Consider the following 71,193-nt stretch of genomic DNA (forward strand, 5'->3'; position numbering starts at 1 on the left):
TAAGGGAAGGGAGGCCTCTCAAGGGCTGGCATCACCATGGCCTGCTCTTATTATTATTATTATTTTTTAAATAAGAATGTGAATAACATTTTCATCTTCATTACCAAACTTTTCCTTCCAGAAGTAGCACCGTGGGGCTGGGTCCTTCGGGTACGCCCTTCCCTATCCTGGCTCCTGTACTTTTTCCCGTGTCTGGCACCTCAGGCGATAACAGGTGTGTCATTCCACAGCCCAGGCATCTTTTTACTGGTTTAACTGGGCCACGCGGGGTGGTGGGGGTGGGGGTAAGTTAAATGGCTGCTGCAAAGGAGTCTTCAGGCCCAGCTCAGGGACAAAGGGTCTTCAGGACAGCCTGCAGAGGGGTTGCAGGTCCTGGCTTGAGGTCCCAGCACCCCAATGTTTGCTCACAGCTGTCTGTGACTGCAGTCTGGGGATCTGCTGCTGCTGCCCTCTACTGGCCCCCAGGGGCACTGCTGACCTCCAGGGGCACCAGGCACTTAATTCATTGCAGGCATATGCATACAGGTAAAACACTCGTACACATAAAATAAAAGTAAGCAAATCTTAGATTTTTCCTTATGACCTAGCCATTTCATTCCTGGACATTTTACATAGCTACTAACGTACCACAGTTCATCACAGCAGCACTTGCCACAATTACCTAAGTTGTGGGGCCAACCTAGGTGTCCAGCAACAGGCAGGGGAATGGATTAAGACAATGTACCTCTCCAGGTGGATCCTTGTGAGTTCGAGGCCAGCCTGGTCTACAATGCAAGTCCAGGACAGCCAAGGCTACACAGAGAAACCCTGTCTTGAAAAACCAAAAAAAAAAAAAAAAAAAAAAAAAAAAAAAAGGAAAATATACCTCATATACAATGTGGAATTTTTCCCCCAGCCACAAATAAGCGATTAAATTGCATTTCTTTGGAGGGAAAAAAAAAATGGATACTACTGAGAAAATCATATTAACCAAATTAAGCCAGGCTCAGAAAGATAAATGTCATTTATCTTCTGTCACTTTTGGTTCCTAGCTTTTACACAGACACATGAAAGCATTTACGAATATAACACAAAGGAACAGAAGGGAGACCGAAGAGGGCAACAGAGGCCTAACAGTCGCAGTGGGTCACAAGGCCACATGGCCACAAGGCATTCAAACATGTACTAGCTTGGATGTGTCGTTCTGTGTAGCTCAATTCTGTGTACAGTGAACATACACAGTGAAAATGAACAAAGCTAAACACTGCAGGGGGTGTGGCCTCCTGGCTAGAGGAGTCACTTAGCACGCACAAAGCTCTGCATTTCATCTCCAGCACTGTGTTAGCAAGAAGCATGGTTGCTCACATCATAATGCTAGCACTCAGGGGAGTAGATGCAGGAGGAGGGTCAGAAGTTCAAGGCCAGCCAGGGACACGTGAGACCCTGCCTCAAACCAGACCAGCCAAGAAGCAAGCAAACAAAACCCCAAAGGAGGGCTTTGCCTGGCGGCGGTGGTGGGGCACACCTTTAATCCTAGCAGAGGTGGTTCTCTGTGAGTCCCGGGCTAGCCTGGTCTACAGAGCCAGTACCAGAAGAGCAAGGGCTACACAAAGAGAAGCAGTGTCTCAGGAAAAAACAAACAAAAAAATAAAAACAAAAAACACCCCAAAAACAAAAGAAAAGGAGAAGGTTGAGAAGATTTTTTAAAAATTAATTTAATTTAATTTTATTTATTTATTTTTTTAAGGTAAGGTGTCTTTACCTAGTTGTTGGCTGACCTGGAACTTGCTGTATGCATCAAGCTGGCTTCAGATTCACTTGCCTCTGCCTCTGCAGTGCTGGCTGAGGATTTTAAAATGCATTGGATAGGGCTGGAAAGGTGGCTCAGTGGTTAAGAGCATTGACTGCTCTTCCAAAGGACCTGGGTTCAATTCCCAGCACCCATATGGCAGCTCACAACTGTGTGTAACTCTAAGATCTGACACTCTCACACAAGCACGCATGCAGGCACAACACCAATGCATAGAAAGTAAAAATAAATAGTTTAAAAAAAATAATAAAATGCATCGGATGAACTGGGTGTGGTGATACATCCCTGGGTGGAGACAGTGGGATCAGAAATTCGGTGGGATCAGAAATTCGAGGTTATTCTCCGCTGAACACTGAGTTCAAGGCCAGCCTGGGATACATGAGACTGTCTCAAACCAACCAAAGGAATAAAACAAAACAAAGAAACCAACCCCCCCCCCCAAATGGGGAGGGGGCAGGGCTAGGCTGGGAAGGGGAGAGGCACCTTTATAGAGAGTGCAGTAGAAAGGTGATGATTCTTGGGATCAGATCCCTCAGGAGAGGAGATATGAGGACTCCGTTTCTATAATTAGGACACAGCATGTGGTTTGACTTAAAGCCCTGTTCCAAGTGTTTGCTGACCAGTGGGCGGTGCTTCGGGGAAGTCTATACCAGGTGGAGCTCGGCGGCGAAAACATAGGCTAGCTTGGCTAGGTGGGGGTTTTTTGAAGATCGCGTACCGGTCCCTTGGCTCTGTTTTCTCGGCCCTCCTTTCCTCGTCACGACGGACTGAACTCTTGCGCCAAAATACGTGTGACCGAGATCCAAAAATACACCGAGGGGTAAGAAGGGCTGCTGTAAGACAGACAGAATCAGAATTCTCCCTCCAAGGAAGGAGGACGCGAGCCTAGAGCGCAAGGCGTCCTCCACAGGTGCTCCCAGCATGGCAGGCCTGAGCCTGGGGAAGGCTCGGACTCCTGTCTGCAGCACCACTGTGTCTCAAGACGGACATCTTGCCGGGCTCTCCAGTTAGCACCCACTCTGCACAAATGAACACAGGCGGGGGGGGGGGGGGGGGGGGGAGGCGGGAACCAACCCCTGGGATGCTGAGTCAGGTCTGGGAAGTCCAGGAAGGAGGAGACCTCCTCCCCCAAAGAGGCCCCGCCGGAGTGGAGTGGAGGACAAGTGTAGCAGGGCCGGCAAGGTCGTGAGCACCCCACAGTGGGACACGGGGTCCACACGGATCTGCTTCCCTTGGCCAGTTCCTAACTGTAGCCCACACCTCACTTTCTCTGTTTCCTTCAGGGCCCTTGGACATTCCAAACCTAATTGGGCATGCTCCCCCCCCCCCCCCCGCCACTTTCCAACGCACCCCCCTACCCCCACCCCACCCCCACCCCCCGCCACAACCCTGCCAGGCATCCAAAGACAGTGTGGCTGGGAGCGTGGTATTAAGCTGTATTATTTGTTCATAAATTCCACTTTCAGGGATCTAACCAAACAAGGGATTTGTAACAGTTTCTAACAGGGCAAGCCGACTACATTTCCCATGACAATCAGCTTGTTTACAACCCCAAGGTACACTTGAACTGCTGTTGACACGCTCATTTGCATGCCAATACCCAGAATGCTTTTCTAGTCCTACTGGCGCTAGGATTCTGCCAGTGAGCTAAAAGGTTTATTTACACGTACAATGCTGACAGCTTCATTCTCTGAAGTATCTTTCTTAGCTCCCAAATGCCTTGAGTCGATGAAAGAGTTTCAAACTGCTGTTTAAGTTAGCACCCTTCTTTCCGGGCTAGAGTTTAGATAAATTATGAATGGCCAAATTAACATTTCAATTAACAGACACTTGATGGAGGGAGGGGGCCCCTCTGTTATTTAGCACATGTCATATTAAGCATGATGCACTGGGCCAGGGTTATGAGGAGAAACCATGCTGCCACAGATGCCTCAGCGAGTGCATGCGGGTCGTTGGCTGTTGGTCACCAGAGCAGCTCGAACTGTACAATGCCATCTTAACTAGAAATCTCTCACACTGCCATATGGCATGATACGGATATGTTGTTGTTGTTGTTGTTGTTATTGTTGTTGTTGTTTTGAGGCAGGGCTTTTCTGTGTAGCCTTGGCTGTCCTGGACTCACTCTGTAAACCAGGCTGGCCTCGAACTCACAGAGATCCGCCTGCCTCTACCTCCCCAGTGCTGGGATTACAGGCTGTGTGCCACCACCGCCCAGCCAGGATGATATTAATATTAAGGGACATTGGCTGTGGCTCGGTGGTAGAGCACTTGTTTAGCACACACAAGACCTTGAGTTTGATCCCTGGCCTTGCAAAGATACAGGCCCTGGACAAAATGGCACAGGAGGCAACAACACATTTGCCCATTTTAAGAGTATAATAGTAACAAGATGTGAACAGAGAGCCAGGCTGGTGGCTCACACTGAATCTCAGCACTGAGGCAGAGGAAGGAGTTCGAGGCCAGTGTTATCTTCAAAGTGAGTCCAGGATAGCCAAGGACACACAGAGAAACCCTGTCATGAAAAAGCAAAGGGAAACAAAACAAAACAAAGAAAAAGGGTTATGTGTGATCTCTGTGTTCAGCACAACTTTAAAAAAAAATGGTTTTCTGTTTATTATATTCTTAAATTTTTTATTTTCTTTTGCTTTGAGACAGGTTCTCAGTGTGTAGCCCAGGCTGGTCTTGGAACCCACAGTCCTTTTGCTGGGGTTGCGTGCACGCCCCGTCAGGCCTAGCAAGTGTTTGACTTACTGATTAAGTTTGTGTTTGAATTTTTGAGAGTAGATCTTACTATGTAGCCCAGGCTAGCCTCAAACTCTTGATTCTCTTCTGGCCTAGCTACCCAAGTTCTGGAAATACAGGTGACCACCATCATTGTCCTAATATTATTTTATTAAAATCCTGGGTAGCTGAAGGGAAGGGCATAAGAGCAGGGCCTCCTGAGCCTATGGGATTGGCTGGGCGGCCAGACTGGGACTCACAGAGGTAGTCTTCACTTTCATTTTTAATTAAAAAACAAAAACAAAAACAAAAACAAAAACCTCGGGGGCTGGAGAGATGGCTCAGAGGTTAAGAGCACTGGCTGCTCTTCCAGAGGTCCGGAGTTCAATTCCCAGCAACCACATGGTGGCTCACGGCCCTCTACACTCTGTAATTCTCCCTTCTGGCATGTATATAGATAGAACGAATGCTCATATACATAAAATAAATAAAATCTAAAAAAAAAAAGAAAAGAAAAGAAAAGAAAAACTAAAAAAAAAAAAACCTCATACTGCCAGAAATGGGGAGCAGGTCCGTGTACACAATGCCCCGTTGGGCACACTCGAGCCCTCAAAGCAGCATTTGAAGACGTCTGAGAGCATGGACCTGGAGAGATGCTGAGAGCTCCTTGGCCTCTGTGTCTCCTCCCTTCGTCTGTGCATCCTGCTTTTCAGAGTTGTAAGAAGAATTAAGACCTGGGGTTATAGGATGCTGTCAAGATGGTCCAGCCGTCAAGAGGGCTGGCTGCTCTTCCCGAGGACCCATGTTCAGCTCCCAGCACTCCCGTGGCAGCTCACAGCCACCTCTAACTCCATTGCCAGATTTCTGGTGCCATTTTCAGTCTTCTGCAGGCACCGAAGGATGCACATGCTGCACAGATGTACACACAGGAAAAACACCCATGCGCATAAAGTAATAATAAGCTTTATAAAGACATGAATCTGGACCATACCCAGGAAGCTACCAAAGCCCCTCAAATGTTTTCGTCTCAGGGACTCTGAAAGATGCTGAGGGCTCTTGCCCCTCTCACCACTGATGTTTACATTTGCCTTAGGAGTAGAAGACACCTCTGATGGCAGCTCTGGGGAGTCAGACACAGGCCGGTAAAGAGTTTGAGGTTAACCTGAACTACGTAGCAAAACCCCATAAAAACAAATAGAACCCCCCACAACAGTTAAAAGTATTTATTATTTAGTTTCTTGTTATTATTGTGCAGAGGGACATATGTCTCATGCTGAACGCGTGGAAGTCAGAGGCCAACTGAGTGAATCCGTGTACGACATGGATGGCCACGCAAAAGGGCACAGCCTGGGCACAGTGATATATATGGCTTCTTGGTATAAATGTGAAGGAAGCCAATCACTGCTGCCTCCAGCAAGCAGGGTGTGCCAAGCAGGGGCCAGTCCTGATCTAGCTTATGGCTTATGGCCTTTGGATGATGACCTCTGAGTTGCCACCTTTGCCAGGATGCCTCTAAGAGCCCTGGCAGAGACACCTATGTGTCTCGACTTACCCAGTCATCGGGACACAACTTGGTTCCAGGAGGAAAGCAGCATTTCCTACAGCCTAGGCACCAGCCATGCAGGTTAGAGATGACTGAGGATGATGCGAGTTAGTGTATCACTCCCAGGTCTTGGTCAAAGCCCATGGAAGCCAATTCTGGCTAGTTAAGTAGTGAAGGAGCTGAAATCGTCTGGTAGTCTATGAAAAAGCTGAAGAAACATGTCTCAGAAACCGGGCAGAAGGAGAGTGAGGTCTAGGCAAGGTCTTTGCTGTGGGCATCCAGCTAGAGGCCATGTCTGAGGTGTCCATCTGGTCATTCGCCGTCACGTGGAGGCTCCACAGGATACGTGAGTCAACTCCAAGTCCTCCTCTTTCACTGCAGGCTGCTGGGGCAGAGGTGCAGACAGTTGGCCCCAGGTTCTGGTCCCAGACCTAGGGCATCAGGTGAGGTGGGCAACTAATATCCAGCCTCTCTCTGATTTGGCAGTGGGATGCTGGCCCGTGTATACAGGGTATCCACAGTGAGGGTGTCCCACAGTGAGGGTGTCCCACAGTGAGGGTGTCCCACAGTGAGGGTGTCCACAGTGAGGGTGTCCCGCAATGAGGGTGTCTACAGTGAAAGTGTCCCACAGTGAGGGTGTCCCACAGTGAGGGTGTCCACAGTGAAGGTGTCCACAGTGAGGGTGTCCACAGTGAGGGTGTCCACAGTGAGGGTGTCCACAGTGAGGGTGTCCCACAGTGAGGATGTCTACAGTGAAAGTGTCCCACAGTGAGGGTGTCCACAGTGAGGGTGTCCACAGTGAGGGTGTCCACAGTGAAGGTGTCCATAGTGAGGGTGTCCAAGGTGAGGGTGTCCACAGTGAGGGTGTCCCACAGTTCCCACAGTAAGGGTGTCCACAGTGAGGGTGTCCACAGTGAGGGTGTCCCACACCGAGGGTGTCCACAGTGAGGGTGTCCACAGTTCCCACAGTGAGGGTGTTCCACAGTGAGGGTGTCCACAGTGAGGGTGTCCCGCAATGAGGGTGTCTACAGTGAAAGTGTCCCACAGTGAGGGTGTCCCACAGTGAGGGTGTCCACAGTGAAGGTGTCCACAGTGAGGGTGTCCACAGTGAGGGTGCCCACAGTGAGGGTGTCCACAGTGAGGGTGTCCCACAGTGAGGATGTCTACAGTGAAAGTGTCCCACAGTGAGGGTGTCCACAGTGAGGGTGTCCACAGTGAGGGTGTCCATAGTGAAGGTGTCCATAGTGAAGGTGTCCACAGTGAAGGTGTCCATAGTGAGGGTGTCCAAGGTGAGGGTGTCCACAGTGAGGGTGTCCCACAGTTCCCACAGTAAGGGTGTCCACAGTGAGGGTGTCCACAGTGAGGGTGTCCCACACCGAGGGTGTCCACAGTGAGGGTGTCCACAGTTCCCACAGTGAGGGTGTTCCACAGTGAGGGTGTCCACAGTGAGGGTGTCCCACAGTGAGGGTGTCCCACAGTGAGGGTGTCCCACAGTGAGGGTGTCCACAGTGAGGGTGTCCACAGTGAAGGTGTCCCACAGTGAGGGTGTCCCACAGTGAGGGTGTCCCACAGTGAGGGTGTCCCACAGTGAGGGTGTCCACAGTGAGGGTGTCCACAGTGAGGGTGTCCCACAGTGAGGGTGTCCACAGTGAGGGTGTCCACAGTGAAGGTGTCCCACAGTGAGGGTGTCCCACAGTGAGGGTGTCCCACAGTGAGGGTGTCCACAGTGAGGGTGTCCCACAGTGAGGGTGTCCACAGTGAGGGTGTTCCACAGTTCCCACAGTGAGGGTGTCCCACAGTGAGGGTATCCACAGTGAGGGTGTCCCACAGTGAGGGTGTCCACAGTGAGGGTGTCCACAGTGAGGGTGTCCTGCAGTGAGGGTGTCCCACAGTTAGGGTGTCCCACAGTGAGGGTGTCCCACAGTGAGGATGTCCACAGTGAGGGTGTCCACAGTGAGGGTGTCCACAGTGAAGGTGTCCACAGTGAGGGTGTCCCACAGTTCCCACAGTGAGGGTGTCCCACAGTGAGGGTGTCCACAGTGAGGGTGTCCCACAGTGAGAGTGTCCCACAGTAAGGGTATCCACAGTGAGGGTGTCCCACAGTGAGGGTGTCCACAGTGAGGATGTCCACAGTGAGGGTGTCCACAGTGAGGGTATCCACAGTGAGGGTGTCCCACAGTGAGGGTGTCCCACAGTGAGGGTGTCCACAGTGAGGGTATCCACAGTGAGGGTGTCCACAGTGAGGGTGTCCCGCAGTGAGAGTGTCCACAGTGAGGGTGTCCACAGTGAGGGTGTCCACAGTGAGGGTGTCCCGCAGTGAGGGTGTCCCGCAGTGAGGGTGTCCACAGTGAGGGTATCCACAGTGAGGTTGTCCCGCAGTGAGGGTGTCCCGCAGTGAGGGTGTCCACAGTGAGGGTGTCCACAGTGAGGGTGTCCCGCAGTGAGGGTGTCCACAGTGAGGGTGTCCACAGTGAGGTTGTCCACAGTGAGGGTGTCCCGCAGTGAGAGTGTCCACAGTGAGGGTGTCCACAGTGAGGGTGTCCCACAGTGAGGATGTCCACAGTGAGGGTGTCCCGCAGTGAGGGTGTCTCACGGTGAGGGTGTCCCACGGTGAGGATGTCCACAGTGAGAGTGTCCACAGTGAGGGTGTCCACAGTGAGGGTGTCCCGCAGTGAGGGTGTCCCACGGTGAGGGTGTCCACAGTGACGGTGTCCCACAGTGAGGGTGTCCACAGTGAGGGTGTCCCACAGTGAGGGTGTCCACAGTGAGGGTGTCCACAGTGAGGGTGTTCCACAGTGAGGGTGTCCACAGTGAGGGTGTCCCACAGTGAGGGTGTCCCACAGTGAGGGTGTCCACAGTGAGGGTGTCCCACAGTGAGGGTGTCCACAGTGAGGGTGTCCACAGTGAGGGTGTCCCACAGTGAGGGTGTCCCACAGTGAGGGTGTCCACAGTGAGGGTGTCCCACAGTGAGGGTGTCCCACAGTGAGGGTATCCACAGTGAGGGTGTCCCACAGTGAGGGTGTCCACAGTGAGGGTGTCCCACAGTGAGGGTGTCCACAGGGTGTCCCACAAGACCCAAGTACATGCTCGTTTCCAGAATACATTTTTGTGTTATTTTGTTTTTGTTTTTTCAAGACAAGGTTTCTCTTTGTAGCCTTGATTGTCCTGGACTCGCTTTGTAGACCAGGCTGGCCTTGAACTCACAGTGATCTGCCTGCCTCTGCCTCCTGAGTGCTGGGATTAAAGGTGAGTGCCACCACTGCCTGGCTATTATTTTGGTTTTTTGAGATAGGGTTTCTCTGTGTAACCCTGGCTGTCTTGAGTTATAAACCAGGCTGAGCTCCTGAGTGCTGAGATTAAAGGTGTGGATACCACCTCTCATCAAGATTTTAATTTGCATTTGACAGAAGACAATCTGCTTGTGAGGGGTGAAGGAAAATGGATGCTGCGCAGAAGAGGAAGGACGAAACTAATGTTGTCACACAGCCTAACTTCCCAGAGAATGTGTGAGGCTCACCCAGGGCCTCTGTAACAAAGGACCACAGGACCAGGCAGCTTAAACAAGGGACATTTAATGTCCCACAGCTCTTGGGGTTGGAATCCAAGGTCAGGGAGGAGACCATGTGGTGTGGGTTCCTTCTAAAGCACTCTCTTTGGTTTGCAGGTGTCAGCTTCTCCGTCTGGTTTTGATTTTCACCGAGGTAGGGTTTTACTATATAGCTCAGGCTTCCCCGAAACCCTGAACCTCTAAGCCTCCTGTCTTCCCGGTGATGGGATAGCCCAGCTCTCCTTGTGTCTTTTTCTGAGTGTGTCTGTGCCCTCATCTTGTCTTCTTCTAAGGGTTCCTGGTGTTCTGGATGTGAGCACGCCTTACCCTCTGACGTCCTTAAAGACCCCATCTCTACTGTGGGTACACTGTGCAGCGTTTAGAGGCTATGCCTGGAATACAGTAAAGGTAGGAGTGGGTGTTCCATTCAATATACAAGAAACTGTTCTAAAAAGTCACATCATGGGGGGGGGCAGGCAAAGGAAATAGCTAGATGCTTCCCCCAGTACCTCTCTATGAACAGGGAGCCAACCCAGATAACCACTGGACTGACCGACCCATCGGCCTCAGTGGACAGCCAAGCCCAACACAACCAGCAGAAGAAACTTCTCCCTAAGGGTCCTGTAAACTCAGGCCCAGTCTGACCATGAGGCAGAGCAGCCAGGACTCCCAAAGGCCGTATTTTCCTTTCCTACTGTAGCTTGAGTGCATGCCAAACACACACACACACACACACACACACACACACACACACACACACACACACGTGAAGACAACACCAGCTGGACTCAATACTCTGTGAATTTAGGACATGAAGTTGAGAGGGTGTTGTAGGACATTTAATCACAACGTGAACCCTGAGATTGTACTGGAAAAATCTGTTTCTAGTTGTGGAGTGGCTCAGCCCTAGCACACACCTTTGATCTAAGAGCCTTCTGTAAACAGGATTAAATAAAGCCAATCATAGGTCAAGAGGCAGAGCAAGCAACCAGTGAACACCAGGAAAAAAAAAACCGTGGAGGACGGCTAGAAAGAAACACAGGAAGTGGAAAGGAGCGACATTCGGTTTGAAGGGTTTTTAAGACTGTAGGGAAAAGGAGAAGGGACTTTTTCCTGCAGGGAAAAAAAAGTTGAGTAGAAAGGTCATCTGGGTGCTTTCTCTGCCTCTCTGAGCTAGCAGAATACACAAAAATGTATTCTGGAAACAAGCATGTACTTGGGTCTTATGGGACACCCTCACTGTGGACACCCTCACTGTGGGACACCCTCACTGTGGGACACCCTCACTGTGGGACACCCTCACTGTGGGACACCCTCACTGTGGGACACCCTCACTGTGAACACCCTCACTGTGGGACTCTCTCACTGTGGACACCCTCACTGTGGGACACCCTCACTGTGGGACACCCTCACTGTGAACACCCTCACTGTGGGACTCTCTCACTGTGGGACACCCTCACTGTGGGACACCCTCACTGTGAACACCCTCACTGTGGGACTCTCTCACTGTGGACACCCTCACTGTGGGACACCCTCACTGTGGGACACCCGGCATCTGAGTCCTTATTGGTAAAATCAAATGACTGGGAATCTTTTTAAGGAAAATACAGTAAGGGGGGAGGCACCGAGAAGAGATGGAGGCAAATGCGGGTTGATAGGATCTAAATGAATTATATACATGCATGAAATTTTCAAAGAAGGAATAAAAACAAAAGCTAGATGCTTCCCAGTTTGGGCATGTCGGCAGAGAATGCCCAGTCACCAACAGAAGCCTGGAAAACTGCTCTCAGACAGAAAGTTCCCAGCCTTGTCCTTCCCTGATGTTTCAAAAGGAACAGAGGAGTGTCAGGTATGGAGCCACGCTGGGTGACAAGATGATCACTAAGTAAAGTGCTTTTTATTGTTGTTGTTGTTGTTATTATTATTATTATTATTATTATTATTATTATTATTATTAGTAGTAGTAGTAGTAGTAGTAGTAGTAGTAGTAGTAGTAGTAGTAGTTTTTCAAGACAGGGTCTCTCTTTGTAGCCTTGGCTGTCCTGGACTTGCTTTGTAGACCAGGCTGGCCTCGAACTCACATCCATCCACCTGCCTCTGCCTCCCCAGTGCTGAGATTAAAGGTGTGCACCATGACCGCCTGGCCACACCTCAGTTAAACAAACAAACAAACAAACAAACAAACAAACAAAACAACCACCACCACCACCACCACCCCGCTGAGATTCCCCTGTGAGATAGCATAGACATTCTCGCATTATTTCCTTCCTTCCGGAAGCCCACTCATCTACAAGCCCCAAGCCATATACATAGGACAGTCTGGGAAGGCTCTGCACGCTTCTGAGCCAGCAAACTGTAGAGGTCCCCAACTTTGAGCCCTGAGCAGCTCCGGGCAAGAAGAGAGGCAGGCCTTTGTTGTGCTGCGCTCCTGCCATTTCTCTCCCCTTTCTCCTCACACACCACACCACACCACACCACACCACACCACACCACACCACACCACACCACAGCCCAAGGCCAGCACCTCATGCGCCTGAGACTGGGAACTGAGAGAGCACAAGAGAGCTCAGAACTGCTGTGCAACTCCAGCCATTTTGGACTTCAGCGGGGACAATTCAGGGTTTGAGCCTGAAGCAATTCTACCCCTGGGAGACTCTTGGCAACAATCCTTAACTGTCACAAGTGAGGTGGATAGAGACAGACAGACAGACAGACAGACAGACAGACAGACAGACCAAACTATTGGCAGTTAAGGGTGGAGACCAAGGGTGAAGAGGGCATCCTGAACAGGGCAGGCCCGTAGAGAATCACTTGAACTAAGACGTCAGAAGGCGAGGTGGAGGAGCTGGTCCGCCTGAAGCCAGGAGGAGGATGCCGGTTTGAAGTGCTCCTCAGCTTCACAGCAGAGGGGCACAGCCCCTTTTCCCTGGTCACTGCCTGCTTGCACCTCCCCAGCGCTGTGACCACAGGCAAGCATTGTCACCACACCCAGCTCAGATGCTCACATCCTTCTTGCTCTTCATTGAGGTCCAAGCTGTGTGTGGCTGGCCACTTCAGCACTCCCTAAAAACTCCGCAGTCACTACACTCCGGCCACAGACGGTGACACTATTGGCAGCAACAACAATGTCAATTAATTCTCATCGAAATTTGGTGGGCATTGTGCTTAGCGTTCTAGGTGAACTCTATCTTTCAGTAGTTATTCAATGTTAGTTATTTCAATAGCTCGTTAGCACGGAAACCAAGCAGAGTCACCCAGTTTGAGTCAACGGTGGAATTAGTTTGCAAAGCCAAGACTGTGGATTTCTAGCCCTCCAAACTCCTAGCCAGTAAACTCTACTGGGAAAAGGGCTTTGTCGCCAAAATAAACTTGGCAATCGATCCCTGTGTGGATTCCCCAACTCAACAGGAAATTTCACGCTGATAATTCAGTTTGAGCGCAGTTTTTCAATTTGCCTTACAAACTCCAAATTCCAGCTCAAACTCCGGGTTTTAAAGGCTGGGTTATATCTCTCCCAGATGGAGTTTTAAACCCCAAACCATACTTGGAGGACCAGCTTTAGACCCGACTTCAGCCTTGAGGTTAAGTCCTCACAAAACCCAGGCTATTTGTGCGTGCAAGCTGCAGGTTGTACGGACGAGGGCCTGTATAAGTGGGCATCCTGTAGCAGCTCTCAGTCACAGTGCGGTCTGGGTGGCAGGCTGTCACGCCCAGCAGCTCGCCACTGCAGCCGCCTCGGCACTTTGCTGCAACAGCGCTTCAACACGGTCTGGGGGAGCTGGCAGGAGTAGGGAGGGCTGCACATTTTTGTCCCCCACAGTGCTCTGGGGCTGCCCACCAGAAAGCCAAAAGCCTAGTGTTCTGGGCCCCAAGACTGGTAGGAAATTAAGGCCAGGGAAAGAGATTCCCCAGAGGAAAAACTTGGCTCCTGAGAGAACTGAACCAAATCATCACCAGTTCTGCAGGCCGCTGATAAGGCAACGAACAAGGCTCAGGGATGATGCCAGGTGGAGGTGAACCGTGGGGCGAGGAGGAAGAAAATTAAGTCTCTTCACTTCTCTCTTAGCCTTGCCTCCCACCCCAGTTTGGCAACCAGGCGGGTTTAAAGCAAGATTTCTTGCGGAGGGCCTCCCACGGAGCCTGGTGGGTTTTGCACTGAAGCCACACGTGAAGACCTGGTTTTAAGCAAGCCCTTCGAATCCACTGCAGATCTCTGCACACTCGGGCCACTGCTGCAGACTGCCCCTGGATCCTGGCCAAGGACAAACCTGTGGATTTCATGATGCTGAAGGACTCACTAACACTCTCGACAAATCCTAGGAGGTCATGTCAGCCGGGAAGGCACTACCAGTCACTTGCTATTCCATCGACCGAATGCCGATAAAAGATAAAAGAAGATAGAAGCCTTGGCTGTCTTTAGTTTGGCACTGTGCCCCGTCCAGGGAGGACTGAGAACTAGCCTGAGTGAGACTGAAGTTTTGATCAAGGGGAATGGGGAGAGGTGTGTGTGTGTGTGTGTGTGTGTGTGTGTGTCGTGGGCGTCCCCCCTGGCTTGCTCTCCTGCACACAAAAAGGAGAATATCAAAAGCGCCTACCCCAAGGGGCCCATGCTGTTTGGGAGAGAGAGACCCTGCATTGAGCCTGTTGAGCAATCCCAGCTACAGGTCTTTTCCCCCTGAGAGTTTTTTTGCCTAGATACAGCGTTCGTTCGTTCGTTCGGGGGTTCCTCTGGGTTTGTTAGCGAAAGGCTTCTGAAACGAAAAGAAGCGTTTCTGGGGTATCCATTAAGAAATCGGAAGACAGGGAGCCCCTGGACCTCACTGCTTACCCATTTTTAAATCCTCGAACTGTGGGAAATACCTGTCTGTGAGCTCACTGTCTTGGCCAAACTTCACGCACCTCATCTCACACAGATGCATGAAAAGCCCACACAGACCCCCCAATGAAGGTAGAGAGCGCAGTCCAAGGCACAGCGACTGTGGGGTTTCTAAGGTCCCGGAACCGCAGGAGCTGGCTCCCTACAGCGCCAGCGGCTTCGGATTGTCGGAATTCTCACCTGGAGTAGTGCGCAACACGCAATACGGGGTGGGGTGGGTGGGATGGAGGAACTTTTGCCTTTTTAAAAGAAGGCTAGAGCAACGCAAAGCCTATGGGGGGGGGGTATCTGGTTTCTGCTCTTTTCTGGAGACCCGAGGTAGCAGCATGCGGGGCCTCACGCAGGAACACAGAGCAAGACACGGAGCTGGAGCAGAACCCTGGAGCTCCAAGAAACCTGTGGGTATGGGGAGAAGAGAGAGGGCTAGCTCTAAGGCGAGAAGCTGCGCTTGGACCTCTGCAATGCCGCAGCACAGAGTACAAGCACAGAGTACAAGCACAGAGTGCCTGCCTAGCCTACAGCCTAAGCCTGGGAACCCGGAGGCAGGGGGATTTCTAAGAAAAAAAAAGTTTATTTAAAATTTTGTACATAAATAAATAAATAAATATCTTCTGGCATTACAGAGACCGTACAATTACAGTCAGTCCCCAGAGGGGTCCACTGGAGGATGGGGGAGAGGTCGCTTACGGCCGCTTCACTTGAGGGAACATAGCGCACGTCGGAAGCAAACTGAGTCATTTTCCCCCAATACAATACCATTTGAGACACTTCTCTGTTAGGGGGATTTCAAACAGCAAGACCCGTCCCTGGCAAAAGGACACACGGACTGAAGGAAGAGGCTTCCTGAGGAGGGGAGGGGAGGGGAAAGGAAAAGGGAAAAGTTAAGTTCATAAACGTGTTGCATAAACAACCACTGTGGGGAAAGAGATGAGGACAAGAGAAAGAGAAGTTGATAAAAAAAAAAAAAAAAGCAAACAGCCACGGGGGTGGGGGTGGGGAGTGGTGGTTTGAAAGGCCCAGGTTGACCGTGAAGGAGAAGGTAGTGGGAACCAGGAAGCTTGAACTAGCTAGAGCGGGCAGACAAGGAGGTGCCGGTGGCCAGCAAGGCGCTGAGCCTGCGCTTGCGTGCCTCTGGGGAAGAAGCTGTGTCCTGGGAAGGGGACCCAGAGTGCTTGTGTCCGTCTCTCGAAGTCCTCCTAGACACCCTGGAGCCTAAGGGACAGGAGCACTGTCTTCAAACCTCATGCTAAGGGCTCAGCTCTGCCTAGAGCCGAGTGCCACCGCAAAGCCCTACCAAGTCCATGGATTGGCAGCAGGTGCCTGGCAACCAGTCTTCGAGGTGCGGGAAGGGCTCGCGGGAGGTGGGAGTGAGGGTGTGTGGAGCAGGGAAGCGGTCCTCCAAAAGGCGCACCTACGGAGTGACGGTGAGATCTCTGTCCTCCTTCCCGGAGGTGGATGGAGACATGGGCAACTCGTCGTCATCCTCTGAGCACTTGGCAGAAGAGAGTGAAGAGCACTTGCAGCCTTGCGGTGCGCCCCCGCCGGCACCCGGCCCAGCTCCGCCGCCTCGGGGGCTGCTACCTTTGCCTTCTTTCTTGTGCTTCACTCGGCGGTTCTGAAACCAGATCTTCACCTGCTTCTCGGACAGATTCAGATAGGTCGCGATCTCGATGCGCCGGAGGCGGGACAGGTACATGTTGGAGGCGAACTCGCGTTCCAGCTCTAGGAGCTGCGTGCTGGTGAATGCCGTCCTCATCCTCTTGCTGCTGGGCAGCTGGTTCGAGCCGCTGTCTGGAGGACATCGCGGGGGCACAGAGATAGAGATAGAGATAGAGACAGACAGAGAAAGAGACAGAGAGAGAGAGAGAGAGAGAGAGAGAGAGAGAGAGAGAGAGAGAGAGAGAGAGACAGACAGACAGACAGAGAGAGAGAGATTACCAAATCTCCAAGCATAGGGCCTGACTTCCCGCTGAGTTGAAGCTAGCTTAAACCATGGACTTTCACACACACACACACACACACACACACACACACACACACACACACACACACACACACACACACACACACACCCCTTCCACTCACCATGGTCCACAGGCAGGCACCTCTTTGCCAAGCTTCTGAGTCTCTAATCCTCCCGGAATCGGTAGTCCCTAACATCCCTTTAAGGAATTCTCTGAAGCTGACCTCCCCCCGCCCCGCCCCCAACGCCCCAGACCTTCAATCCATACCCGGGTTTCTGTATCCACTACTCTGAGCGCCCCTCTAAGGATCCTAACCGCCCTTATAATTCGCCCTTTCCCCATCCCTAGCTTGCCCTCTGCGACCACCGGTTTCCCCACGCCAGCTCGCGCGGGAAGCCCGCTTACCCACGGAGATGCAGTGAAACTGCCTGGGATCCGGTAGCGGATAGGAGGTCTGGTAGAGCGCGGCTGCTGCTGCGGCCGCGGCCGGGCCGTGGGCGACTCCTGGAGACACGGAGTGCTGGCGGCCCAGGGGTGCGTGGCAATACTGCGATCCGAAGGGAGGGAAGGATGCCTTGAGTAGCGGCAGCGCCGGCGGCCCGGGCGGTCCATGCAGCTGCGAAGCGGTGACGCAAAGGGGACACACGCACAGCAAGCCGGCCTTGCGCGCGTGGCAGGCGCCCGGCGAGAGGCCGTGCAGCGCGTGCGGCGGGGGGACCGCGTAGGGGAAGAGAGGTGGCGGGCTGCCCTCTGGAGCTTTCTTGTCGCCGGCTTCCCGGAGCACAAGGGAGTCCACCAGGAAGGAGCGCGGCATGGCGCCGGCGCGCGGTCCACCCGCCGCCAGCCCGCCCCTGGCGCCCGAGGGAACTGCGGATCCTGGGCTGGCTTCCTCCGGCTGCGGTCGCCCGCAGCTGCCCGGGACCGGGAGGCTCCACGCGCGGCCTAAGCCGGGGCTGAAGTCACCTCGGCTGCTGCTGCGAGAGCCGCCCGGAGCGCGCGAGGTGCTGGCCAGCGCTAGTGGTGCTGAAAGACGTCGGCGCCGCCGCTTAAATAGGACTATTGCCATGTGATGGGCTACGCCAGGAGCGGCCGGGGCCTCTCAATAGGGTTTTTGTGCCCTTTCTCTTGGCATTCACTCTGCACGCTTCCTCATTATTTCACTTGTTAACTAAATGAACTGCATAATGTACTCCATTCTTGTCAACCCCACCCACGCCGTAACAGGCGCACTCGCCCCCCCTCCTCTCCCCCTTTCGGGTTTATTTTCTCATTCTCCCGCGATTTAATATTCTTTTCTTTCTCTTTATTTCTTACTCGCCTTTGGCTTCGCGCTGGCGATAGGCCCGTTTATCTTATTGATTTCGCACCCGGGCTGCCTCGCTTCCACGGATCCCCGTGGGCGCTCACCCATCGCCTGTGCTCATTTGCTCTTGGTCCCTTCTTTCTGTTACCTCTTCCTTGACCGTCCGTCCCACCCCCGCCTCTTATTCCCACCCAGTACACTGCTTTCGCTTAGTTCTCCCAGCTCAGCTCTGCATCCCGCGAGCGTCCTAGCAGACCGCCACCATTCCCACCTGTGGAGTCCCTTCTCTTCCCAGTATTGGAGACAGAAAACCAGGGTTCCTGAGGATGGGAGAAGGGCTCCCTATCCCTCATTTAAGACTAACCTCATCCCGGTCCTTTTGTTTTCTCGGAATTTTTCAAATGGTCTCAACTTTGGTGTTGCCTAGGAGCCCCAGTGTTTGTTCGGTGGACCCTTGCCAGCCAACCTCTTCCTTCAACGGGGCCGTGTATGTAAAGAAACAACAACAACAACAACAACAACAACAACAACAACGTTGATAGATACAGAGCGCGGGGAGTGAAAGCCGCGTTCGTGCATAGAGGAAGCTCTCCCACCCTACCAAACGTGGCGAGCGTGGATGGTCTGGGCTCGCACAGACGTTGCGCGCGCACTGTCCACTCGCACACGCTCCACTATACTCGCGGGTGCACTCCAAACCGTTGCCTTCACACCGCTGAAGAGAAAGGAACGGCAGTCTTCTGTCTTTCTCAGTTTCGCTTGCCCTTTGCTTCTTTCTCCCCGTTGCGTCACTTTGTTTTCCTGGCCACACAATAGTTAAACAACTTCAAATGCCCCTCTCTGTGTTCGCAGTATCAGTTAAAAAAAAAATCATCCCGGGATTCAGAGCTGTTTCTGTCCCTGTGCGTTTTCCATACAATGGGAAATTAGCATAAACATTTCGAATTTACTACTTTTCGATTTTACAAATCGCTACAGTCACCTGTTCGCAGCCGGGAACAGAATCCTGAGACCAGGATGTCGGAGCTTTGCGGGGGGGGGGGGGAGGAAGTCAGTGCAAGGCTGCCCAAACCCGAGTCGTTTGCATGGGCTTGTACTGTTCATGATATCCCCGTGGTAGGAGCAGCCACAAACAACTGGTTAAAAAAAAAAAATCAAGGATGATTTGTTATGGGAGAGAGAGAGTGTGTGTGGGAGCAACTGCTTCTACAATGGGAGAGTCGCAGTCCGGGAAACTAACCTGCGTGGAGGGCGTGCCATCTCTCCACGTAGCAGGAGTGAGGGCTCACTGGTCCCCTGGTGCTTGGCATGGGTGCCCCCAAGCCATGGTCTTGGCCCCAAAGCTCCCGCAAACCAGCCGGGTACGCATCAATGCAGCCTAATTTCCGTTCTAATTGCTCTCTGGGAAATTTGGGCTGGGCTGGGTAGAGGAAAGCTGCGACTGGCGAGGGACTCCCCGCTGGGCTGAGGCGGGCTAGGGAGGAGAGGGTATGGACGCGGCCCGAGGGTAGAAGGGGAGGCCCGCTGCGCCCCAGAGTTGGCAAGCCAACCGAGGTGCCAATGCAGGGGCCCTCCTGGGAGCCGCCCAGCGCCCCAGGCGAGGAAAGGGTTAAAAGCCCTTGAATACAAGCAAGGCCAAAGCTACTGGGAAAGAGTGTGGAGGGGTGGGGTGGGGGAATAACCAGTTTCCCCGTCTCCCTCCAGGCCCTGGACCGTATTGAATGTCATTGAAGAAAGTTTTGAATGCCAGATAAAGAGAGGCGAATTATGTGTGTGACAGCGGAGGATAAGCAAACACAAAGAGAACTCTGTCACACTTTGGGACAAAATCCGTGGGCTTTTTACCAAGTCTCTTCGCTATGATTGAATTAAGTAATAGGAAAACATTTTCTTTCAGTTTAGAACCATTAGACAAAACCTTCAAAGCGAATAACACTTTTTAATGTGCGGCCCCACAGTGGATTGGGGTTTGTGCCGAAACGTTGAAACGCTTGGTTGTGTGTGCAACTGGGAGCCCCAGCGCAGGGACTGTCCTGTCCCGGGGGTGTTTTCACCCGGCCGGGGAGAGAAGGCGCTCGCGACCCGCTATCTCCAAACTCCGTGGTGGGCTCCCTGCTCCATGTTCCCAGGTCACCGCTGTGGCCCGGCGATCACCAGGTAGAAAGTTCTGTGCTGCTGAGCAGCAGGGGCTGCTAGGCCCGTGCCCGGAGCGCACGGTGGCCCCGTCGCCCTTGCCCTCTGCCTCTGGAGTAGCCTGCGTTTCCCAGTCTCTCTCGACTTCTCTCCCGCGGCAGGGAAAGGCTTTTCTGCTCAAATCTGCAGGCAGAACTCTCTTCAGCTGAACTGTTCTCCGCTGAACAAACGCCCCCTAGGGAGGGGCAGGGTGGGAGCAGACAGCCGGATTAGCCTGACAGCCCGCGACAGGGCCCCCCGAGAGCCCCTCGGCCCCAGCGCCCGCTTCCCCGCCCCCAAGCTGGTTTTCAAGTGTCCATGAAGTGTAGCTCAAACTGGAGACGTTTCTGCCATCCAGGCTTTTTCTCCCCCGGTGCACACCGCGGCCTCCCTTGCGAGCTATTTGCAGGGGGAGCGGGAAAATTGCACAAATGTGGACTTTTTCTATCTCCACACCTCCCTCCCCCCAAAGGTCACTTGCCTCCTTAGAGACGCCCCGCTGCCTTATTTAAAACGCCATCCTTCTCCCTGTCCTCCCGGGCTGCCGAGCTCCTGGCCTTTGGAAGCCTTAGTTCGTTGAGCCGTTTGCTCATTCGCTTTTCTGTCTCCCTCGCCATCTTGAAATGCGTACTCTGAGGGGATTGAGGGTTTGCTCAATCTATTACAAAAAATGTTTCTAGCTCATGGTAGGTCTTAATGTACATTTGTTGGATGAATAGCTCGACGAGAAAGAGCTCACTCTGGAAGCAGGGCTCCTCAGGATTTTCTGGTGTGCTCGCCTAGTTCCACCTGGACCCTGAGGAGCCTGTGGTAGACACGGTGAGACCCTGGAGGTCAAGGGTCTCCGGATCTCCCGGTCCGCCCTCATCCTCAGGACCTGGATCTTCATAAGAGCTCAAAGTGTCTGTTCGCTGAATATCAGACCAATACACCAAACAGTGGCCCACCCACCCAGCCCCAGCTGCGGAGGCAGGCTCTCATGGAGATAAAATGGCTTCCATTCAAGACTGTTCCTCACGTGGAAAGACCTCAGGTCTCCGATCTTTCCTGTTTATAGAAGAGAAGAGGCTGAGCTGGACAGGGAGGAGACACATACAGTGCACACCTAGGAAATACCTGTACAGTTCTGCCTTTTCTGTTTGAGGTGTGGGAGAATTCCTGCTGTAAAGAAAGAATTTGCAGCTGGGTGTGGTGGCACAAGTCTTTAATCCCAACACTCGGGAGGCAGAGGGAGGCAGAGGTAGGTGGATCGCTGTGAGTTCGAGGCCATCCTTATCTACAAAGCTAGTCCAGGACAGCCAAGGCTACACAGAGAGACCTTGTCTCGAAAAAACAAAGAAAGAAAGAAAGAAAGAAAGAAAGAAAGAAAGAAAGAAAGAAAGAAAGACAAAAAACACACACACAAAAGAAAGAAAGAAAGAAAGAAAGAAAGAAAGAAAGAAAGAAATTGCTTTCTGAGCAGGGGTCTAGCCAACTGGCCCAGGGGCCTGTAAGTTGGTCCATTGAGCAAAAGCAGAGAAAGCCTGGGGTGCCAGTGAATGCTGCCTGGAACCAGGGGCGGAAGATGCCTCAGGAGGGTGTGAACTGTGATGACCACACATGGGTGTGTACAGGAAGTGGAGGCCAATTTGTAGAGAGCCATACCAACACTCTTGGTTTTCGGCACACGGTCCAAGATTTATTTGCTCAAACTCTTAAAAAGATCCACCTGCTTCTGACTCCTGAGTGTTGGGATTAAAGGCATGCACCACCATGCCTGACTCCCAGGATATTTTTTCCTCCCCCCTCCTCCCTCCTTTCTTCTTGGTTTTTGGAGACAGGGTTTTTCTGTGTAGCCCTGGTTGACCTGGAACTAGTTCTGTAGACCAGGCTGGCCTTGAAATTTCAGAGACCCTCCTGCCTCTGCCTTGGGTTTAAAGGCATGCGCCACCACTCCTGGCTAAGTTTTTGTTTCAGATGTATGTTTTGCCTACATGTATGTCTGTGTACCACATGCATGATGGTGCTCTCAGGGGTCAAAAGAGGGAGGCTCAGAACTGGGGTTACAGGTGGTTGTGAGCCACCATGTGGGTGCTGCGAATAGAACTGGGGTCCTCTGGAAGAGCAACCCTGTTCTTAAGCACCGAGCCCTGCCCTCACTGCAAGGCCACAGTCCCGAGGTTTTTTTTTTCTTTATTAATTTATTCTTGTTACATCTCAATGGTTATCCCATCCCTTGTATCCTCCCATTCTTCCCTCCCTCCCATTTCCCCCTTATTCCCCTCCCCTATGACTGTTCCTGAGGGGGATTACCTCCCCCTGTATATGTTCATAGGGTATCAAGTCTCTTCTTGGTAACCTGCTGTCCTTCCTCTGAGTGCCACCAGGTCTCCCCCTCCAGGGGACATGGTCAAAGTTGAGGCACCAGAGTATGTGAGAAAGTCATATCCCAGTCCCGAGGTTTTTAAGTCAGGGGACTAACCAAGTCAGATGTGAGTCTGAGAAATGTAATCAGATGGAGATAGAAAGAGACCAACAATTTAGTTTGCAAATTAATGAGTGGACAGGGAGACAAAGGAAGGAGAAGGCTGAGCCAGTGGGTGAGGAGAGCAGGGCAAGAAAGAGAAACTACTCAGAGAGACTAAAGAGGAATTAAAGGCCAGGGCCAATTAAGGGCTTCAAAAAGGGTTTCAAAAGCCCATGCCACCATTCCCAGTTAGCATTCTATCTCTCTGTCTCTGTCTCTGTCTCTTTCTGTCTCTCTGTCTCTGTCTCTCTGTGTGTCTCTGTCTCTCTCTATTTCTCTCTCTCTCTCTCTCTCTCTCTCTCTCTCTCTCTCTCTCTCTCTCTCTCTCTCTGGATGTGAACTCTTAGCTACCATTTTTCTGCTTCTGTGATTTCTTCCATGATCTGGGCTTGGAGGGAGACCTGTCTGTGACCACAGAGTCTGTGGGTAGCTGTCTGGGTTTTCTGAATGAAAAGTGAGGAGCTGTCTCCTCTAGTGGGGTGCTGACCCCCGATGTTTGTCTCACAGCTCCAGGCGATGGAGACATTTGGCTGGAGTGGAGACCTCCAGCCCGGAGAACTTTTACTCACAGACTGCTGGGAGGACTTGGAACTCCCCTGGCAGCAGCTTCAGTTTGGGGTAGGGGGGGTGTTGTTAATAGCAGTGCCAGTTTTTGCTGATCCAGGTCCTCCCCAGTACTGCATAGACACTCTATTACTAAGCCACACCCCAGCTACTGAGAGAATTATTATAGGCCTGCTTCTAAGGGGTCCCCTGTCAGGATTGACTCAAGGAAGGTGAGGAGAATTTGCCTTAAGGTCACATCTTGTGGTGGTGGTGTTATTTTTGTTTGGTTTTTGGTTTTTTGAGACAGGGTTTCTCTGTGCAGCCTTGGCTGTCCTGGACTCATTTTGTAGACCAGGCTGGCCTCGAACTCACCGAGATCCGCCTGCCTCTGCCCCTCAAGTGCTGGGATTAAAGGTGTGTGCCACCACTGCCAGCTAGGGTCATAATCTTTTATTTGCTCTTTTATTGCTCTGGAATTCTAAATAATTGGAAGAAATAGGAGAGTGGTGCACAAGAAAATAAGAGCCATTAAAAAAAAAAAGAACAGTTCTGTCTAGTTTTTTTTTTAACATGTTAAGAAAAGGCTAGGCTTAGTGGCACACACCTTTAATCCCAGCACTCAGGAGGCAGAGGCAGGTGGATTTCTGTGAGCTCGAGGCCAGCCTGGTCTACCTATCAGGCTCCTAGACAGCTGGGGCTACACAGCGAAACCCTGTCTCAAAACAAAAGAACTGTGGTGAGAAACACACAGAACCCAATTCTTTTTTATTTTTTATTTTTTATTAATTTATTCTTGTTACATCTCAATGGTTATCCCATTCCTTGTATCCTCCCATTCTTAGTATCCAATTCTTTAACCACGTCAGTGGTGTTAAGTGTTACAGGGATCCACGTTGCTGGGTAATGGGTCTCCAGTGTGGGTAGACTTGCAACCTTCAGTCTGTTGCGTTAAGCAACCTCCACTTCTCCCCATCTGGACTCTTGATAATGTAATTACCGTCGGGCTTTACACTTTATTCTCCCACCCTGTGCCTCTAGACTGAACCCACATGTCCACATGTGATGCAAACAGGGTCTCTCTGAGCCAGCCCTACCATTGTGCCTTATGTCTATGAGTGTCTTAACTCTAGACACCTCAAGCCAGAGGCAATTTTCTCTCTGTCTCTCTGTCTCTCTGTCTCTCTGTCTCTCTGTCAGTCTGTCTGTCTGTCTGTCTGTCTGTCTGTCTGTCTCTCTCTCTCTCTCTCTCTCTCTCTCTCTCTCGTGGTGAGGTGTTTCAAGACAGGGTTTCTCTGTGTAGCCTTAGCTGTCCTAGAGCTCTCTCTCTGTAGACCAGGCTGGCCTCCCCCCCCCCCACGTGAGAAAACAGCACTTGGTCCCAGTATAAAAGTGGCCCTCGTGGCAGAGAGCCTGCCAGTCGAGCCTCAGGCTCTGGGGCTGAGTGTCAGAGCCAACTCGCCCTCCACATCCTCTAGCTGGGTATGAGAATGCGAGTGTGTGCTCTGCGAAGGCGGAGGTTGGAGGAGGACTCCTGCAATTCACAGGGCAGCCTGGACAGCACCGTAAGATTCAGGAAGGGCACTAGAGAGGCAATGCAGCCCTTAGGAGCGTGCACTGTCCCTGTAGAGAGCGCAAGTTCAGTTCCTAACACCCACACTGGATGACCCACAACCACCTGTAGTTTCAGCTCTGGGTGGAATCTGATGTCTGTGCGCATCTACATTCATGTGCGTGCATGCACATACACACACGTGCATGTACACACACGTACACGTTATTTTTCAGGAAAGTAGTTAATTTAAGAAAAAGAAAGAAGACAGGTAGTGTTGGCACATGTCTTTAATCCCAGCCCTCGGAGGCAGAGGCAGGCAGATCGCTGTGAGTTCTAGGCCGTGAGTTCAAGGCCAGCCTGGTCTACAAAGTGAGTCCAGGACAGCCAAGGCTAACACAGAGAAACCCTGTATTGAAAAACCAAAAAGAAAGAAGAAAAGAAAGAAAGAAAGAAAGAAAGAAAGAAAGAAAACACTCCCCTTTCTCTTCCCTTATTTCGAGTTTTTACCCATTACTTTGGTTTCTATGTGTCCCCAGATTCCGTGTGTTAGAAGCATTCCACAGTGCCCTAGAGCTGAGACCTTGAAGAGGTGACTAGGTCATGAGGGGTCTGCTTTCATGAATGGACAATGTCATAATTGCAAGAGTATAATTGTTAGAGAGGTGACTTCCGGCACTGGCGAGACGACTCAGTGGTTAAGGGTTCTCACTGCTCTTCCAGAGGGCCCAAGTCCAGTTCTCAGCACGCACAGCAGGTGGCTCACAATCCCTGCAACTCCAGCCCCAGGTGTTTGTATCCCCTGCCTGGCCTCTGAGGGCCTGTGTGCACACGTGGCACAGACACGCACAGAAACCCAAGGCCGACTGGTCTGGTGTGAGCAGGGCGAACGAGAGTCACGGCCTCAAACAAGCTTGGGAAATGAGGGCCGACACTGAGGTTGCCCTCTGACCTCCATATAGAGGCCAGGAACCATGTGCACAATCACTTACACACGTGAGCGTGCACGCGCATGTGCACGTGAAGTCTCTCTTACACTCTCCCCTTGCACAGAGTTCATGGCTTTGCCCTGGGATAGGTCTGCAGCCTCTTCGGCCTTGTTTAAGGAACCACTATTTATGCATTTGTGAAAGCCAGAGCTCACCAGTCAGGGCAGAATGGGCTCTTAAGCCCACGGAGCTGTGTCTGATTTTGTTCCTTGTGTGGAGGGATGTCAGGCCATTGGTGAAGTTCTTCTGCGTGTGTGTGACACCTCCATCTGAGGAACTGGCCTCAGCCGTCCCTTTCACATCAGCACTACCTGAAGCAAAGGTTGTTTCTGTTACGAGGTTGTTCGTCAACAGAATAGACCATCCTAGTAAGGGAGAAAGGGAGATACGCTTGTAGATTTAAAAAGGAGTGAGGCGGGTCTGGAACAGACAGGAACAATCCCACTTGAGGTGGTTTGTAATGAAAGATGGCCGCCTTACCATAGGTAGCTCTTGCCTTTAGAACAACCAGTTTGCCCCTTCAAGGTGGACGTGATCTGAGTCACCAGTCAGGTTTGTTTGTGGCCCACCAGGGAATTCCCACCAGCAAGCTGGAGGTGGCCCGGCTTCTCCCCTTCCTCGTCTGCAGCAGAAGCCAGCAGCTCCAGGATCGGCCAGGTGGGAGCATTCGAGAGAGCAAGATAGCCCAACAGCTGCCCTCTGGAAACGCTCCGGTAGGATCTTCTCTCTCAGCTTCCTGCTCTCTGAAAGCCTGGAGCTCAAAGCCACAGAGGGCAGGAGGTTGGGAAAGAGAGAGAAGCCGGAGAGACAGAGTGACAAGGGGCGTGTAAGTCTGCGTGGGAATGTGATGAAATTTGGGGAGCAGAAGGCTTAGTTGGAACACTTCCTGTAGTGCCTAGCACAGGGAATGTCGAGTTTCAGCCTGAGACTTGACCCCAAAGATGTGGCCAGAACACCAAGCTGCCACTGCTGCGTATTCCCGGTCCCCTCTTTTTTACTAATCAACTTGTTTTTCAACCTAGGTTCTTCCTGGGATAAACAAAACCCTTCATTTCTCCAGCCCAGGAATTCTAGGAAGAGAGGAATGGTTGGCTGTTCAGTAACTGGCAGCTCATCTCTGAGGACCAGGGAGAGAGCATCTTCCCAAATTCTCCGGCACAGGACCAGCAGAAGAAAGGCGTTAGCATCCGATGGAGAGAGAGCATCGAATGTACCTCGCATTAGCAGACAATATTGCCTTGATTGCAGACAACACACATGAATTGAACTGATAAAGGAATCTTACCATCAAAGCCAGAAATGAGCGGAAATTAACTTTAACAAAGTAAGTAACTGCGTGGAGGGACAAATCGAAGGGGCCCCCACCACATCCTCTGTGCATCGCAGACACAGAGGAGTAAAGTGTCCGGGCCCATCAGTAAGCAGGAGGATGATTAATAAACACTTATGGGGACATTCATCCGACAGGCGACTGACAATGATGAGGAGAAGGGGCATTCCTCTTGATAGACGTATCTGAAATGCTCATTTAGTCCTTTTTGATGGATTTAAACGTCCAGGTAGTCTTTCTCCATAGAGATTGATTTGGAAATGGCGCTGGGTTAAAAAGAAGGGATAGGGACTTAACTACCTTGGCGTGGAAGGAAAATGTATTCACCCTCGTCATCAGTGCCCAGACGGAGATGTGCAGAGCCTGGGAGAGCACACGCATTCCCTCTCGGGTGTAAAGCAGGCTGGACCGGCCGGCAAGAAGCCATCCTGTAAATGGCGTTAGTGACTAAACACTGCTCAAGTCTTCTTCTTCCAAGTTCAAAACAGGTGTTGCAGGCAAAGACTCATATGTAAAAATGGAATAAATAAATCTAAAAAGAAACAGAGTTAGGCAGAAATGGCAATAAATAGAAGGAAAACTCTCTACCCACCACTCACAGGTAGCTGCCTGCACTTTGACTTATATTATTCTAGGTTTTTGTTGTTGCTGTTCCTTCCGGTTCTGGATGCTGAGAATAGACCACTGGGTCGTCATGTGCAACTGTTAAGTTGTTAAAATTTACTATTATTATTATTATTATTATTATTATTATTATTATTATTATATTTTCATTTTTTCAAGACAGGGTTTCTCTGTGTAGCCCTGGCTGTCCTAGACTCACTTTGTAGACCAGGCTGGCCTCAAACTCACAGCTATCCACCTGCCTCTGCCCCCCAAGTGCTGCATGTGCCACTGCACCTGGCCTGTTAAGTTTCTTTATGCAAATATCATGAAGAAACTGATTGTTCCCTGGGTATGGAAGGTAAGTGCTCTGCCACTGAGCTAAGTCTTCAGCAAGACTCCCCATTCCCCCATATTTTTCCATGTTATTTTTTTCATTTAATAGAATACTCTTACTCATTAATATAGCTTACTTATTACTTACTTATAGGCAGGCTCTCACTGTGGAGTTTAGGCTGTCCTGGAACTCACTCTGTAAACCTTACTTGGCTGAAACTCGCAGAGATCCACCTGCTTCTGTCTCCTGAGTGCTGGGATTAAAGGTGTGTGCCACCATGTCAGTAAGAAACCAACAATTTAACCTATTACAAATGTTTTAACTTTTTTTTTTTTTATTTTGTTTTGTTTTTTGGTGTTTTTGAGACAGGCTTTCTGTGTGTAGCCTTGGCTGTCCTGGACTGGCTTTGTAAACCAGGCTGGCCTCGAACTCACAGCGATCCACCTGCCTCTGTCTCCAGAGTGCTGGGATTAAAGGCATGTGCCACCATGCTTGGCCTACAGATGTTTTAACTTTTTAATAAGTAAATACTAAATGCTTCTAAACCATTCTTTTTTTTTTTCCTCGAGATAGGGTTTCTCTGTGTAGTCCCGGCTGTCCTGGCCTCATGCTGTAGGCCACACTGGCCTCAAACTCACAGAGATCTGCCTGCCTCTGCTTCTGGAGTCCTGCAATTACAGGCGTCTGAACCAGTCTTTTAACTTCTAGATCACATGCCAATAAATGCTGCAGGACTAACACCTAAGTCTAGGGAGGAATCAAGGTGGCTTGGAGGGTCTGTAGCTGCAGGGAGTATTTCAGCTTACATCCTGCCCCCAGAATTCTGGGATAGGTGCTTCCCTAACTTGTCAACAACCTCCAGCATCGTAGCTTTGCCTTGTTTTCGCTGTTAGGAAAAATGGAAAGTTAGCTGGGTGGTGGTGGCACACACCTTTGACCCAGTCTTCCGACAGCAAAGGCAGGTTCTCTGTAGACCAGGCTGGCCTTGAACTCACCAAGATCTCTTGCCTTTGCCTCCCAAGTGATGGGTGTAGGCACTACTTGATGGTGTAACTTCAGCCTGCTCTCTTAGCTGGGCTGCTCCAGGCATCTCTGCTGGCTGTGTGAAAACCACATTTGATAATGTTTTGCTGTCTCACCACTGCTTCTCTCTACTTGCTACTTGTTATTTATTCTTAAAAAATAATAAATAAATAAAACCAAAACATTTAATTCATTCTTTGTGAATCAATTTGTGTGTGTGTGTGTGTGTGTGTGTGTGTGTGTGTGTGTGTGTGTGTGTGCAGCCTCCCCCACAAAATAAAATAAAATAGAATAAAAATGAACAAAACAAAAAAACCATTCCACAGTGGAAGCTGAAATGTATCACAATGTATCCACATTGTGCCCTTTTGTCCACACATCTTTGTTTGCAGTGTTCACAGCAATGAGTCGTTGGTCTGGCTAGAGACCTCTGGCTTCTGCTACACTATCTTTACTGTATCCCCATGGGACTCCTCTTTGTTATCCTGTTGTTGCCCTGTGTCATGGAGATCCTGCAGCTTTGGATATGCAGGACCAGCCTCTCCATGTGCCCAGCAGCTCATAGATGAGGTAGATGTTGAGGTGGGCCAACTCAGAGCCTTGCATCTGTGTGGGCCTGGGTGGCAGCTGAGTTGGTCAGCCTGCCAGCTCTCCCGCACCCAGACCACCAGGACGAGCTCTTCAGTGATGTCCTGGCTAGCTCACCCAATGCTTTAGCCAGTAAGGGGCAGGGTCTGCTCTCTTGCTCTTTATGACCCCAGGGCCATCTCTCCCTACTGCCTCAGTTGGTGAGGGTGAAGAAGTGGAGCATCTGTCCTTCACCCATGCAACTGTGGTGGATGAGGAGCTGGGCCAACATTCCCTGCCTCACACCCTCAGGCCAGCCCACTTGTTCCTCTGCCACCAGGGCCATCTCTACTGTACTGCCTAGGGCCTGCTCTCCTGAGTCCTGCAGCCACTGAGGGGGCAGGGACAGGTCTGCAACAGCCCTTGAGCATCAGCACAGTCCCAGGCTACATCCCAGAGCAGGGATATTCTCATAGACTTTGGTGGTATGGGAGCCATGGACATCGATACAAGCTGTTGTTGCGTGGCCACAGATCTACACATGGCTCTCAGTGGCAGCGTGGGTGGGGACTTCACCATGTCCTCAGATGGTGGGACAGGCTACTCACATCAGGATATTCTCTCTACCTTCTGCCTTTCTTCATAGTATCATGGGTGTGGCCATGGGCTGGCCTCTGGGTGTGTTCCCCCCACCCCTCCACCCCACCCCCACCCCCGCCACTATTTATTCTTTTACTTTTGCTTGCTATATTCTTACTAAATTCACTCATTCAAAACCGAAAGCGTGGTTACCTTGGATGATTCTCCTTGCTGCGTAGAACTAACTGCCTTCAGTTCTAACTCAGTGGTGGAATCATAGAGCGCTGTTGGAAAGAATTGGTGGTTCGGAGCTCTGGTGTGATGTATGACTGCAGCTCGCTCTCACGGCCAGTGACTGAATGAAGGTGATAATGCTGATTCCAAGCCCTACATATGTCTGGGCTCTCTAGGAGCCTATCCTTCCCTTTGAGAACAAATCTAAGCCAGCTACTGGGAGGCTGGTGCGGAACGCTCTTCTTGGGAAGACACGGACAATGTCTACTCTCCTCAGAAAACTGATAAGAAACCAAAGTATGGACGGCACCAAAGTCCCATGTAGTAAGCCAGTGAACTTTATTGGGGTTCCTTACAGGAATATGGGTGAAGGGTCACTTACAGGAGCAGAAATGACTCAAAGACAGTTGTGTTGCCAATTCATCACCCAATGGAGCGATGAAAAGCTGGACGCCTGGGAAGTTCAACAGGCTGGAGAGTCTCCTTCCCAGGTAGACCAGTTGGCTGGAAGCTCTTCCATTCATCTTGTCCAGCCTCTCTGCTTCTTCTGGGCAGATTGGTTGGTCTCTTCCCCTTCTGGGCTTCTTAACTTGTTATGCAATATTAAAATAAATACAATGTCCTTTAAGCTGAGTCTTGAAAAAGGAGTGTTGTTTAGAAGGCTCGGTCTGTCGAGGGGCTGTGTGAAGAGGCTATTAGTCAGGATGGGTCTGTCCTTAATAGTTGTCTTTAGAGGCTATGGTAGGCATGATGAAAACTGATTGGTTGAGAATCCGTTAGCTTTACATTAGCCTATAACGGTTTGCTATCGTTATGTTTGTAGTAATAAATGAATGTTATTTTAACATCTCACTTTCAATCTTTTTTTTTTGTTCCTAAGTTTTATTTATGAATTAATACAAAACACGCTAGACCAACATGTCTCAATCCTCATCCTCCTCGTCCTCCTCTTCCTCCTCCTGGTTGATCCGGAAGTAGCGCAATTCTAACTCTCTTTGCTGTTGGCAACAACACGCAACCAGTCTTGAAGATTGCTATTTAAATATTTTTTGGTGAGATATTTCAACTACCTTTTGGAGAAAGGCACCTCAGAAGTGACAGTGATCTTGCTCTTGCTCAGTTTGATGGTCACAACCCCTCCGCCTAGATTCCCCCGCTTTGCTGTTGACCTTGATTCTCTCCTGGAGGAACTGCTCAAAGTTGGCAGCATCAATGATTCCATCTTCTACAGGATGGATGCAGTCAAGGGTGAACCTCAAAACTTGCTTCCTCCCCCCCTTGCCACAAGCTTTTTCACGGGTGCCATGGCGGCAGAGAGCCTCACTTTCATTCTTTTTGTTTGTTTGTTTCTGTAGGACTGGGAGTTGAACCCAAGGCCACGTGCGTGAGATGCAGGCACCGTACCACTGAGCCATGCGCCAGCTGCTTTATTATCTGACTCAATTTACCAGATATCAGCTCCAGCATGTCCAAGATGGCACAGACGAGTCTGTGTAGCATGGGGGTGGGCTGCTTGTGAAATGAAGTTTGTACAAGATAGAGTGAGTTCTGCCTTCCTGCAAGATCAGTATCTCTGATGCTTGACCTATCCAGTTTACACACTTCAGAACAAATCTTTACCAGTCCTCAGTCCTCGGGTGCTTCTTCCTTCCTTTTTATTTATTTGTTTGTTTGTCTGTGTGTAGATTGCTTGTTTGTCTGATTGTTTTTTGGTGCTGCTGGTGGAACCTGGGGCCTTGTATGTGTTAGGCAGGTACCCAGATGCTGAGATATACCCCAGCCTAGTACCAGCATCGTGTGTGTGTGTGTGTGTGTGTGTGTGTGTGTGTGTGTGTGTGTGTGTGTGTGTGTGAGAGAGAGAGAGAGAGAGAGAGAGAGAGAGAGAGAGAGAGAGGTCAACATTTAGTGTCTCTCCCAGGCTCCATCAACTTTTTATTTTTTGTCAGCGAGTCTGCATTTTAAAAGAGTATTTTCTCTACCTCCCACCCTTCACTCCCTACCCCACCCCCAATTTTATTTCCACAAGGCAGCCAAGTTGAAGCTCCAGCCCTTCCTGGGGCTCAGGGAGGGGCATGCACACCAGGTTGACAGGACTGCCACACCAGCAGGCTGGTTTGCAGGCAGACCATCATGAATGCTGGGGTGGAAGGCTCCAGGGGTCACAGGGCACGGGGTGGGGGGCTCAGCAGAGGGACACACTCGTTGGGCTAGAGACGGGATGGCAGGTCCTTCTCTGTCACCTGGGGGATGCCCCGTGGGGCCATAACACTTCACAACTCAGCCATTCTCATCAATGAGGAACTCGATGAAGTTCCTTTTGGTGGCCTCTGCCCTTGGGCTGGACTTTCACCCACTTCCACAGTGGGTGAGCATCGTCCTCATTTACACAGATCTTACTGTACGAGTCAAACTTGACATTGTAGCTGGCTGCAAACTCCTTGATTCCTTCTTTAGTTTCTGGCTCCTGCCTCCCAAACTGGTTGCAAGGGAAGGCCAAGATTTGTAAACCACACTTGGCAAACCAGGCATGCAGATCAACCGCTGAGTATAGTTTACCTGGGTTTTGCATCATTGCGAGGCTGTGTTGGTGACCGTGCACACGAAACCCTTGTACTTATTCAGGCAAATCCTGTGCCGGTCAACATCCTTGGCTGAGAATTCATGCATGGAGCCCGCACAGAGCCAATCTTCACAGGACACGCACATGGCTCCTGCTAGGTCAGGCGCAGCCAGAGTCCTGCATTTTCTGAAGAAAGACAGATTTTCCCCCCAGGATTTATTCAATTCTCAAGGGGTTTTCAGAGTGGTCCCTATTTTCTACTTCGATACAATTTTTCTTATTATTTAAAAGAATAATTGTGTGTGTGTATTTGTGTGTGAGTGCACAGTCACTCAAAAAGACCAGAAGAGGGTGTCAGATCCACTGCAGTTTCAGGCAATTGGGAGTCATCTGACATAGGTGCTGGGAACTGAACTTGGGTCCTCTGAAAATAACATGTGCTCTTAACCCCAGAGCCAATTTTCTAGTCCCTGCTTTTCCTCACTGGAGAGAGAGAGTTTTGCAGTATAGTCCACATGGCTGGAACTCCCTATGCAGCCCAGACTGGCCTTGAACTTGAGTCTTCTAGCCTTGCCTTCTAGGCTAGGATCACAGGCCTGGATCACGATGCCTACCTAGGCTGCTGTTTCTGATTGTGAACTTAACCCATGACTGAGCGCTGATGGGCCCCTCACGTTATAGTGGGCCATTCTAAAGACTCGAGAGTCTTTCCTAGGAAAAGTGCTGATGTCACGAGTGTGATAACAACACCAAGGGCAAACCACATGCTCAGTCCCTCGTTAGCCAGAATCAACAGAGTCTCTCCTAGTCTAGACCTGGGAGCAGGATGTTGGGAATGAAGTGCATTCGTTCCCTGCACAGTCCCCAGGACAAAGAGACCTGCTGGTTGCCCATCTCTGTGGCTGTGGAGGTGCCAGGCCTGGAGGCTCCCTTTGGATTCTCACATGGCAGGAGGCAGTGATGGATAAAGACCCCAGTTGAAGTCACAGCTGAGATGAATGTGACGGACTGCTGGGCCTGTCAGCTGGGGACTCGTGACTGTTTCTGTAAAGGAGGGCAGAGCACTACTGATAGAGTGTGTTGCTGGGCACAGGCCGCCACCGCTGAGCTCTCTAAAGGGTGGGCTTCCAGCTCCTCGTCCAGCCAGTTGCAGGGTGGGCAGGGTGGGGGAGAGTAGGGGAGGGTGGGGGCACTTATCCTGAAGTTTCCTTCTTCAGGCATCACGGGAAATGTTTGCTCCGCCCACAGGAGGCTCTAGCGGGAAAGTGCTTCCGCCAAGTTGGACTTCTGTTTCTCCACATCACCAAAGTCAGGCAGCTACCAGGGTTAGCCAGGATTTGAGCACTGGCCTCTCTTGCTCAGCCTCCACTACACAGGAGCCGTGCCTCAGGAGTCCTGCACGCCCAGCCTGAAGCTCGTTGTGAGCTGTGTGTCTAAGAGAGCTTTGAATGTGGCCCCACAGAACGGTGCGTGACACCGAGGGAAGGGATGAAGAGGCCATATGGCGGATAACGCTGCTTCCACGTCCTGGAGTTGTCTCTGAGATAGCTGGGGACACTGTTAGAAAGTATCCACTGTCAGCCGGACGTGGTGGCGCACGCCTTTAATCCCAGCACTTGGGAGGCAGAGGCAGGTGGATCGCTGTGAGTTCGAGGCCAGCCTGGTCTACAAAGTGAGTCTAGGACAGCCAAGGCTACACAGAGAAACCCTGTCTTGAAAAACAAAACAAAAAACAAAAAACAAAAAACAACAAAAAAGAAAGTATCCACTGTCATTGTCCACTGGTGCAGCCTTAGCTTCCCCTAACCTTCTCAACCCCGGCAATGTCAAGCTACAGTCGTTAAGCTGCTGGTGGTAGGCTAAAGCACCTGTCTTAGTCCAGCTTGTGTCTCTATAACAGAATCCCCGAGGCTGGGTAAACTGTAAAGACAGGAGAGTAATTTGGCTTGAGATCCAGACGTTGGAAAGTCCATGACCAGGAGGCCATAACTGGCGAGAGCCTTTCTTCTGTGTCCCTCCTGGAAGAGGAGGGATAAGGGCGGGGGAGCAAGAGAGAGCCACGCGTGTTTTTTCATGACAGATCCCCCTTCAAGGTAACCCGCGCACCTTGTAACACACTCCTGCCCTCATAACCCAGGCCTCTCACTGAGTTTTGCCTCTGGTACTTCCCATGGGGATTTAAGCTTCTAATGTGTGCACCTCGGGGAGCAGGTTGAAATCACAGTTGTGTATGAGCTCAACCATCCCGAGCTGTACGGGTGCCTAGGACCCATCGGAAAGAAATCTGGCGGGCGGGGGGAGGAGGGGGCAGGGTAGCAAAGTGGTAGCCAGGGCTAAGAGGCTTGGATCCGTTTTCTTTTAACAGCCATCCACTGTGCTGCCAGCAAGGCGAGAGAGGAACTTGCTAGGTACGATCAGTGCCCACACAGAGCCTTGCACATGCGCAAAGGAGAGCACGAAGCCCCCACACGCAACGCTAAGGGCCAGAGGAGAACCTGGAGGTGTGAGGGATTTGAGCGGTGAATTTGGACAGTAAGAAGGTGATGTCTGGTGTGCAGCAGAAAAAGACATATTTTAGAAGGGAGGACACATGAGGCAGGTGGTAAGGGCTCTTTCCCGGACGCGCATGCGTGGCTCTGCTTCCTTAGCTCCAAGACGCATCTGATAGGGGTGGGGGGGGGCGGTTGGGGAGTCCATGAGACAATATGGAGGAAGACACAGAACACAGCCCACGATGACACCACATAGGGTGAACATTTAGTCTTTTCTCACATGCTGTCTCTTCTCATGATGTTGCAGGCTCCGCATCATTGGCACCGTGTCCTTACAGTCGTAACATGGTGGCTTGCAGGTGACAGAGGTCCACTGTGCATATGCTGGCAGGTGACCCACAGTGGGATGTGCTTTCCTCTCCCCCCCTAGCCCCCACCCCCACCCCCGCTATTGTCCTTACTCCCCACCCTCCTCCTCACAGCTGGAGGCCCAGCCTCTCGCCTTTCCCTTCATGCTTTGCAGCCCCAGTTTTCTTCTCTAAGGCATATGGCGCCAACAGTCTCTCCTAAGGATGTTGCCTTGTTCGCACCATCACAATAGCAGTCTGGACATGTAAAAGCCTTTTGTTGTCTGCACCTTGTAGAAAATATCCCTGGCACTTCTATCCCGCAGAGGACTTGGGAGAATTAGAGAGGATGCTGGTCTGAGGGTGAGAAAACAAATTGGGATGCAGCGTGGGTCAGCTACCTGTGTGCTTCTGGGAATTACCGTGTTGAAGACAGGGAGAGGCGCTTGGCCACTCTCGTGGCTTCCTTTGTTCTCCTCTTTGGGTTGTGAAGAATCAGTTATCATTACCTTACTTGTTGGAAGTATTGTTATATCGGTCTTGGTGCCGCACGGTACTGCAGACACTCAGCCGGCGGAGCCCAAGGAAGCCCTGGCCTGAATACAAAATTCTGTCTGAAAAAATTCGGGGGATGGTGCATTTACAGGGGTGACAGGGTGAGGGAAGGGAGCTATTTCCAAGTCTCCTGCAGAAGCAGAGCTGCATCCTGGTGCGGCGTGAGGCGTGAGGAGAGGACTTCTTGGAGCTGCAACGGCTACACATACCTGTGGTTTAGTTGCCAGGCAGCCATGCCACTGGGGAGGGCAGTGGAGACTGGCGGCCTGTCTTCAGGCCACACGCTATGAGTAGCTGCTCCATGAAGGAGCACTAGGCTCAGAATCATTCATCTCTGTGGCCATAGCCAGTCCCAAACCTTATTACAGGTGTGACCTAGAACAAGGGTTTCTCTTCTTTGGGCCTAAGTGTTCTCAACAGAAAAGCAAAGATAAAGATTCTTGCCTTCGTCTCACACGGGCGGGCGCAGCACTCAAAGGAAAGGATGGGAAAAATTTAGAAACCTGAGTCTCCACGTCAGTGTACGGTGCCACAGCTACTGTGTCTTCCAGGACCTTCTGAGGGTGTTTGAGGTTCCTGTGGAATGTCACTTAATAACTAGGCCTGTCTTGGGGCTCCTGAGTATGTGGGGTTAACTGAAAGTCCTCGCCCTCTTTGGTGACCCATCTGTCATCTCTGAGACATACAGCGGAACGGCCAGCACTCCACACACATCACCATGGCCAAGGGGCCTTGAGGAACCTGGGCTGGATCCCATGGCTAGTGGACTTCAAAGGGTCCAGGCTTGTGAATGTGAGTGGTCCAAGGTCACAGAGGAGGCTGGCTAACTCCTGCAGAGGTGACAGTCACCAGGAGGTGGCTGGTCCTCTGCACTGCAGTATTGGAGGAGTTTTGCGTTCTGACTCAACAGTGACCACAGCAGACATGCGTGTTAAGCTAGAGCAACGGTCTTGAGATTAGGGACGATTTGTCCACCCCCCCCCCCCCGAAGTCATGTCCAAGTGGGATAAGAACCTGCCCAGCAACCTATTCCTCCCTGACTTGGAGAGTAGCCTCCAGGAACATAGGATGGAGTCTCTTCTCCGTCCACAGACAATCGGAGGTGTTCCTACCACCTTGTCTGCAGGAGGGTAAGTGGTTGTAAGTATTGTCTGTAGAAAGACAGACAGAATGACAGCTCTGCCATCTGCTGGCTGAGGGACACCCTGCGAACAGCTATGCCCCCCCCTCAGCTTTCATCAGTAAAGTGGGGGTGTGGCAGCCACACCCCTTATCCACAGTTCTGGTTTCTGAAGCTACAGTTACTCGCACCCAGCTGCCATCAGAGAACATTAGGCAGGGAAGTACAAAAATAAACAACAGTGCTTTTAGATTGTAGACCGTTCAGAGAAGTGTGAAGAAATCGCTTTCTTTCGTTTTGCCAGTGTATCCACACCGTGTGGGCTACCTGACCTGGGGGCACTGTACAGCCCACTTGGCTATGGGATCCATGGGCACGATGCTGTGGTGCCTGCGTTCACGCGACTCTTACTTTATGTAGTGATGGTCCCTCCCTCACTGCACAAGTAGTGATGCCGCCAATTTCATCACAGTATACGTTTTTTACAATCATTCTTCTGAACATCTTATTGTGCTTAACTTATGAATTAAGCTTTATGATAGGCTTGTATTATGGATCAGAGAGAGAGACAGAGAGAGAGAGAGAGAGAGAGAGAGAGAGACAGAGAGAGAGAGAGAGAGAGAGAGAGAGAGAGAGAGAGAGAGAGAGAGAGAGAGAGAGAGAGAGAGAGAGAGAGAGAGAGAGAGAGAGAGGAGAGAGAGAGAGAGAGAGAGAGAGAGAGAGGAGAGAGAGAGAGAGAGAGAGAGAGAGAGAGGAGGAGAGAGAGAGAGAGGAGAGAGAGAGAGAGAGGAGAGAGAGAGAGAGGAGAGAGAGAGAGAGGAGAGAGAGAGAGAGTGGGGAGAGAGAGAGAGAGAGAGAGAGAAAACCAACATGTGTAGGGCTTGGTGTTATTTAGGGGTTCAGACACATAGTGGGGGGTCTTAGAGTACGTTTCCTGAGATAGGGAAGAACTTCTGCAATAGAGGTTTCTCTGTCGCTCAGTGAGTCACATCCCTGACGCTACCATGATCCAGTTTGTGGTCAACACGTGTAGATGGAGAAGTAATGCTCATAAGGGCTTGATTTTTTTTTTCCTTTTGCCACGAAGAGCATGTTGGGAGAAGCGCAGGGCAAGCGGCAAGCGCTCTCCCACTGAGCCATGTTCCCAGCCCTGCTCAAAAACTTCTCTGCTTGTGACTGACATGTCTAAACATGTCTAGCTGGGAGTGGTGGGGTACACCTTTAATCCCAGCACTGGGGAGACAGAGGCAGGCAGATTGCTGTGTCTTTTCCACAACAGTAGCACTGTGAGGCCCAGAGAGCTCTGGCACCACCTGAGCTGTTGATGCACAGCCATCCAGTGTAGAGGCTGCATTTTCCAGCCCCTAGTCACATGGACATAGTACAAAACTTTAGTCCATGAAAAGCAAGGAGATACAATAGTAATATCCAAGTCAAACTTCTAGGCATGAAAACATACATATCTTTAAAAAAAGAAAAGAAAAAGAAACTAAAGAGGGCTAGCGAAGATTACTTAAGGGAAAACTTTAAATAATTTTTTGTTTTGTTCTGCTTTTTTGAGACAGGGTTTCTTTATGTAGCCTTGGCTGTCCTGGAGTCACTTTGTAGACCAGGCTAGCCTTGAACTCACAGAGATCAGCCTGCTTCTGCTTTCCTAGTGCTTGGATTAAAGGCATGTGCCATGTGCCCAGCTAACTTTAGATAATTTAAAAGTGTAGAAATAGGAATTTATAGTCTGGCATGGTGGCGCACACCTTTAATCCCAGCACTGGAGCACTGAGGAGGCAGAGGCAGGCAAATCTTCATGAGTTCGAGGCCAACCTGGTCTACAAAGCGAGTCCAGGACAGCCAGGGCTACACAGAGAAACCTTGTCTCGAAAACCCAAAAAATTAAATTAATTAAAAAGAAAAGAAAAAAAATTTAAAAAAGAAAAGAAATAGGAATTTATTCTAAAGGAAGCTGTTGCTTGGGCTTTCCTCCGGGAATCAGTGGCCCATGAGACTCAGGAAGTAAACAAAAGGTCATAAGCCAGTGAGAATTGGAACTCAGGAGATTCTGATGGTCGCTCCCCAGCACTATGAAAAGGAGTGAGCAACTGCTGGGGGCCCAGCTCAGCTGCAGAGCTCCAGGCTGTGCAGAGAGCTCAGGGCTACAGCTTCCTCGGGTGCCCAACCATGTAGCAGTTGGCACTTCAGGTGACACGCGACCTTCTGTATGACCCCTACTCCTGTCAATCACCCTTCACCCACTACTCTTGTGGTGAATCATTGATTTTGATTTTGATTTTGTTTTTCAAAACACGGTTTCTCTGTGTAGCTTTCCTGTCCTAGACTCGCTTTGTAGATCAGGCTGGCCTCGAACTCACAGCGATCCACCTGCCTCTACTTCCCGAATGCTGAGATTAAAGGCGTGCGCCACCACCCCCTGCGAATCATTGACTTTTATGGGGGGGGGGTCCACCAAGTTGGTGCAATTATTACTTTAGTTTGTCCTGAGTTTTATTTTGGGGGTGAATAGAGGTGTGTGTGTGTGTGTGTGTGTGTGTGTGTTACATATGTGGTGTGTACGTATGTGTGGTGGGTGTGGAATGTGTGTCATGTATGTGTGTGTGTTTACGTGTGGTGTGTGTATATGCGTATATGTGTGAGTGTTGTGCGTGTGTGTGTGTGCATGTGTGCATGTGTGCATGTGCGTATGCACGTGTGAGTATGTGGTGTGTGTCTGTGCCTGTCTGTGTTATTGCGTGTTCCCAGGAAGTCTGTCCCATCTCAGAAGCAGCACAGAGGGCAGAGAATTTGGGAAAATGAAGAGGACTGGTGTGTTACAGAACAGAGAAACCGAGGCACACGTGACCGGAACCCTGAAGAGTGAGCAGAAGCGATAACAAGGTGGCAGCAGAGCCAGCTCGTAGACACACAGCCTACCGAGCACAGGAGACACAAAACAAAGTACATCGTGGCAGAGTCAGAGCCGATGACAAAGCAGGAGAGCAGCCAGGGCAGGAAGCCACGCTTACACAGGAAACGTGGGAGAGTGGGTGACGTCACAGGAAAAATGCAAATGAGAACATGGTAAAGTGGCGTACTAAAATAGAAGGACAGACAAACGGAAGGAAAGAAGGGAGAGATGGAGGGAGAGATGGAGGGAGGGAGGGAAGAAACCTGGGAACAAACAAACATTAAACTAATACAAAACAAAACTACAGCCAACCACGTCTTTTTAACCTGTGAGTCTACTACACCCAGTGGAAACATCTCCAAAACCAGAAAGGCCGGACCTCAGGGCAGAACCCTGCTTGGCACTCAGAAGGACCTTGGCTCAATTCCACGGTACCACAAAGGAGTTTTTAATATTGTTTGGTTGGTTGGTTTTTGTTTTCGGAGACAGGGTTTCTTTGTGTAACGGTCCTGGCTGTCCCAAGACTCACTTTGTAGATTAGGCTGGCCTCAGACCCGTAGAGACCCACCTGCTTCTGCCTCCCGGATTAAAGGCGTGTGCCACCACTGCTTGGCTTTAAGTTTTTGAAAAAGTGAAATTAAAAAAACAAACAAAAAACCCACTGGGTTGGGCATGGTGGCGCACGCCTTTAATCTCAGCACATGGGAGGCAGAGGCAGGTGGATCACTGTGAGTTTGAGGCCAGCCTGGTCTACAAATCGAGTCTATGATAGCCAAGGCTACACAGAGAAACCTTGTCACAAACAAACAAACAAACAAACAAACAAACAAAACCTACTTTTTTTATTTGGAGAAGCTCACAGAATTTTCATCAGCAATTGCTTTATAAGAATGCTGGACTCAGGGCCTGGAGAGATGGCCCAGAGGTTAAGAGCACTGGTTGCTCTTCCAAAGATCCTGAGTTCCATACCCAGAAACCACGTGGCTCACAACCCTCTATGATGAGATCTGGTGTCCTCATGCAGAAATACATGCAGGCAAAACACTGTATACTTAATAAATAAATCTTTAAAAAAAAAAAAAAGAATGCTGGACTCAAGGCTGAAGGGATGGCTCAGAGGTTAACAACACTTATTCTTCCAGAGGACCCAAGTTTGATTCCCAGCACTGACATAGTGGCCCACAACCATCAGTTCCAGGGAATCTGACTCCCTCTTCTGGCCTCTGCAAGCATCAAGAACACCAGGCAAAACACTCACATATGACATGGATAAATATTATCTCTCTCCTTTTGCTAAGTAAGATGAAAGAGTGTCTCCTGGGGGTGACTCTTTATCTAAAGAGACAGAACCAGGAGCTGTGAGGGTCGCACAAGGGGCTTAGGATATGTCTTTTACTGTGAATGGGGTTTCTGCTGAGATTTCCTAGAAAACTATAGATTTTCTTTTTTGTTTGTTTGCTTGTTTGTTTTGTTTTTACTTGTTTGTTTGTTTGTTTTTCGAGACAGGGTCTCTCTGTGTTAGCCTTGGCTGTTCTGGACTCACTTTGTAGACCAGGCTGGCCTCGAACTCACAGCGATCCGCCTGCCTCTGCCTCCCGAGGGCTGGGATTAAAGGCGTTTGCCACCATGCCCAGCAAAACTATAGATTTCCAACTGGGAAAGGTCAAGGGCCTTAAGCAAATGTTAGTAGAACTGAAATCCTTTGCTTGGCAGCCTGTAAGATGTTTCAAGTAGACTGGGGGGGGGGGGGCACTGCTTTCCCGCTCCCTGTCTCTGTAATTTCCCCTTCTCTGTCTCTCCTCAGTCTCTCAAGCCAAAGATTTAAACCTTTTATTTGCTCCTCCCCCTCCTCCTCCTCATAATCACCATCACATCATTATCATCGTTTGGTCAAGATAGAGTCTTACACAGCAGTCCCAAGTGGCCTGGAACTCTATGTAGATCAAGCTGGCCTCAAACTCACAGCAATCTGCCTGCCTTACAAGTGCTGGGGTTAAAGCGTGTGCCCCAGGTCTGTTTCATTCATCACCACTGTGTGTGTGTGTGTGTGTGTGTGTGTGTGTGTGTGTGTGTGTGTGTGTGTGTATGCTCACATAACAGGCATATCAAGGCCTGGGGATTGAATCCTAGGGGTTGGTAGCCAGGCCTATACAGCAGGCAGCTTTCCCCGCTGAGATACCTTGTCAGCTCTCAAGGGTCTTCTGGCCAATGTCAGAGAGTTACCTCTTCTCTCCTTCAAATCTCACTGTCCTTGGCGGGAAGATGGCAAGCTTCTGGGAGGTTGGTGGAATTTGGGAGGTAGAGGCAGGAGGGTCAAAGTTCAAGGTTGTCCTCAGCTACACAGGAAGATGCAGGCCAGCCTAAGATGTGAACCTCTCACAAAAAGCAAAAGAAAAGAAAAGAAAAATCAAATGCCTCACTGATAACAAACTCCTTGGAGAGTCCAGATGACTATAGTGGAGTGGGGACCAGCTCTCTCCGTCCTGTCATATGTAGAAGGCCTGCGGGGGGGGGGGGGAGGGGAGGGAGAGGAGGAGTCTTTTCAGAGACCCATGAACCCAAAGCTCTTCAGCAGAATTTTAAAAAAGAGTGTGTATGGGTGTTTTGCCTGCATGCCTTCTGTTTTGTGCACAACATGTGTGCAGTGCCCCTGAAGGCCAGAAGAGGGCGTCTGATCCCACGGATGGGAGTTGTGAGCCATCGGTGGGTGCTGAAAATCAAAACTGGGTCTTACAGAAGAGCAGCCAATGGTCTTAACCACCCAGCCGTCACTCCAGTTCCAAGGACCAGCTCTTGAAAGTTTGCCTCTCACCTTCACACGAGCACCCTGGTATGTAAACGCCAGAACGCACCACTTCCATGGTAAACAGTGGTATGGAAGTGTAAGCCAACGAAGCCTTCCTCCTGAACTTGCTTTTGGTCATGGTGTTTCATCACAGCATAAGAAACCCTGACTAGGGCAGTGACCACCGGGTAAATCCTGTGGGGTGTGCAAACAGACTCCTTGCTTCCACCAGGAGCTTTCTTTCTTTTTTTTTTTTTTTTCGAGACAGGGTTTCTCTGTGTAGCCTTGGCTGTCCTGGACCTGCTTTGTAGACCAGGCTGGCCTCGAATTCACAGCGATCCCCCTGCCTCTGCCTCCTGAGGGCTGGGATTATAGGCATGGACACCACACCCGGCTTCCTCATTTTTCCATACCAACCTCCCTGATTTTTCTTCCAATAAATCTGAGACGCTCCTTGACTTATGAGTCTAAACTTTCATGCGACTGATATCGTATTGGGAGGTGGCATTTGGGGTGACCCACGTCCCTGTTCCAAGGCTGTAGTCACTCATATCTGACTAAAGAGTAATTTCTCTCATCCTCTTTGAGGTGTGTGATCAAGGCTTCCCGGGAAGAGGCTGTGTTTGTTTGCAAAGACTGGTGGGCTGATTGCGGCCACAGCGAAGTAGGGAGGTTGGAATGTTGCAGGTGTAGAGCTTAATTGTCTTGGGCTAGCCTTAGCCCCCCAGAATAGATTCCTTGTCCATTTCTATGTCTGGCCTGCTATCTGGTGACTAACAGGGTTAAAGCCTTTTGGAATTTATTAATTTAGCAGACCATTACCTTCCACCAACCCAAATGCTAAGAATTGGCAGCAATTGCCGGACAGCACTCAGGAGACGGAGGCAGGCGGATCTCTGAGTTCGAGGCCAGCCTGGTCTACAGAGCAAGTTCCAGGACAGCCAGGGCTACACAGAAAAACCCTGTCATCAACCCCCGCCCCAAACAACAACAATAACAACGTCAGCCATCCCTCATCTCTTTGTAACCCTCTCTGCTGTTTCCACTGATGTATTTTACAAACGTCTTGATTTATAACTTTCTTGTTCTGTTACTTGGAACACTGTACCTGGGGAGATGTAAACGCACACGCACCAGCTGGGGTCATTCATGTTTGCCCCCAGAATGAACCACATCTCCTATTCCCGTGCGTGCGGGCAGAGCTGTTTCTCTTCATGACGGCTCAGAGTTGTACTTCTGCTGGGCTGTGCAGCTCACAGCAGGAGGCTGAACAGAGCTGTGCATCCTTTCCCAGCTCCCATGGTCACTCCTGCGCCCTTGCCTTACTCACACCCTGCTGCTGGCCAAAGGAAGAGGAAATAGAAGTCTATCTATCAGATGCCACGAAAATCAAGGTTGACCTGCTGACGTGGGCCCTGCGATATTACAGTAGCCTGAGTGCAAAGGAGTAGGAAAATTTTGCAGACCACTGTGTTAGTTACCTTTCCACTCTTGTGGCTGGAAGCGACTTACGGAGGAAGGGTTTGTTTGCGGATAACCATCTGTGCTGGCAGCAAGTGGCAGGCACGGTGGCTTGAGACCCGAGAATTCACATCTTCAAACAGGATGAGGAGGGCTGGAGAAAGCAAACTGGAAGCAAACCCAGCTTTTTAATCCCCCAGCCCTCCTCCAGTGACACACTTACTTCAGCAAGGCTGTCATCCTAGATGTCTCCCAAAAGGCACCACCAACTGGTCACCGAGTATTTAAATGTCCGAGGCTGTGGGGGACATTCTGGATTTAAAATCACAGAGCCAGGGAAGCATTCTGTGAGACCCAGCGGTTGCTTACTTGTTAAAAAGGTTTCCTTGGCTGAGAGCATAGCACAGTGGAGGAGCACTTGCCCAACATGGTTGAAGCCATGAGCTTTACCCTAAGAAGTTTCCAGGACTTTCTGAAGGCTGTTGAGTGTGAGGAACCAGGTCCACTCGCAACCCTCGTTCAGCGACTCGCCCTCCGCCATCACTGCTCGCAGTCTGTCTTTCATCTCTCTGTTTCTGTCTCTCTTCCTCTCTCTTGTTCCAGCTCAGATGCACCTCCCGCCACCACTTGGGAGACAGAGGCAGGTGGATCGATGTGAGGTCGAGGCCAGCCTGGTCTACAAAGCAAATCCAGGATAGTCAAGGCTACACAGAGAAACCCTCTCTTGAAAAACAAACAAACGAACAAACAAAAACAAAACAACAACAAAAAAACTCTCCCACGAGACTGTTGCATGGTGTGACTTAGTGGCATTCCTTGGCCACCAACCCACCAAAACCCCAACAAGGACTGCATTTGCAAGGACGCCAATCCCTTGCCACATTCGGGCCCAGGCGTTTCCACCTTCTACACGGTAACTGGAACCTAGCCCGGGCAAGTTTGGTTTCATATAGTAAAGTTACCACCAATCAAACCTTCATGAAATGTCAACGCTCGCTCTCTCCCTCTGAAAACCCAACAAGATGGGCAAGATCAGGTTTTCATCGATTGTGTTTTATTTGTGGGGCAACCAGAGAGTCACAAACAGTAGTGACTTTTCTCCCCCTCGCCCCACCCCCACCCCTTTCCTGTTTTCAAAACAGTTCAATAAGAGCACCCACAGGCCAAGTGCTGAAGCCACAAACCGTGGAGGGCCTGGAACAACCAAGGCACTGACACTGTGTGTTTTCCCGGGTTTAATAGATTGCAAGCCTTATCGGAGAAAGTAACCTACACACGTGCTTTCTCGACCATAGGCCAAGGAAGTTTGTGCCAGGCAACACATCCGGGCATGAGTCCCCGGGCCACCACCATCTCTCAGAAACTGGTCCAGGTAGCCCGTAAACCCCAGAATCACCCAGGACAGCCTCCTTCTCTCGGACCCCCTACTTTCCACCATCCTCCCCAAGAACTTGACTTTAGTAATCCCTCCCGCGCGCGCTGCTCCTCCGGCGGCACCTGGGGACAGGGAGAGGGGGGCGGGGTGGGGGTGGGGCTTCGGAAGGGGGCTAGTAGAGTGGAAGGCTACCCACTTGGGAAATAAACATTTTTTTTGCGGGGGGGGGACCTCCAGACTATCTTAGAATCAGCGGGACTCGTGAGCCAGCCACAATAGGTTCACTTTCATGTGGGTGCTGAAGCAGGCAAGACTTCCAGGCAAAAAGTCTGAATGTGAATTTAGCTGGTTTTGCATAAAGACGCCTTTCAGCGTCAATACACACCATGAATACAGCCGCGGCGGAGTTACAACTTAATGAGCCGAGGGGAAGTGCACAGGGTCAGGCCGCAGCGCCGAGCCTCTGTCATGCTAATCAGCTAGGCAGCCTGCATCTGAAAAACTGCTGGAATTTTTATTTGCATTTCATTTGCTTGGAAGGAAATTGACCCAGATGGTCCACAAAGGCCCTAGGAGGCTGCCAAGCGGTGTAGAACTGCACACTTCTCCGAGGGCCTGCCCTTGTCCAGCCCATCCCTCTTTCAGCGGAGGGCATAAAGGATTAAAACAGCGGAAGGGAATTGATTTCATGATTTTTAGATAATTTCCCCAAGATTTTTAGAAAAGGACCTCCAAAAAACCTAATTTAATCAGCCAGGGGCTCAATAGTAATTGCGGGGAAGAAAAGCTGGGGTAATGAAAGAGGTGGTAAGGATGTCTTTTTTTTTTTTTTCTGTTGCCGGTGGGAACCTTTCTTAATAGGATAATTCTAAAAACTAAACGATGGCGGTGGCATGAAGCACCCACTGCCAGAGCCCACGGCCGGCGCCACAGTCAGTGGATGATGGATTGCCGGAGCCCTAGCCACCGCTCTCGCCAAGGGAGCGCTGACAATTGGCCACCGAGGTGACCTGCCAGGCATTTCCATGACTATTTTGGAGCTCCTGCCTCTGGGAGCTTGGGGTTTGTGAGGGAGTCTGAACTTTGTCTCTACAAAGTCTCCTGAGGTGGACGGTTCACTCCCATCCAGGTAAGACACTCTGGCTTAAGCCTTGATGGCAAAGCCTTTGAGAGCTTTCTGTGTCAAAGTCAGCGCCGTGTCACCTGCTGGCCGTATGACCTTGGGTGGGGGGCTTGATTAAAGCCTTCGATTTTGCACTTCTGGGCCTTTGCACACAGAGTGGAGACAACATTGGTCTCCTAACTCGAGGGTCTCAGCACTCGGAAATGAGGCAAAGCACAAACTATGCTTACCGCAGAGCCAGAAAGCAAAGGAGGCCAAAAGAACAGCGGCAACAAATATCGTCATTGATCTGCCGTCTATTCTGGATTTTAAGAAACACGTTCTGGATGGATTAAAAGCAGATTCATATAAAAAGAAGGGAAGAGGCCGGAGAGGGGCTCAGTGGTGAGGAGCGTTGGTTCCTCTTGCAGAGGACCTGGGTTCCCAGCACCCACGGGGAGGCTGGCTACAATCTCTACTTCAGCTCCAGGAGATCCACTGCCCTCTACTGGCACTTATGGGTACTGTATGTGTGTGTCACACATACATACAGGCAGATACACACCATATACATAAAGTACATTTAAGAGAGAGAACAAGGAGGTAAAGTAGGAGGAGCAGGAGAAACAGCCCACGGTGTGGACCTGCTGCTGAGAGCATGGACCCGGTGCTAAGAGCGGCACGCGGTGTGGACCTGCTGCTGAGAGCATGGGCCCGGTGCTGAGAGCGGCACGCGGTGTGGACCTGCTGCTGAGCGCATGGGCCCGGTGCTGAGAGCGGCACGCGGTGTGGACCTGCTGCTGAGCGCATGGACCCGGTGCTGAGAGCGGCACGCGGTGTGGACCTGCTGCTGAGAGCATGGACCCGGTGCTGAGAGCGGCACGCGGTGTGGACCTGCTGCTGAGAGCATGGGCCCGGTGCTGAGAGCGGCACGCGGTGTGGACCTGCTGCTGAGAGCATGGGCCCGGTGCTGAGAGCGGCACGCGGTGTGGACCTGCTGCTGAGAGCATGGGCCCGGTGCTGAGAGCGGCACGCGGTGTGGACCTGCTGCTGAGCGCATGGACCCGGTGCTGAGAGCGGCACGCGGTGTGGACCTGCTGCTGAGAGCATGGACCCGGTGCTGAGAGTGGCACACGGTGTGGACAGAATGCTTGGAGGAGGAGTGTGCTAGAACGATGCTACCTGGGCTCTGACAGTCACGCATTTCTTGGCCTTAGCTCTCCATGTTTCTCACTTGTCTGGCCTTCATCTCCCTCAAAGCTTTTCTCACCTCGCTTTTGTGTCCTACCCCAAGCCAAAAAGGTCATAAAAAGCACTAGAGCATAAGAGTCTCTTGCTCATGAAATCTACCCTGACTTTTGATCAAATCTCTACCTTACATGCAAATGCCACGGTTCTCTTTGCAGTGGCGAAGTAAAAGACACTCCATGCTGATGCCAATAAACATCTCTTCAAGCTAGAATGTTCAGAAATTGGCCTCTGATAGCATGTTTTTGTCATTCTCTTTTTCTAGTGCCAAGTGTGGGAAGTTCTTTTTTTCAATAAAGATCCAGGAGTGTGGCGTGGATCCTAGGGATAAGAGGTGGCCTGCTTGGCCATGGTCTGGGTATTTGAACTCCACTCTTGGCCCTTTACCTCTTCTCTCTCTCTCTCTCTCTCTCTCTCTCTCTCTCTCTCTCTCTCTCTCTCTCTCTCTCTCCCCACCCCCCGGCTTCTTCTGATTGGCTTACAAAGTGGTCTAATGGCTGTCACACTGATATGTTATGGGGCCAGGCACCCAGAGGAGAACCCAAATAATGCCTTGATCTTAATTCTTTTTTTTTTTTTTTTTAGTTTTTCGAGACAGGGTTTCTCTGCGTGTATCCATAACTGTCCTAGAATCACTCTGTAGACCAGGCTGTCCTTGAACTCACAGGGATCCACCTGCCTTTGCCTCCCGCGTGCTGGGATTTAAGGCGAGCGCTGCTGCTGCCGCTGCTGCCACTGCTGCCGCCGCCGCCGCCGCCGCCGCCGCCACCGCCGCCACCTGGCTGATCCTAATTCTTTAAAGAAGTTTTAAGGGGGCTGGAGAGAGGGCTCAGTGGTAAATAGCACTGGCTGCTCTCCCAGGAGGCCTGGATTCGATTCCCAGCACCCACATGGCAGCTCATGACCATCTGATACCCTCTTCTGGCCTCCCAGGGCAGTAGGCATACATGTAGTGTACATGCATACACATACAAGCAGGCAAAAACACACAAAATATAAATTAATGTTTAAAATTAAAAGTTACCCGGCCCGTGTGTGTGTGTGTGTGTGTGTGTGTGTGTGTGTGTGTGTGTGTGTGTACACCCATGCAGGCTTGCCACACTGCTCTAATGGAAATCAGAAAATAACTTGCAGGAATCAATCACTTCTACCACGTGGCCGGCCCACTAGTGGGTCAGTGAGTCAACATTTGTAAAACACCCCTTTCTTAGCGCGCAGTGCACACTTCAACCAACTGAAAACAAATATTCAGTTTCTTCTAAGGTAGAGAGAGAGGAAACACTTGTAACTGTCCTTCCCAGGCCTCAGGGTCCAGGAACCAGCGTTCCCTTTGCACAGTGCGGTAGTTTGAGATGGGATGTCCCTCAGCGTCCCAGGCGTTTGTACTTAGTCCCCAGTTGGTCGCATTGTTTGGAGAGGCTTTGGAGATGTGGCCCTGCTGAAGGAAGTATGTCAGGAGAGGTGGGTTTTGAGAGCCTGACTTTTTTTTAAAGTAATGGAAATTATTTTATTAGACACATATGCACAGACTCTAAGTCTGTAATTTATGATGAAATGTTTATCTTCATTTTTTTATTTAATTAATTTATTCAGATTACATCTCAATTGTTACCCCATCTCTTGTGTCCAATTGTAAGTGAGTATAAACCATATGAGTCTTTCTGCTTCTGGGTTAACTTACTATGATCATTTCTAGTTCCATCCATTTGAGCCTTTAGAACTAGCTCTTCTTCCAGAGGCCTCGCTGGAATGAACATTTGCAAGCAAAGCTGTTTGAGCAAAAGGATGCACTGTGTGACACGCCATGTGACATACCGTGTGGCACACTGCAGCTTCCATGGCAAGATGGTTTTCCTATTAGAAAAAAAATTAGTTTTTATTTGTTTTGTAGGGGCAGTTACAAGGGATATGGAGGGACTGGAAAGTGAGAGGAATTGGGGTACATGATGAGAAAGTCACAAAGAATCAATAAAACATTGTTTAAAAAAACAAAAGAAGCGGCTCTTCCTTGTGTTCAAAATTTGAGCACTGGGCTCCTGTTCCGGCCACCTCGTTCGCTGGCTCTGCTCTGCTCTGTCGTGGACCCCAGCTCTCCGCGGGCCAGAAGCCCAGATAAACCCACTCTTCTACAGTTGCCTTGGCCGTGACGTTTTCTCACAGCAACAGAAGACTAACAGCACAGTTGGGAGGATTGGTGCCAGACTTTCTCTCCACCAAATGCCAATGGAGTCTAGAAAATGGGCCGTAGTAATTCTCTGTAGCTTTCTAAGGATGTGTGTCTATAGCAGGACAGGTGATGCTGTCGCCCCAGTGTGGGGGACCAGTGTCTGTCCTGGGAGGCCGGGTGGAGGAAGAGGGCATGGGTGCTGCGTGAACACGGGAAGGAAGGAATTGTTCTCTTTTTCCAGAGAGGGGGTCTGGGCAATGATAAAAATAGCCCCATTTGGGATATCTGAGTTCCTCACAAAGCCCAACATGACAGGAGATGAAGTGCGCCATGCCCCTCCCCCAGATTTCTGTGCTGAGGTTTTAAGCCCCAAAGGTGAGGTGGGGCCTTTAAGAGATGATCATCTCTTGAGAGTGGAGCCCTCAGAAATGAGGCTGACGGAAAGGATGTGATCATATCACTGAGAGTGGAGGCCTCAGAAACGAGGCTGACAGAAAGGAGTTCCGGAAGCTTCTCGTGCTCTCCGTCTATAACATGAGGTTGCGGGAAGGTTCCAGAGCCCCCCTTAACACTCTTGGTCTCAGATATTCCAGAATATTGACAAGATACATTTAGTTACTCATAGACTGATGGGTGCCACATACTCACACCTGTCTTAGCAACTGTAGTCTGTCAAAGTGCTACAGCGGGGACAGACACTGCAGGACTCTGAAGAGAAGGAAAGATGGAGGCCATAGGGCAAATTCTCTGTGCACTTTGGGCAATGTCTAGGGCATTTTTGTGCATCACACAGAGGCCAAGCGGCCACTGAACAGCCCACAACACACAGAACAGCCCCTGCCTCCCCCAATAAAGAGCGATCTGGCTTAAAATGTCATCCGTGCCGGGGCTCACACAGGTGTCAGGAAAGCCTTTCTGACTCTTGCAAAAAAAAAAAAAAGGTTAAACTCTCCGTGGTATTGGATACAGAGATAGTAGGTGGTGACATTGGCAAAAGGTGGCTGACAAATGGCTTCTCCCCCTCCCCCCACTGCAGTCCCACATATGTTTGTCTCAAAGTGTCCTCCAACACCCTTTGTCTGTGCATACACTGTCCCCTAATTCTGTGACAGGGAGGGAAGAGGACAGCAAAACAGTCTAGAAATATCAACAGTAGGGCTTGAGAACAGTGAGAATGAAGCCGTTTGCAGTCGGGGTCACTAGTGTCTTTCCCAAGATACATGAGTGCCTGCCGTGGGAGGGAGAAGCCAAGGAGCTCAGCTGCGGAGAGAAACCTCGGCGGGGGGGGGGGGGGGGGGGGGAGGGGGGCTGTAGCCGATGATCTCAGCACCCCCCATTGCCGGATGCCATGAGTGCCCAACTTGAAGTCATCTCTGTTGATATTTGTTCTCTTGCGTGGAAACCTCCCCCAAGGGGGCACTCTGTCCCCATAGGCATCTGACAAGAATTCTGCTTTTCTTTCTTCAAAGAGGCTTTCCAGTTGATTCCTGCTGGGTGTTTTGAGGACTTCATTGGATGGTGTTTCAGTATCTATCTGTCTGTCTGTCTGTCTGTCTGTCTATCTATCTATCTATCCATCTATCTATCTCAGTCACTATGGAGCCCTGGCTGTCCTGGAACTTACCATGTAGCTACATAGACTACAGTGACCTCGAACCTCACAAAGATCCACCTGCCTCTGCCTCTGAAGTGTTGTGATTAAAGGCACTCTGGACTACATAGAGCTAAGGCCTCTTGAGTTCTTACTGTCAATAAAGCCAGCTCTAGAGCATGAGGGGGTGGGGGGAAGGGCGGAAGCATGTCCCTAGAAGCTTGCAGAAAATAAAAGTCTGCTGAGTTAGCACCCCTGTCCCCAGTCGCATACCACCATGCCACAGCTATGCTTGCAGGTCTTCGGAAACCGCGAGCAGCCAAGCCCAAGCCTGTCTTAGCTGCTGTTCTATCGTTATGATAAAACACTATGTCCAAGGTGACTCATAAAAGACAGCATTTCACTGGGGGCTTGCCTATATTTTCAGAGGGCTAATCTGCAGTCATCATGGTGAGGAGTGTGGCAGCAGGAAGCAGAAAGCAGGCAGGCAGCAGGCAGCAGGCAGCAGGCAGCAAGCAGCAGGCAGCAAGCAGGCAGGCAGCAGGCAGCAGGCAACAGGCAGCAGGCAGCAGGCAGCAAGCAGGCAGGTAGGTGGCAGACAGGCAGCAGGCAGGCAGCAGGCAGCAAGCAGCAGGCAGCAAGCAGGCAGGCAGCAGGCAGGAGGCAACAGGCAGCAGGCAGCAGGCAGCAAGCAGGCAGGCAGGCAGCAGGCAGCAGGCAGCAAGCAGCAGGCAGCAAGCAGGCAGGCAGCAGGCAGCAGGCAACAGGCAGCAGGCAGCAAGCAGGCAGCAGGTAGCTACAGAACCCCCACCCCCACCCCCATGCAGCCTGGCTGTGGTGGCGCACGCCTTTAATGCCAGCACTCAGGAGGCAGAGGCAGGTGGATCCCTGTGAGTTCGAGTCCAGCTTGGTCTACAAAGCAAGTCCAAGATAGCCAAGGCTACACAGAGAAACCCTGTCTCAGAAAAAAACAAAAACAAAAACAACTCCCTCCCCTCCCCCCAAAAAACCCTGTGCCTGACAAGACATTTGAAAGGGAAAGCTGTGGCTATGTCCCACAAGTGGCTGTAAGTATTTACTGGAGACGTCACCACTAAATCTCCAGTAATGCTTCTCCAGTTGTGACACTGAGAGAGGAATCCAGAAAGAAGAAACACGTTCAGATTTCCATTTGTGCAAACCAGGGTTGAGTACAACCCAGTGTTATAGGAGCCTCGCGTCCTGGATTCCTTACGTATAAGGATGTGGCTTCACCGCACTCCTCCGCTCCTGCCTCTTACCACTGTTTCTCTGCTCCCTCTTTTACAGTAGTCGCTGCGCCTTGGGGGTGGGAGGCAGAGCCCCATCTTAGATACATTTTTAAGATGGTGACTATGTGATTTCTTTCTTGGATCCACTTACATCATTTATAACATCCGTTTGCTCGCACACATTGAATTGCCTCTACGTCTCTGTAATAAACCCAAGTTGGTCGTGATAAATGATCTTTCAGTAAGTTCTTGAATTCAGCTCGCAATCGTTTTGTGGAGAAAATTTGCATCTATCTTTATTAGGGAAATTGGTCTATAATTTTATTTCATTTATTAATGTATTTCTTGTGTCTCTGTTTGCTTTTGGTCTCAGGGTAGTAATAACTCCATTAAAAAGAGTTTGGCAATTTTTCCCTATTTTATGGAATAACTTACAAAGCATTGATGTCAGTTATTCTTTGAAGCGCTGCCTGCCTCTGCCTTCCAAGTGCTGGGATCAAAGGTATATGTCACCAAGCCTAGCTTTTCTCTTAATTAAAAAAAAAAAATTTATTTTATTTTATGTGCAGTGGTGTTTTGCTTGCATGTATCTCTGTGTGAGGGTGTCAGATACTGCAGTTATAAATATTTGTCAGCTGTCATGTGGGTGCTGGGAATTGAATCCGGGTCTTCTGGAAGAACAATCCATGCTCTTAATTATTGAGCCATCTCTCCAGCCCTTCTATCCTGATCTTTAAAAGTATTTTATTTAATTTTTAATGTATGTGCATTGGTGTGAGGGTGTCAGATTTTGGAGCTACAGACAGCTGTGAGCTGCTATGTGGGTGCTGGTGGGAATTGAACCCAGGACCTTTGGAAGAGCAGGCAGTGCTCTTAACCACTGACCCATCTCTCCAGCCCCTCTATCCTGATCTTAGTGGTGTCTTTCTGTGTACTGGTTTGGAGTTTTATTTGTTCTTTTTTATTTTTCCAGGTCCCAAAGTATATCATTAAGTGTTTAATTTGAGGCATCTCTGGATTCCTAATGTAGGCACTTGGAACTAGATATTTCCCACTTAGGATTGTTTTCACTGGATCTTGTAGATTTTTTTTTTTCCGGAGCTGAAGACTGAACCCAAGGCTTTGTGCTTGCTGGGAAAGCACTCTACCACTGAGCTAAAAATCCCCAACCCCCACCTCCTGATAGATTAAAAAATTATAATTTATTCATATTACATCTAAATTATTATCCCCTCACTGTATCTTCCCATTCCCACCCTCCCTCTCTCTTTCGCCCTATTCCCCTCACCCCCAGACCTCTGACAGAAGGGGACCTCCTCCGCCACCATATGATCACAGCCTATCAGGTCTCATCCTGACAGCCTGTTTCCTCTTCCTCTGAGTGATGCCAGGCCTCCCCAGCAAGAGGAAGTGATCAAACTGGGGGGAGCTCATGTCAGAGGCAGTCCTTACAACCGTGGAGAATGAGCTGTCTGTTGGCTAGATCTGAACAGGGGGTCTAAGTATTTTTGTTTTGTTTTTTTGTTTTGTTTTTTGAGACAGGGTTTCTCTGTATAGCCTTGGCTGTCTTGGACTCACTTTGTAGACCAGGCTGGCCTCGAACTCACAGTGATCTCTCTGTCTCTGCCTCTTGAGTGTTGGGATTAAATGCCTTGCTCAGGGGGTCTAGGTTTACTGCATGTATTGTCCTTGGTTGGTGCAACAATTTGTGTAGACCCCCCTGGGTCCAGATCCACTGGCCTTGACATCTTCTTGTGGGGCTCCTGGACCCTCTGGGTCCTTCCATCTCCCCGTTCTTCCATCCCACTCTCACCTGGAGTCCAGCAGTGAGTCCCAGCGTCTGTTCCGATCTCATAGATTTTTTTTTTTTTGCATGTTGTTTCTCTTTTAACTTGATTATAGGAATTTAAAATGTTTGCTTGTGATTTCTTCAGGGACCCATTCATTATTCAGCTGAGTGCTGTTTAATCTCCATGAGTTTGGTGTGGTCTAGCGTTTCTCTTGCTGTTCCTATTTCTAGTGTTATTGCGTTGTGAGCAGTTAGGACACAAGGAGTTCTTTCTGCGCTCCTGTATTTGAAGGGGCTTGCTTTGCGTCCTAATGTGTCATCTGCTTTAGAGAAGGCTTCGTGAGCTGCTGAGAGGAATATGTGCTCTGTGGTGTTTGTCTGGAATCTCCTCTACGTGTCTGTTCGGTCCATCTGACCTACGAGGCCATTTTATTCATATATTTCTGTTCTTTTTGTTCTACTTTTGGTCAGGATGAACTGTCAACTGGTGAAAGTTGGGTATTGAAATAGGTCACCTACTACTGTTATGCTACTGTTAATCTGTGGCTTCATGTCTAGTAGTGCTTGTGAAGTAGGGTACACCTGTGTTTGGGGGGCACATATATCCTCTTGATGGATTGCCCCCCACAGTCAGAGTGACATAACCACTGCTATCTTTCCTCATTAACTCGGGTTTGAAGTATATTTTGTCATATATTAAACACATGCTTGTTTCCTAGATCCATCTTCTTAGCATATTTTTTCCATCCTTTCACCCTAAGTAGGTGTCTGCCCATTATGGTGAAGTATAGTTCTTGGAAGCAGAAAATAGATGGTTCTACTTTTTAAATCTAGTCTACTAGTCTGTGCCTTTTAATTGGAGAATAGAGACCATTAATATTCAGAGATATTACTAAAACATGTATTGATTCCTGTTGTTTGTGGGTTTCCCCCCTCATTTTTTCCCTCTTGCTTAACTGTTATTCCAGCATGGTGGGGTTTTTGTTGTTGTTGTTGTTGTTGTTTTGTTTGTTTGTTTTGTTTGTTTTTCCTTGTGGCCTCCTGGATAAAGTGGCTTTTCTTTTCAGTCCAAAAGATTCCTCCAAGCATCTTCTACAGACCTGGCTTAGTTTTCATAAGTTCTTTTAATCTGTGTTTATCAATAAATGTTCTATTTTCAGTCAGTTATTTAGTTTTGCTGGGTATCATAGCCGGGGCCGGCAGTGTCACCTCTCACATCTGCCCAGCCTCTTCTGCCTGTTAAGGCTCCAGCTGAAGACTCTGCTGTTACTCTGGTGGGCCTGCCTTTGTTTGTGATTTGGTGAGTCTCCCTTGCTGTTTTCAATGTACAGTTTTTGTTCTGTATATTTAATGTTTAATTATAATATAGTGAGGGGAGGGTTTTGTTGCTGTTTTCATCTTATCCGTTTGGCGTTCTGTACCACATTTGGTATCACTGCTCCTAACTCCTAGAAATTTTGTTGTAATTACTTTGAAAACATTTTTATGCCTTTGGAATGAGTTTCTTCTTTGATGCCTACACCCCACATGTTAAATATTTCCCAAAGTGTTACATGCCTTGGAACTCACACTGGTACGTTCTTATTATTTGACCCTTGTCCTTGCTAGAATGTTCCAGTTCCTGTACCTCGTCTCTACGCTCAGATAGTCAGTCTCCCTCCGTTCTCTTGGGGAGACTTTCCACAGAGCTCTTTATTTGACTTAACGAGGTTTTCATTTCTAGCACTTCTGGCTGGTTTTTCTTCTATTTTCTCTCTTTGTTTATTTCTTTTCCATGTCCTGCATCATCCACTTTATTTCAATGGCTGCTTGTGTTCCCCATCGAGAGTTTATTTTACTCTTTGAACATTCTTAGAATCACTCTTTTTCAGTTCTCTGGAGTCCACCTAATTCACTCTCACTAGATACCATTCCTGAGGGGCCAGTAACTTTTGCAGGAGTTATGCTGCCTTGGTTTTCCTGTTTTCAGTGTGTTAGATTTTATTATTACCTTTTGGTCAGATAAATTCTTTCACTTGAAATATTTGCAGTGTTCAAGTGACACTTGGATGTGGTAGAAACGAAGTGTGTAGCACAAGAAAAAAAGATTACCCACTCCAGGAGCCGACTTGCTATTGCTTATATCAATATATTTACATTATATTTATGGTATTATGTAATATATAATTATTAAATATTATTGACAGGAACAACCACAGCTGGTGAATAGCACCACAGTTTGTAAATGGCACATCACCAGTTGGCAGCAGTGCCCCCTTTGGCTTGCACGGCTGTTGAAGGATAAACAGCCAAGCACTGAATGGCGCGTAAGTTGGGCGCTTGTGCATGGGAGAGAGGTAAGTATTAGAGTGACTCTGAAAAGAAAGAAAAATGAGGTGAGTAAAGTCCGAGGGAGGTTACAGTTAAGTTAAAGTCCACGTGTTTTAGAAAGGTGAGGGGTATGAATGATAGAAGGTGAAAAAGATGGAGGAACGGGAGGAGAAGTGGATGATATGGGAGGAAGGTATATTTTTCAGATATCTTATGGGGTTGGAGGGACAGCCCAGTGGTTAATTTGCAGCCCTCCTAGAGGACCTGAGTTCGATTCTCTGTGCCTACATCAGATAGATCACAAGTGCCTATAACTAGCACCAGGAGGATCTGACACCTCTGGCCTTTGGGCTCCTGTGCAATACCCACCCCCCACACAGAGACACACACAAGTAAGGTAAATCTTTAAATTATTTATTTATTTATGTTCGTGCGTGCGTGCGTGCATGTGTGTGTGTGTGTGTGTGTGTGTGTGTGTGTGTATGCTTGCAATGAGTTTATATGGACTGCATGATGCAGGTGCCTGTGGAGACAAGATGACGGTGTCAAATTGCCTGGAAATGGACTTACCACTGGTGTGAGCCTCCCTGTGGGTGCTGGGAACCAAACCCAGGTCCTCTGCAAGAGCGGCCACTGCTCTCAGCCACTGAGCCATCTTTCCAGCCCCCATTCTCCAAGGAGCCCTTTGATAGACTCACCAGAGAAACACACAGAACAATCCTAAAGTCCGACTGAGCACTATACAAAACAAAACTGCACAAGACACACGCGGAAGAGTAAGATTAGGTAATAAGTTTGCAAGTAAGTTTCTGGGACAGTTGCATGGATTTGGGGACGTTCTCAGATGGCCCCTGGTTCCACATGGATTTGGTGAGGTTCTCAGATGGCCCCTGGTTCCATGTGGCCCTTCACGGACGAGGGATGGTTGGAGACTATTTGTCCCTCCAGCCTCCAGGTCCTGTGAAGTGCTGCACCCAGTGTAGAGGAAGTTGAAAGTGCTCTCTTGTAGTTCCTCTGTGACTTCCTCTGGTCCTGAAGGCCCCGCCCATTTGAGGAACAGCACCAGTGGGACAGGGCTGGCAGCTGGATTCTGGCCCTCGCCTTTCCTGTCTTCTTTTTCTTTTTCTTTTTCTTTTTCTCTTGAAACAGAGCTCCTTCTGGCTCCATATGTTTGTTCATAGACCTTATCCCTTGTAAGATAGGAGCTTACTGCAAATTTATCTCCACTGTTCCATCACCGAGTCTCAGCAGGGAGGCTTCCATGCATTGACTCACCTGGGAGTCTTCCTATAGACTCCAAAAGGATGCGCTCTGCAAACCACCTAGTGTCTTCCTCCCTCCCTCCCTCCCTCCCTCCCTTCCTCCCTCCCTCCCTTCTTCCCTTCCTTCCTCTCTTTCTATCTTCCTCCCTTCTTTCCTCTCTCCCTCCCTTCGTTCCTCTCTTCCTTTCCTTTTATTTCTTTCTCTGTGTGTATGTTCATGTGTATATGCATGTGTTTGCAGGTACATTTACAGGTGTGTGTAGAGGCTAGAGGTTGACTTTGGGTGTCTTTCTCAGTCACTCTCCATCTTATGTTTTTAAAAGTCTCTCTTTCTCTGTACTTGAGTGTGTGTGTGTGTGTGTGTGAGCATGTGTGCATGTGTCTGTGCAAGCATGCAAATGTGTGCATGCTCACGTGTGTAAGTGATTGTGCGCATGTTTCTTGGCCTCTATATGGAGGTCAGAGGGCAACCTCAGTATCGGCCCTCATTTCCCAACCTTGTTTGAGGCAGTGTCTCTTGTTCACCCTGCTTACAGCAGACCAGTTAGCCTTGGGTTTCTGCAAACTCTCCTGTGGGCATAGTTTTTGGCTCTGTTTTAATTTATTGCAGTTTCTTCTCTTTCTCGCTTCTCCACCCCAATCCCTTCCAACACCCTAGAACCAGGTAAAAGAGAAAGGAGGTTCATTGGGAGAAGGGGCACAGTTTTCCTTAGCTACTTCCAGCTGTTTAGCGTTGTCAGGTTCCTTGGGGCAGGTCCAGTCATCGTTTCAGGGTATCTCTAACTTCTTCTCATCAAACTGCGTCAACAGCAACCGCATCAGCAGCAGGGGAGCAGCAACAGCAGCAGGGGAGCAGCAACAGCAGCAGGGGAACAGCATCAGCAGCAGGGGAGCAGCAACAGCAGCAGGGGAGCAGCAACAGCAGCAGGGGAGCAGCAACAGCAGCAGGGGAGCAGCAACAGCAGCAGGGGAGCAGCAACAGCAGCAGGGGAGCAGCATCAGCAGCAGGGGAGCAGCAATGGCCTTCTTCTTTCTTGGGGCCCCGTGTCTCTCTCTCTGGATCTGGCATTTTCTCCCCACTGGCAAAGACCACAGTCCTGCATGAAGCAGTTCCCAGCTGACAGAGATCACAGGCCCTCTCCTGAAGAAGTTATCAACTGCGGACAAACTGGAGCAGCCCCCATATCCTGTGCCTGGGATTAAAACAAAAACATAATTACATATAAACCAAACCTTCTATAACACTCTCCAGTCTCCCCATCCCATAGGAATCCAGGGATTATGCTGGCCAGTGGTAGCGCACATCTTTAATCTCAGCACTTGGGAGGCAGAAGCAGGCGGTTCTCTGATTCAAGACCAAAGATCTACAAAGTAAGGACAGCCAGGCTATTACACAGAGAAACTCTGTCTCAAAATAATACAATACAACACAATATAATACAAGATACAACACAATGCAATACAATGCAATGCCACACAACACAATGCAATGCAATCCAATACAACACAATGCAATACAATACAATACAATGCAATATGATACAACAGGATACAACACAATGCAACACAATACAATACAATACAACACAATGCAATACAATACAACACAATATAATGCAATACAAGACAACACAATGCAACACAATACAATGCAATACAATACAACACAATGCAATGCAAAGCAATGCAATGCAATACAATACACCACAATACAGTACAATACAATGCAAAGCAATATAATGCAATACAATACAATGCAATGCAATACAATACCATGCAATGCAATATAATACAATACAACACAATGCGATGCAAAACAAAACAATACAATGCGATGCAAAGCAATATAATACAATACACACAATACGATACAATGCAATATAATACAATACAATGCAATGCAATATAATACAATACAATACAATGCAATGCAAAGCAATATAATGCAATGCAAAGCAATACAATGCAATGCAATATAATACAATACAACACAATGTGATGCAAAACAAACAATACAATGCGATGCAAAGCAATATAATACAATACAACACAATACGATACAATGCAATATAATACAATACAATGCAATGCAATATAATACAATACAATACAATGCAATGCAAAGCAATACAATGCAATGCAATATAATACAATACAACACAATGCAATGCAAAGCAATACAATACAATGCAATGCAATGCAAAGCAATACAATGCAATACAACACAATACAATACAATGCAATATAATACGATACAATGCAATGCAATACAGATGAGAATACTGGGACTACAAACATTTCTGGTTTTACCTGGATTCTAGGAGTCCCCACTCAGGTCCGCATGCTCGCGTGGCGCACACTGTCCACTTAGCCATCTCCCCAGTCCTTCTACCTTATTTTTTGAGACAGGCTCTCTCTCTGAACCTGTAAGCTTACAGGTTGACTAGACTGGTGAAGGGGCTCAGTGGCTCAGTTTTGGGGGCCAGGGACAAAGCTGGGAGATACAGGAAGATGAATACAGCAAATATAACATGCGCCCTTCTGGGTGCGAGCATGCACCTTGATGCTAAGGATCGTGCGACGGGGGCTTCTTGGCACAGCTGGTTACATAGTGAGTCACTCAGAAGGGATTGTCTATTGCTTGTTTGGCGCCATGTTGTCCAATGTTGTCTTGTTCTTCTTTATCCAACTGCACAGGCTTTGTGGAAAGGATTTAGCAACGGGCCTTTCTCTTCTGTCTTATGAAACAATTTGAGGAGGACTTTTGTTTATTTATTTATTGGCGTGTGCATCTGTATGTGTGTCTGTGTGTGTGTGTGCATGTGTGTGTGTGGGGGGGGGGTTCACTTGTGCATGACCATGAAGAGGTCAGAGGTCACCTAATGATGTCTCCCTCAATGGTTCTCCAGATCTCAGGTTTTTTGTTTTGTTTTGTTTTGTTTGTTTGTTTTGTTGTTTTTGGCTTTTTTAAAAGAAGGCTTTATTTCTTTTTAATTTTTGTGCATTGGTGCTTTGCCTGCATGTATGTCTGTCAAAGTGCCAAGTCCCCTGAAATTGGTACTACAGTCTGGTGTAAACTGCCAAGGGGATGCTGGGAACTGAACTTGTGTCCTCTGGAAGAACAGTTAGTGTTCTTAACTGCTGAGCCATCTCTCCAGCTCTGTCCCCCTTTTTTTGAGACCAGATTTCTCTGTGTAGCCCTGCTTGTCCTGGACTGCTCTGTAGACCAGGCTGGCTTTGAACTCAGAGATCTACCTGCCTCTGCCTCCCAGTGCTGGGATTAAAGGCATGCGCCACCACAACCAGCAGAGAAACCAATTCTTAATTACTGTTTCAGTCTCATTGCTTGTCATGAATCTGTTTAAGTTATTTATATCTTCTTGATTTAATTTTGGAAAGCCTTAGCTGTCTATTAATTTTTCCATTTCCTCCAGAATCTCTAGTTTTAAAAAGTACGTTCTCTTGGGATGTAAAGCAAACAAACAAACAGAAAAAAGTTCTCAAAGTATTTCCTAGCAATTCTCTGGATTTAAGTGGAATCTCTACTAGTCTCTAATTTTTCTTGTTTAATTTTTTTTTTTAAATTTGAGTCTTCTCTTTCTTTTGGTTCAGTTGCCTAGGGAGTTGCCAAGCTTTCTTTTTCTTTCCCTTTTCTTTTTACTTGTTAGCCTGTATGTGGTATGTTGTGTGTGCGTGCTGTCTGTGTGTTCACACATATGTGCATATGGAGGCCATGCCATGGAGTGTATCCTGATATCACTTTACCTTATTGTCTGGAGGCAGAGCCTCTCCCTGAGTCGGGAGCTTTCCATTTTGGCAAGGCCAGCAAAGCGCTGGTCAATCTGTCCACTTCTCCTTGATGGGTTTACTGCTGGGCTGATAGGACCCTGCAGCCACGCCTGGCTTCTGCCATGGTGCTGGGGACAAACTAAGGTCCTCCTTCTTGCAGGGCGAGTGTTTTGCCCTCTGAGCTGTCTCTCTAGCTTCTTGTTTAGTGCTTCAAAGAGCAAGGTTGGGGCAGGGCAGCAGTGGTGGTTGCACGCCTTTAATCACAGCACTCGGGAGGCAGAGGCAGGAGGATCTCAGTGAGTACAAGGCCAGCCTGGTCTACAGATGCACTTCAGGACAGCCAGGGCTACACAGAGAAACCCTGTTTCAAAACAAAACAAAAAACAAAAACAAGCTTAGCCTGATAGACTCTATATATTGCTATTTTAGTCATTTATTAATTTCTGCTCTGATAGTTATTTTTATTGCCACCTACTACTTTAAAAAACATTTATTTTTTGTTTTTAAAAAATATGTGTATATGGCTGTGTTTAGGTATCCTATATAAGTGTAAAGAGATCATGTTAAAAGCTATCAGGCTCAGCTGGGTGCAGTGGCGCACGCCTTTAATCCCAGCACTCGAGAGGCAGAGGCTGGCAGATCTCTGTGAGTTCGAGGCCAGCCTGGTCTACAAAGTGAGACCAGGACAGCTAAGGCTACACAGAGAAACCCTGTCTCAGGGGGGAAAAGAAAGAAAAGAAAGAGAAGGAAGAGGGGGGGAAGCTATCAGACTCCATTTTGTTGGAAACAGCCTAACTCCATCCCAAAGACCACCATCTTTAGGAAAATTCCCTGCCAAAGGGTCAGGCTGATCTTGTACTAAGCTACACTCTGTTTTTGCCCTTGTTACCTATGATTCAACTGTGTCATAATTTATACTTTGCTATCTACATACTTGGTTACACTTTGGATGTACCCTAAACACTGCCAGGCACACTTTCAAGGTTAGCTAGAACTTCTTGTTATTAAAATAACTTGAGTCAGAGCTGACCACCTCGTACCACCATTTACCCGCCTGTATGAGCTAATTGAGATTTTTCACTTTTAAATATGTAATGCAAATTCCCCTCAAGGACAGGGCTCGGATCCCAAACTGGCCACCTTCCTGAGCTTAGAAAAACAAAGCTTTCATTTTGTAAATTTTATTTATTTATTTTATGTATACATGTGCTCTATTGGCATGTACACGTGCATGCCAGAAAAGGGCATTAGATCACATTACAGATTGTGGTGAGCCACCATGTGGTTGCCAGGATTTGAACTCAGGACCTCTGGAAGTGCAGATAGTACTCTTAACTGCTGAGCCATCTCTTTAGCCTCCCAAAAGCTTTTATTTTAAGCTTCTGCATCTGAAGTGAGCTTTCTTGGCTTCCACCCCAACCCAACAGAGAAGCCAGAGAGCGAGTTGGGTCCCTTGGAACTGAAGTTACAGGCTGTGAGCTCCCAACATGGGTACTAGGAACTAAACCCCAGTCCTCTGCAAGAGCAGCAAGTGCTCTTAACTGCTGAGCCTCCTCTCCAGTTCTTACCTGCTGCTTTTGAGTTTGGCTTGCCCTTATTTTCCTAAGATGTTGAGGCACATTATTAGGTTATTTATAGGCTGCCTCTGGCAAGAGATCCCATCCAAAGACCTTCTAGGTCTGTGTGATCTGGCTGGAATACAGACGTGCCTTTAATCTCAGGAGACAGAGGCTCGGAGACAACAATTGCATCAGGCCAGTAAAACTTGCTTTAACGTCTGGTATTCAACATGTTTGGAAGAAAAACCCAATGTGATTGGAGAAGAAGAAAGTTGTCCGATGCTGCAGAAAGCAGAGGACATCTGACAGAAAGCTGCGGAGGAGACGTTCACCTGGAATCATTGTCTCCAGAGGAAGACTCAGTTCTTTTGAGTTCTCTCTGAGCTGGATGCCCAGAGAGACTGGGGAAACTAAAGCAGTGGGAGCCTGGAGCCCAGAGCAAGGAAAGATGCAGGAGCTTCTGAAATAGCGAATCACAGTAAGCCACCTCAAAAGACAATTGTAATTATACAGACAGACTCTGCCTGCATTGAAGAATGGAAAACTTCATTTCAGATCCCTTTGAGAGCAAGAACAGGACTTGAGGAGATAAAAACAGTTCTCATTGCAATAGTGACTACTGGACTAAACCCCTCCATATTTTCAATTGCAATCTTTTAAAAAAATATATTTTTAACATATTTTATTCATTTTATGTATATGAGTGTTCTATCTGCAAGTACACCTGCATGTCAGAAGAGGCCGTTAGAGGGTATAGATGGCTGTGAGCCACCATGTGGTTGCTGGGAATTGAACTCAGGGCCTCTGGAAGAGCAGACAGTGCTCTTAAACTCTGCAGCCCTCAATTGCAATCTTTATATTGGTCTTCTCAAAAAAGGTTGAAAAGAAGAGCTGCACACCGGGAAAACTAGCTATGATAATATAAAGGCTTGAGACACAAGAGACAGAGGAAGGAAGAGAATGGAAAATTGTGCTTAATTGTGAACTAATGATTCCTAATGTGCTGTGCTGTGGGAATGTTGCAACCTGCTCAAACCTTTTGCCTAAGCATAGCCCTTCCTCTGAGTCCTAGTCCTCAGCATAACCCCAGCTCCTCTGTTCACACCTACTTTCCCCCTTTAGCATAACAGAGGCCATGTTACCTTCAAGTCTCCCTTTTCATCATGGGGCGAAGTAATGTTCAAGTTCTCAGGCTCTGCCCGCCTGAGAAAAAGAACAGCGTTTACTTATAAATCAACAATCCAGTACCTGTCGCCTAGATAGAACAATAGATGATGAATACATGTTCTGCTTTGGTTAAAGGTAAATGCATGTTCTGTTATGTCGGGAGCCGGCGCTGGTTCCCTGTCTCCTGGAAAGCCCTTGTGGCCAGTGCGCATGCGCAATGACGTCACCTGCTTGCGCAACAATATGCTAATTGGGTGTTCTCTGGAGCACCAATGACAAAAGAGGACACGCCCCTATATTCCCTATATAAGCCGCGGGTTTTCTGGGGCAAGGTCCTTTTCTCTCCGTCTGCAATCAAGAAGAGCTGTAACAATCAAGAAGAGCTGTAACAATAAAATCACCGTCAGAAGAATCCTGAGTTGCTGCGTCTCCTTTGTCGGCGAAGGCTGCGCGCGACACTGTTAAAGTTAAACCTCAATGCCCTGCCGTATTCCTGTCTCCTGGAGAGCTGCAAAGCCCCCAAGAGCTCTCCATCCTAAAGTCCCAGCCATCCATCTTAATGTGCTTTGTCTAGCTACCTAGATACAATGAACATAAGAGAAAAAAAGATTTTTTTCTTGCTTGGATGAACATAATGAACCTGTAAGAGAAATTATTTTTCCTGCTTGGTTGTGTTTTTTTTTCCTTTAAAAACTCACTTTGAAATATCTTGGGGACACAGTCTGGCTCCCGAGCTTAGGTTGTGCCCCTAACCAGTCAGTTTTTGTTCAGCATTCAATTAATTTCTGTCAATCTGAGTCTGCTGTTCGAATGGTCAGTTTCTGGTTATTCCTGAATTCTAACAATGAAATTGAGGGTCAAGATAGACATGCCACTGATAATGGGTAAGAAGCCCAGCTTGCTGGTGGGGAGCTGGGCATGGGATGCGAGTGCCTAAGTGTCTCATTTATGTGTGGATTCATGAGGAGCTAGCTGTACCTTGTTAAGCAGAAAGGGGGAATAAAATTAGCTGAAAGACACTGGATTGTAGGGGGAAAAGAATTCCCGCTGACTTAGATTAACCCATATACTTTAAAGATGCTTAACATCAGAATGAAAGTCAGAGAATGTGTTCCGTCTGGGAAGAGGTTTTGCATAAATTTCCACAGGTAAAGATCTGATCTCAGGCCAGCCTGGAAAAGCGTGGTGCTGAAATGGACGTTTGCTGAAGGACAGATGATCAGGACAGCAGTCACTGAAGGATCATCACATCAACAGGTTTTCATCGGGACATTCACACTGTTATGTTTGTGGGATTGACGATTGTAAAAGTCAAACTGTGTACAATTTTTAGCTTAAACAGAAAGGGAGAAGATGTAGAGGTATTTTAATTCAGAACATGGCTGCTATGGTTTTTCGAGACAGGGTTTCTCTGTTTCCTGGACTCGATTTGTAGACTAGGCTGGCCTTGAACTGACAGCGATCCGCTTGCCTCTGCCCCCCAAGTGCTGGGTTTAAAGGCATGCGCCACCACTCCCAGTGAATACAGACACACCTTTAATCCAGGAGACAGAGACTGTAAGCCTCTGGAACAATTACATCAGACGAATAAAAGTTACTTTTACATGTGTGCAGTGCCCACAGGGCTGAAGAGAGTTTTGAACCCTGGAACTAGAGTGTGGTGAGCTGCCATGTGGGTGCTGGGAACCAAACGTGGGTCCTGTGCTAGAGAAATGATTTCTCCTAACCACTGAGCCTTTTCTCCGGCTCCAGGATTTGTGAATTCTTTTCTTTCTTTCTTTCTTTCTTTTAACATTCTTCTCCAATGACGTACTATTTGTTCAAGAGTAAATAGTCCAACCACTAAGTAATCACGTAGTTTCCAGCATTTCCCTTGCTTTTGCTTGCTTCTACCGGTGATCTGCTGACATGTCCAAGATTACTTCAATTCTTCTGTGTGTGTTAAGACTTGCGTTGTGGTTTACACTGAGTCCTATTTCGAGGAAGGTTCCATAATCTGTGTTTCCGTTTTCTTGGATGGGATGTTTCGTAGATATCTGTTTAGTCCACTTGATCTATGGGGTAGCCTGGATTCCGGTTTCTTTGTTGATTTAGTTGGGATGAACTAAAGGAGAGAATGGAGAGATGGCTCAGTGGTTAAGAGCGCCGCCTGCTCTTCCAGAGGTCCTGAGTTCAATCCCAGCAACCACATGGTGGCTCACAGCCATCTATAATGAGATCTAACACCCTCTTCTGCAGATAAAGCACTCAGATGCAATAAATAAAATAAATAAATCTTTTTTTAAAAAAGGAGAGAGAGAATGGGAGACTGAGATCACCTACTGTTGCTGGTCAGGCTTATCTGACATTTTATGTACATTGGTGTTACTTCAGGATATAGTGAGCCCCAAAGCTTGGTGGATGTATGCTTGTAATTATTCCCTTGAGTGCTACTGTTAACCTTTTTTGTTTTTTGTTTTTTAATTTTTTGGTTTTTCAAGACTACTGTTAATCTTATTTATCTCTTGTGACTACTTTTTTTTTTTAGCAGCTTTATTAGATAAGAGGATTCCTATGCCAGTCTACTTCCCCTTGATTTTGCTTGATAAATTGACTTCTACTCCTTGACTTTTGGTCTGTGGATGTCTTTGCTGGTGAAGTGTGTTTGTTGGAGACAACAGATAGTTGGGTCTTCTTCCCTTCGCATGTCAGGCTGTCTCAAGCCTCAGTCTCCCACCAGGGCTTGGCATTTCTAGAAAGACAAGCAGCACTCTGAGTGGTCTAGATAGCATAACTGCCACGTGATTGAGGGGCTCATTCTGAACAGGAAAGACTTCCATGACTCAGTCTGTGTTTTTTTAAAGATCTTTTCTCAGGAATAAAAACTGAATTATTTATCTCCACATGAATACGTCTTAGGAAAAAAAAAATGTGCCCTAAGCATGTATGTGCAATCCCAAGTAGTGAAAACAGCAAAGCCAAACACTGGAGTAGGCTTGCAATATGGAAACTAGAGCATATTAATTTGTACAAGCTGCTAATATATATAATATATATATTATATATATGCACACACACATATATACATACATATATTGTGTGTATGTATGTGTGTATATAAATATATACATATATATGCATATATAATCCTGACAACAGTTTCCTCTCTCCCTCTTCTCCTCTCAGTCCCTCCCCCCTTCTCACTTCTCCCTCTCACTCCTCTGAAAAGGGCAAGCTTACCAGGGATATCAACCAGCCATGGCATATCAGATTTCAATAAGACTAAGCACTTCCTCTCCTACTAACCCAGTAGGAGGAAAGGGCCCTAAAGGCAGACAACAGAGTCAGAGGGAGCCCCCCTGTTTACCCTGTTAGGAGTCCCACACAAACGCCAAGCTACACAAATGTGCAGAAGACCTAGGTCAGGCCCATGGAGGGTCCCCCCTTGGCAGCTCAGTCCTTGTGAGCCTCTATGAGCCCTGCTTAGCTGTTTCTGTGGGTTTTCTTTCTCTCTTTCTTTTTTAAGATTTATTTTTTTATGCATACATGCATGTTCACCTGCAAGCCAGAAGAGGGCATCAGATCTCATTATAGATGGTTATGAGCCACCATGTGATTGCTGGGAATTGAACTCAGGACCTCTAGAAGAGCAGCCAGTGCTCTTAACCTCTGAGCCATCTCTCCAGCCCTCTGTGGGTTTTCTTGTGGCGTATTGGAGCCCTCTGTCTCCTACAATCCTTCCTTCCCGTCTTCCCCAAGATTCCCTGAGTTCCACCTAATATTTGCGCTGTGGGTCTCTGCGTCTGTTTCCATGGTTGCTGGGTGATGCCTCTCTGATGACAATGGGGCTAGGCACCAATCTATGAGTGGAGCCGAATATCATTAGGAATCATTTTCTATCCTAGGTCTCCGAACTGTCCAGCCTGTGGGTCCTGGCCCTCCAGGCAGCGTCAGGGGTAGGCTCCCTCTTGCATGTGGGTCTCAGGCTGGACCAGTCATTCCTTAGCTACTCCAGTAGAAATATAATATAAGTCGGGGCTTTTTTCTATTGTCCATTCCATCTCCCAATAATGACTCAGAGAACTTACATTTATCAATAAGCTTTAAGCACTGCAGCTGGGCAGATATGCCCTGTGCTATTTGCCATCTTAGTCTCACCTTGGCTGCTGCTGCTCCTTCTGTCTGCCCTCGTGGTGAATTCCTCATGGCCACCTCCTACCCCCCCCTTTCTTCTCCTTCTTGTCCCCCAACCGAGACCCCCTGACTGGGCTTGGAAGTCCCTCCTTCCGTCCTCTCTGCCCAGCTATGGGCTGATTAGCTTCTTTATTAACCAATCAGAGATGATGAAGAACACTTTTTTTTTTAAAGACAGGAGATTCTTCATAGAAATGACAATGCCCACATCCAGACTGCAACCAGATCACAGGCACAGAAATCAGCATCGGAAAGCTGGGCAGTGGTGGCGCACGCCTTTAATCCCAGCCCTTGGGAGGCAGGGGCAGGTGGATCACTGTGAGTTCCAGGCCAGCCTGGTCTACAAAACGATTCCAGGACAGTCAAGGCTACACAGAGAAACCCTGTCTTGAAAAACAAAAACAAAAACCAAAAAAAAAAGGGGGGGGGGCAGGGGAAGAAACGACAATGCCCCTATCCAGACTGCAACGAGATCTCAGGCACAGAACTCAGCATCTGAATACATGGTGCAGAGTGTCCCTGAGACACTCCCACAACTTCTGTCCCGCGTTTTCTCCAATACATTTTGCAGGCAGGACAAATCGCAAGTCGAAGCTTCTGTGGGTGTATTGGTGTCCCAAACCACCCACTGGAAGTCTTGTCTGGTTACAGAAGACGGCCCATTCAGGCTCTGTATTCCCCGTTGCTAGTGGTCTTAGCTAGGGTCACCCTCGTAGCTTCCTGGGAGAGAATCTTACCTTTTTCCAGTTGGAGGTTGGAAGTCTGAGGTCAAAGCACCAGTGTCTTCTGAAGCCTTTTCCTTTCCTCACACGGCTGTCTCGGCCTTCTGTCTGCATGCAGTTTCCTTTTCTTTGTGCATATGTGTGTAAATTCCTCTTCTTCATTTTTACATTTTAAAGACTCATTTTTACTTTATGGGTGTTTGCCTGCATGTATGTATATGCACCAGGTGTGTGCAGTGCCTCAGGAGACCAGAAGAGGGCGTCAGATTCCTGGAACTGAAGTTACAGATGGGTGTGAGCTGCTCTGTGTTTGCTGGGAACCCAGCTCAAGTTCTTTGCAAGAACAGGTGCTCTTGACTGCTGATCCATCTCTCTAGTCCTAGTGAGTGAGTGAGTGAGTGAGTGAGTGAGTGAGTTTAGTTAGTTAGTTTTGAGATGCAATCTCATGTAGCCCAGGCTGATCTCTTCCTTCTATTTCTCAAGTGTAAGAATGCATGTGTATATTGCCACACCTGCCACACACACACACACACACACACACACCTCTTCCATTTTTTAGACAAACCTTGTGATGGAGGTCAGGCAGGCCTGAAATTCATTAGCTCGCTGCTTCAGCCTCCCAAGTGTTGGGATTCATGTATCACTCTGTTCTGCTGAACTTCCTTTTTAAAAAGTTTCACATGTATGGGTATTTGCCTTCATGTATGTCCACTTGCATGCCCGGTACCCATGAAGACCAAAAGATGGCATCATATCCCTTGAGCTGGAGTAATATACGGTTGTGTGCCATTGTGCTGATTCCAGGAACTGAACCTGGGTCCTCTGGAAGAGCAGCCAGTGCTCTAACCAAACCATTTTTTTAGCCTCTGCATTTCCTCTTTTTACTAGGATATTTGTTGCATTGAGATGAGATTATGTCAATGACTCAGTGACTGCAGTTTTTCTTTTATGCTGCTTCAGTTACCTAAGATCAGCCAGTCCAAAAATATCACATGGAAAATTCCAGAAACAAACAATTCATGTGCAGCTGGGCGGTGGTGGCGCACGCCTTTAATCCCAGTACTCGGGAGGCAGTCAGACAGATCTCTGAGTTCGAGGCCAGCCTGGTCTACAGAGTGAATTTCAGGACAGCCAGGACTACAGAGAAACCCTGTCTCAAACAAACAAACAAAAACTCGGCACCATTTATAAGGTCTCTAGGGTGGCCTGCTGTTCCTGGTGGTTTTTTTTCTGTCCATCTGGCTTATTCTTTGGTTAATGACATATCATTGCTCTGTATCAGAAACCCTCCT

General features: G+C 49.0%; 1 protein-coding gene and 2 pseudogenes across 3 annotated transcripts; all 3 read right to left on the minus strand.

Annotated features, from left to right (window-relative positions):
- Nucleotides 1–15,793: 15,793 nt before the first annotated feature.
- GSX1 (GS homeobox 1) lies at nucleotides 15,794–17,254 on the minus strand (the record flags this gene model as incomplete). Its single annotated transcript, XM_084761828.1, has 2 exons — nucleotides 15,794–16,267; nucleotides 16,846–17,254. The coding sequence occupies 2 exons, from the start codon at nucleotides 17,252–17,254 to the stop codon at nucleotides 15,888–15,890; spliced, it is 789 nt and encodes a 262-aa protein (XP_084617954.1). The 3' UTR covers nucleotides 15,794–15,887.
- A 13,782-nt stretch (nucleotides 17,255–31,036) lies between these two features.
- On the minus strand, nucleotides 31,037–31,484 carry LOC311586031 (large ribosomal subunit protein eL22-like; annotated as a pseudogene). The gene has a single exon. The product of its transcript is annotated as a large ribosomal subunit protein eL22-like (transcript).
- Nucleotides 31,485–32,385: 901 nt separating this feature from the next.
- LOC311586026 (phospholipid hydroperoxide glutathione peroxidase GPX4-like) lies at nucleotides 32,386–32,884 on the minus strand (annotated as a pseudogene). The gene has a single exon. The product of its transcript is annotated as a phospholipid hydroperoxide glutathione peroxidase GPX4-like (transcript).
- Nucleotides 32,885–71,193: the final 38,309 nt, after the last annotated feature.

The sequence above is a fragment of the Acomys minous genome (assembly GCF_964271855.1).
Source record: "Acomys minous genome assembly, chromosome: 16".
In the NCBI taxonomy this organism is placed as follows: Eukaryota; Metazoa; Chordata; class Mammalia; order Rodentia; family Muridae; genus Acomys; species Acomys minous.